At 39.7% G+C, this 72089-nt stretch overlaps 2 protein-coding genes across 2 annotated transcripts; one reads left to right on the top strand and one right to left on the bottom strand.

The window, feature by feature from the left end:
- Positions 1-14225: 14225 nt before the first annotated feature.
- Positions 14226-15268, bottom strand: LOC111921900 (uncharacterized mitochondrial protein AtMg00810-like). The gene is made up of 3 exons (XM_023917470.1): positions 15124-15268; positions 14387-14740; positions 14226-14287 (listed from the first exon to the last, which is right to left on the bottom strand). The coding sequence occupies exons 1-3, from the start codon at positions 15266-15268 to the stop codon at positions 14226-14228; spliced, it is 561 nt and encodes a 186-aa protein (XP_023773238.1).
- A 12865-nt stretch (positions 15269-28133) lies between these two features.
- On the top strand, positions 28134-55677 carry LOC128126818 (uncharacterized). The gene is made up of 6 exons (XM_052764952.1): positions 28134-28190; positions 28349-28406; positions 28904-28912; positions 29004-29142; positions 55477-55543; positions 55654-55677. The coding sequence occupies exons 1-6, from the start codon at positions 28134-28136 to the stop codon at positions 55675-55677; spliced, it is 354 nt and encodes a 117-aa protein (XP_052620912.1).
- The last annotated feature ends 16412 nt before the right edge of the window (positions 55678-72089 follow it).

Genomic DNA, 72089 nt, shown 5'->3' with positions numbered 1-72089 from the left:
TGGAAATGGACTAGAAACATTACCCTAAACTTTTTTGGTGTTATAAACCTTGTTTTAGATGGTGTAATGGTTAGGCAAATCCATTTTCAATAGTTATTATCAAAATTTCAAGTTTTATATGGTTAAAATTATTGATATGCATGTTCATGAACTTAAGAGTTTAGAAGATCATAGGAATTATTTGTAACTTGATTGTTAGGTTAATTGTTGATCATTATGTATTTTAATGGAATCCATAATTTGTCCTCAAGTTATGGATTACCAAAAGTCATTCTTTTAAAGTCCATTACAGAAACACATAGGTTACATAAAATAAAAAGTCTCTCATTTTAATAAACCATTAAATCATAAGTTATGAAAGATGAAAAGTTTTCAAAGTTACAAAACTTGCCCTCAAGTTTTGGAACATGTAAAGTCACTTTAAAAACGTTAGTTCCAACCCCTAGATTTTAATAGTTAAAATTCAACCCTTATTATTTATAATATTATAAGTTTAATAATTATTATATATGTATAAGAACAAGGCGTTGTACCGTTAGTATGCCTCATTCATGAAGCCGTTCTATAAGGGGGTATAAGGTTGTTGCATATAAAATGGCAGCTTAATTGGTGTCCACTCTCATCGACTGCTTACTTGATTGGTGGAGGGTCGTTAGTAGAACAGGTAAGACAAGGACTTTAAATCTTCATTAAAAGTATGATAAATATAAAGTAACTAAATGTTTTTTTTTACAAATTCCCAATCATAGTTACTTTAGGAAAATGTGAATAAGGTGCTAACCCATGAATTACACTTTGCACTTTGATTAAGTCGTTAGTAGAGCATGTGTAGCATCCTGAAAGTTAGGTATATCTCTTTAATCCTTCTTCTTTTCCAAGTTGTCAAAATTAGCCCAAAATAGAAAATGGTGACAAGTGGGTACGCTGGGCGTACTGAAGACTACGTTGCGCGTACCCATGGGCGTGCCTTTGACGCGGATCCTACACAGTACCTTGTGCGTACCATAGTTACGTTGGGCGTAATGGTCCCAGACTCAAAACCCTAAATGAGTCATGAGCACTAAAAAAGGAATGTTATGGCCTCTATCCCAGCCACCATTTCCAGAGAGTGAAACCCTAAAAGAGCTAAACCTTCATTCTAAACTTGTGTGTGCGTGTATTTGAACTTGAAAGTGTCATTGTGTTCTTGTGAAGAAGAAGAGAAGACCTTGAAGAGGAAAGATTGGAGTCCAAGCTTCTAGATCTAAACTAAACTGAGTGGGGCTTCTCACAAAGGTAAAAAGCTTCAAAATTTCCCACTCTTTTGTTATGAACATCATATAGGAGCCGTTTTTAGGGTTTAAGTCCCAAAGGTGGAGAATTTTTGAGCAAAGGGACTCCATGGACCTTGATCTACCCCATTTCAGTGTATCTTGAGTTATAAATCCATAAAAATCCAATCTTGGACGTTAAGATTAAGTCATGCATGAGATTAGGGCTTAATGGGGAAAGAGGATATGTGTTTGAAGTGATTGGTGACCTTTACAGCCATATAAAGGCTTAAAGGTTTCGACTTTATGGCTTAAGAGATAGTAGAGTGCTTGGATCTGAGATATGAGCTTATGTCTTAATCGATTCAGACCAAAAATCATGAAAGTATGAAACTGGGACTTACGCTGGGCATAATCCCAGTATGCGAAGTGTAGGGGATCGAGTTCCCCGATTCTGGATGACCACGGAGTACGCCCCGTGTACAGAGCTGGTACGCGTAGCGTACCTCCCTACAGTTGACTTTCGTTGACTTTTGAGATTTGGTCAACATGTGGACTTTTGGACCATTAGCGGGGTAAAATGGTCTTTTAGCCTTCTGGTAGAACATAAGAAGGGATTAGTCTAGCCTTGAGAGTCGATATTGATTTGAGATAAGTACTTTATGTGATTAGGAGGGGGCTAGGCTATTGTTTCGAGTTCGGGGATATCGACCACGTGAGTTACTAGACATCATACAAGGTGAGTATGTGACATATGTTTCTATGTGATATGTATATGTTATGTATGTTATGAGTAGCATGATATGGACCGGAAGGTCAGTATGATATGGCCCGGAAGGTCAACAATGAATGGACTGGAAGGTCAGCAGTATAGACCGGAAGGTCAATATGATATGGAACAGAAGGTCGACAGAGTCGGACCGGAAGGTCTACTCAGATTGTGGGACTGGAAGGCCCCTAAGACACATTGACCGGAAGGTCTCTTAAAGCTATAGAGTAGAGTGGCTAGTTATATGTACGTGGAATTTTGGGGAACTCACTAAACATGCGCGCTTATCTTTTATGTCATATGTGTTTCAGGTACTTCAGAGGACCGCGGGAAGGCATTGGCATGATTGTACACACACACACACACTATGTTTTAGGAAGAGATACTGTGGATCCTGGATTTTATGTGATGATTTTCAAAACTTTGTTAGATGAATAATTGGTTTTGAACAATATGATATATGTTTTTATGAATTATTAATTAAAATTTGTTTTGAATTTCCGTGACGTTACAACGTGTGTGGTTAACCGACAAACTAACCTGGACTTAACAAGGTAGGCAAACGGTGGCTTAAGGTTTATCATAGATCGGTGGAGCGTGTGTAGTTAACTGGCACATCGATTGAGTGATAAACATTAAGGGTACCAAGTAATTTGCGTGGTTTCTTCACACCTTGTTTTGTGATCGTCGGTATCCCAGTCACAAAACCTGAAGGGCACACTCGAGATTGAAACATGCCTTTGAAAAGTTCAATGAATCTCAAAGAATCTAGGAGTTTCAAAACCAATTAAAACCTAGGAATTTATTTCGTTTTTCATGGTGGAAATTGGTGAATCATCATTCACCTACCTTCAAATATTTTATAGCTTAGATTACTTCATCCCTCTTTTAAGTTATAAAATACTGTGTTGGGTCCTAGCCTTAATATTAAATTTGGGTGTCTTATTAAGGACTATCTTTATATCTAATCTAAACTTGTCTTTCTTTTCTTTCAGATGTCTTCCAACAATGTTGCTTCTGGCTTAAACCCTACCGGCTCCTTCTCTCTCATGAACCTGTGTGGGAGAGTCATCTTTGATGGATCCAACTTTATGGATTGGATTAGAAACATCAGGATGGTCACTCAGTATGAGGACAAGGAATATGTCCTCAACAAGGAGCTTAAGGAAGTTGATTCATCTGCTATTCTTGAGGAGATTGCTGAATATCAAGCACATGAGAGAGATGCTACCCAAGTGGCATGTATCATGTTGGCCACAACGACAGTCGAGCTCCAAAAGTCCTATGAGGACTACTATTCTTTTGATATGCACCATGATTTGATGGACCGCTACCATCAGAGTGCTCGTCAAGAGCGATATGAAATCATCTCCTTAATGATAACAACCCGGATGAAGGATGGTGAGTCCATCATGAGCCACATGCAATAAATGGAAAGGTATGTGGACCGTTTGCAAAAACTGAATATGAACATCCCTGAGGAGTTGGCAATTGACATCATTTTGCACTCCCTACCTTCATTTTATGATCAATTCTGTATGACATACCACATGAACAAGGAGGAAGTTATACTTAGCAAACTTCAAGGATTCTTGAAGACCACAAAAAGTGGTCTTAAGAGTAAATCAGTTGTTACCACTCCTACTCCTAACTTGGCCCCTGTCTTCGCAATCGGGCAAGGCAAAGGAAAGAAGAGGAAGAGCACTTTAAAGGGTACCAAGGGTAAGACCCTTGATGGCTCCTCTTCAAGTGGAACCAAGAAAGGTTTCGTCACTCCTTTTGCGAGCCCTAAAGAGGCTGAATGCTTCTATTGCCATGAAAAGTCGCACTGGAAGCAAAACTGCCCAAAGTACCAGCAAGATGTGAACGATGGGAAAGTAAAACCCAACCAACTAGGTACACACACTATGTTTTCTAATAGTTCACCCCATTCTAATTCTTGGGTCATTGATACATATGTGGTATTCATATATGTACTGATTTGCAAGGACTAAGAAGAAGTGAGATTGTGGAGCACGAGAAGATAAACTTGATCATGGGGAATAGGAAAGCTTCACCTGTCACCAAGATTGGAGTTTATTCTATGTTGCTAAGTAGTTATTAGTGTTAGATTAGAATAAGTGTTTTTATTCGTCTGAAATGGCGAGAAATATTATTTATGTTCATGGTTTATACAAACAACGTTTTACCTTTTCGTTTGATAATGAAACCGGTGGTATTAATGCTTTCTTTGATAATGTTCTTTATTTTAAAGCATTACCTTATGATGGTGTATATGAAACTGTGTCGGTTGTTGATATCCTAGGACGTAATGTATTGTGTATCAATTTTTCCACTAGTTTTGATAAAGCATCATTATGGCATTATCGTCTTGGACATGTAAGCAAGAAACGTATAGGCCAACTGCAAAAGGATGGAGTCTTGGAGCCATTTGACCTAAAGTCAGATGATAGTTGTGAATCTTGTTTGCTTGGGAAATGACAAAGTCACCCTTCACTGGTACTTGTGCTAGAGGTGAGGGTTTGTTGGTCCTCATACATACTGATGTGTGTGGACCCTTCAAACATATGTGACTTTTACTGATGATTTTAGTAGATATGGATATGTCTACTTAATCAAACATAAGTCAAAGATCTTTGAAAGATTCAAAGAGTTCAAATAGGAAATGGAGAATCAGTTGGGCAGGAACATTAAAATGCTTCAATCCGATCGAGGTGGTGAGTATCTTAGTACAGAGTTCCTTGACTATCTTAAGGAATGTGGGATTATCTCACAATTGACACCTCCCAGGAAACCACAACTTAATGGTGTAGCTGAGAGGCGTAATCGAACCTTGTTGTATATGGTTCGTTCCATGATGAGTCGAGCTTCGCTACCAATCTCATTCTGGGGTATGACTTAGAGACTGCTGCCCATATCCTTAATCTAGTCCCTACAAAGAAGGTTGCCAAAACACCTCATGAGATGTGGACCAGAAAAGTACCCAATCTGGACCACATCAAGATTTGGGGTTGCGAGGCTTTCGTGAGGCGTGAGTCTCACGATAAGCTCGAGCCTCGATGTGAGAGGTGTATTTTCATTGGCGACCTACAAAGATCCTTTGGTTACCTCTTCTATAGACCCAATGATAATGTGGTCTTTGTAGCAAGGAGAGGAGTCTTTCACGAGAGAGAGTTCATGAGCCAAGGAAACAGTGGGAGGCAAATTAATTTGAAGAAATTCAAGAGTCAAGTGGTGAAGGAACCTCAAACCCTAGCAATCAACATGAGGAGGAAACTCTTGTTGATCCGACAGAAGAATATGTACCTCTGAGGCGTTCCACGAGAGTTAGGAATGCACCTGATCATTACTATGGTTTCCATATTACTGCGGAAGGTGATACGCTTATCAGTGATAGCACACTGGTAAGTCTGGATGAACCTAGCAGCTACACGGAAGCCATGGTAGGCCCTAAGGCTGCTAAATGGAAAGAGGCTATGGACAACGAGATACAATCCATGTATGACAATCAAGTTTGGAACTTGGTTGACAATGTACCAGGTCGTAAGACAGTTGGGTGCAAATGGATCTTCAAGAAGAAGACCGAAGTGGATGGTAATGTACACACTTATAAGGAGTGGTTGGTTGCAAAGGGCTTTTCTCAAACTCTAGGAATTGATTATGATGAGACCTTTTCACCAGTAGCGAAGATTAAGTCTATTAGGTTTATGTTAGCCATTGTTCCATTTCATGATTATGAAATATGGCAAATAGATGTCAAAATCGCTTTCCTTAATGGAAAGTTGGCTGAGGATGTTTACATGAGTCATCCAGAGGGTTTTGTCAGTACAGATTAACCTAATAGAGTGTGTAAGCTTGAGAAATCCATCTATGGATTAAAGCAAGCACCTCGCAAATGGAATCTTTGTTTCGATGAAGATGAATCTTGTTTATATGTCAAGGCTAGTGGGAGTATAGTCATCTTTTCGGTATTGTATGCGGATGACATACTACTCATAGGAAATGACATCCCAACTCTACAAAAAGTGAAATCCTGGCTTGGGAAGTGTTTCGCTATGAAGGACCTTGGAGAATCTACCTATATCCTAGGGATAAGGATTTTGAGAGACAGGAGTAAAAGAATAATTGGACTTAGCTAGAGTACCTACTTGGAGAAGGTGCTGAATAGATTTAGCATGTAGAATTCCAAGAAAAGAGAGTTCCCGATCTAGAGTAACACCAGACTGAGTAAGACTTAGAGTCCGAGTAAAGAGGCTGAGATAGCAGAGATGATTCGAGTACCGATGCTTCCGCTGTAGGCTCAATCATGTATGCTATGACATGTACCCGTCCTGATGTGGCCTTTACATTGAGCATGGTCAGCAAATATCAGGGGAACCCTGGAAAGGCTCACTGGACTGTGGTAAAGAACATTCTCAAGTACCTACGGAGGACTAAGGCCTAGGTCCTTTACCCTCGGTGGGAGTCATGACTTCTGAGTAGTAGGGTATAGTGATGCTAGCTTTCAGACTGATAGGGATAATTTTCGCTCTCAATCAGGCTGGGTCATTACTTTAAACGGAGGAGCAATTTTTTGGAAAAGTTCCAAGTAGGAGACAGTGGCTGATTCAACTTGCGAATAAGAGTATATAGCGGCAAGCGTGGCAGCAAAGGAGGCTATATGGATAAAGAAATTCATTGGAGACCTTGGAGTTGTACGAGATATAAAGGAGCCTATAGAGATTTTATGTGATAGTGAAAGTGCAGTAGCCTTAGCCAAGGAACCAATGGATCATGGGAGATCCAGACACATCAATAGAAAATACCATCTCATCGGACATGGAATAGAAGAAGGACTCCTCATGTAAAAGAGGGTATCATCGGATGAGAACCTGGTAGATCCCCTTACGAAGGGACTGGGTAGGGTTAAGCATCTCCAGCATGCGAGGCGCATAGGGCTGAAGGATGATATTAGTTTTAGTAGTTAGATAGCTTCGAAATGTGTAAAGTGTAATTGACATTTGATGATGAATAAAAGTTGTGTTTATTTACGAGTAAAGTGTTGCTATCTTTTGTCAATCGTTTACTATCGTTTCAATTTTGCATGTTTTGACTTCCAGAATAATTATGTTATTGTATGTTGGAAGTAGATATGAATCAAGACTGTCATGTAGTTGGTTGTAAATGTCTAAGATGTTGGACATTGCAACATGTCACTACAATACTCATGAGTGCTCATAAGTTCTGGGTATTGGATTCAACCCACACTCACTGGTATTACTTCATGGAATTTATGTCGAGTGATCATGAGACGGTAATATCATATAAGTCTTCAAACCTAGAGATATGACTTGTTACCTATGAGTTGGTTATACATTGATTCTACAAAAACCCATTGGTAACTCGATGTTATAAAACATGCCTTTATGTATGATTCAACAAGTAGTAGAACAAGCATATGAGAGGAAGATTATATATTCCTTCTTGGATTAGAAGCGATATCTGGGCCCCTCGATGATTTTGTGTTGACCCATGTATCGGGCCCGGTCAGAACTAAGTTGATGTATTCAATTAAGTTCTATGTCAAACAAATCGGAAATCGGGAAACAAACTGTTGGACAATAAGTAAGACATTGTTCCATGTATTTGTCCGACTGATATCTAGAACAGAGGATTGTATGATCACTTATCTTAAATGGTGTATCATCATCATCTTAGTTCCGCGAGACCTTGAAAGAGCTACGATTGTCGATCGGTTCCTGAAGTCATTCTTGCAATTATAGTTATTAGACTTATCCAAGTAGGAAACAATTGGATTAGGTGTCTAAGTTCATAAATATTTTTGGAATGTACTTCACCCGATTAGCATGGTCCATTTGGGTTACATGGCATTGCAACACTTGGATAGACTAAAATGAGAGAAATGACACTTAAGGTTTATTAATATATTATAAGTTATAATATATTAATTATATTATTTAATTAGTATTGATCAAAGAATTAATTAAGTGATCAAAAAGTGACTAATTAATTATATGGGGTTGATTGTGTAAATCATCTATTCTTGTATAGTGGGCTAATGATCCATGGTTTGTATGGATTGGGTTAAAACCCATAAGGTGCTCCATGGATAATCCATGGAGGTTACAAACCCATGGATTATGGAATATGGAAAGCCATGATAATTAGGGTTTACATGGTATAACCTTACTTGTGCCACAACTATATAAAGAACCCTATGCAAGAAAAATTAGCACTATCACTACTACTTGTACAAGATGGAGGGCTAGCCGATTTTGAGGTGTAAGTGAACTTCTCTCAAGGTCATTCCAAGTGATGTCGTGTTGTGTGAGACATTGAGGCATCACACTTGAGGTGCTAGGCTCACAAGGCTCTCAAGGAATCCAAAGAACAAAAAGGTATGTTCCTCTTCTAGCAATTATGTTTTAAAAGTTCCCCATGCTATGCTAGATAGGTTAAGAACCTTGGAAAATCAATTTTGCATGAATCATAGTAAAACATAGATCCAAGGTTTCTAGGGTTGCATGTTCACCCGAGGAGTGTTAGAATGCTCAAAACCCTTCATCATTCTCATCAAGCCATGACATATCCTCTTGTCTTAAAACCATGTTCTCTATAAGCTTGATTTTAAAGATGTCTTGTATATGTTCCCTACAACCTTGACTTACACTCAAACGAGTACTGAGTGAAGCAAAATTCTAAAGAAAATGACATGGTGGCCTTAGGCTCCATTAAACTTTGTTCCCTACTATAATCCCAATATCGAATAAACATAGCACCAGAAGGATGAGGAGCACTAGCATTATGAGGAGGGATTTTCTCTGTCATTTGAGTGGTATAAATGGGTGGCCGACCCACATCGAGGATATTAAGAAAAGACTGGAAAGCGCAAAGATCTAAGAAATAAGATATTTTCACAACTCTACCACTACTACTCTCACCACCAGAAAGAACAACTAGTAAAGCTGCAGATGCAATGGAATCTCTGTCCTTCTTACGGTGAACCAAGGGTTGTTCCTCACTCTCAACTTTATCGTCATCCACACAAACAATAACAGAGATACTAGTAGCATTCGGAGTTTTCACATCCATATCAACATCATATAATCATGAACTTTAACTAAAGACTCCGAATCCTCTTCTTCTTTTTCCTCATTTTCTCAGTTACTACCTTCACTACGACTACCATCAACGTTATGATCAAGAATGGGAAGATCGAAAACGTTAGAGCCAAGAACATGAGCAACAATCTTACCCTCAACCAAGTCCAAAAAAGGAAAGGTAACTGAGTCCCATCTACAAAAGGGTACCGAGAAAAAAATCTGTGACAACCCGAAATTTCCATTCGGTCAAACCCTAAAAGTCTATCACTTTTTATTATAAATTAATCTCATTATTTCTTATTTTTATCAAATTTAAAGTTCGTTTGATTATTTTAATAATATTCTTTAAATGAACGGGTGAAAGAAAGTGTCGTCTCGGGTTTTGAAATTTAAAAACTGCAAACACCTCGTGTCTTAGAAGTTCGCGGCCAAACTTTTATGTTTGGGTCGAAAAATCATCCAAAAATCGTAAACTCATGCATAAACATGAGTTTACTCCTCAAGACTAGACATTCTTGTGTTTACTCCCCAAACACCAAAAGAGTAAACTCCAAAATATCCTCTCAAGTATCATCCAAGTTTTTATTCAAGATCTTCAATCTAGTAAGTGTTTCTAGCCGTTTTACCAAACAGTTAATTATGCTAATTATTATATCAATCACTTGTGATTAATAAGCAGCATTCAATTGATTGGCTACTCATTAGCCGTTTTACCAAACAGTTTCCTTCAAATGTTTTTCATAAACACTTTATATGTTTAAAACTCCTTATTACACTGTACATTTTACTCTTTATGTTTCATTTCAAACTCATTTACAATTGTGTTTCAAACAAATGTTTCTTTATACTTAAACTGTTTATCAAACCCATGCTTCTAACCCGTTTTATAGATTGACATCAGGTTGATCTTTTCTTAGATAATAATTATGTTCAAAGGCTTTAGAAAACTTATTTTATGCTTTTATATTATCAATTGCATGCCTATATATGTATAGTTATATAAGAAATGTTTAAAATACTTAGGAAGGCTATCCACCCTATTTCCTTTTCACGCTTGAGATGTGGTCTGGTGGGATATTGGGTACCCGTCCGAAGGTCGTTTAAATATTAGTTATATATCATGTGTACATATATAGTCATAAAGGTTCTTCCAGTCCATTCAGTACCCTTGGGTAGCAAGGGTATACTTCCATGTTCATACGTACCAGTTACATTACTAGTAAGCTACCATATGGGTAGTTTAGGAAGATACTAGAATTATTAGTAGAACGCAATATCATACAACGAGTCAGTTCATTCATGAGTCAGTACTTGCTAGATAGATAGAGAACAGACATTATAGCTGGTACACACAGTACATTACTATACTATTACATAGATACATCTACATGAGTACATTTACATGAATACGTTTACCTATATACACTTACATGAGTACATCTACATAGATACATCTACATGAGTACATCTTCATGAGTACATTTACATGATTACACTTACATGAGTACGTTTACATATACGATAATAGGACAGACATCACCAGGTGCTATAGCATGGAACGAGTTCATGATCTAACCATACCAATGAATCGCAACGCATTGTGATAGTTATATTGGGTGTGCATGATCATAGTAATGTGGATGTTCACAACTTGCATATATTTAGGGGTCGTGTAAAGGTCCCAAAATCCCTTTGACATGGGAGCGTCTAGCCTGGGATCTAGCCATCACATTATACCTTATCCCCCAAATAAGGTAATAGGAGTACAAAAGTAGTCATTTATTACAACTACTACAGTACTTAGAAGAATTACCATAGACTTAAGGTAATTAGTACGGTTGTAGTTCGACACTACACCATAGTACTGTTTCATTTTCCCATTACATTCACTTCGTGAACATTCATACGACGTACGGTAATGTAGAAACTATATTTTTGATTAATGATAGTCAAATTTGGGAAAATACACCCTCTTACAAGAGACACACATACAGACACTAGATGCCTTGGTAGAAGGATACGATTAGTAGGAAACATAGGGCTTCCTAGGATAACTCAAAACATTTTAATACTTACAGTTCATATACATTTTCAACACTTACAGTTCATATAAATTTTCAATACTTACAGTTCATATACATACAAATACTTACATACAAATTAAGACACTAAATACTTATGATCTCACTAGCTTTAAAGCTGATACTCTCTTTCAAAATAAATTCTATCCTCAGGTCAACAATAGACAGGTACCGATGCAAGGTTCAGAGAAGATGGTGCTCGTTCAAGACTCATCTTTCTTTTTGATTTATACTTTAGTGTCTATTATAATTTGACAGAATACACTTGTATTAAAATTATATTATTAATTCAATGGATGATGTTGTTGCTTGTTTACTACTTTTCATTGTTGTGATACTGTACATGACGTCCTCCGCCCCAGAACGTTTCCGCCGTTCCTGGTTTTGGGGTGTGACAAAATCTATACAAACAGAGATAAATGGTTACAAAAAACACAAACGAGTACCTGGTCTTCAAACAAACAGAGAAGTAACCACATCCATTTGTAACCAGTAGGGATTCATATCAGCCTAAACCAAGACAACTTTAGGGAATTTTTTCGTCATAGCATTAAAATGGTAGATTTTGTCTACGTATTGATTTAAATCGAGAATTCATTTCAATTGATAATCGTACCAGGAGCATGAAATTCATTAAGATGAGGAAAGAGAGAGGAATTCACCCTATTAAATTATTCTTTGGATTCTTGATAGATTCAGAAAGACCCTCAATGAAACTCTAACGCCTAGAACGAAAGTAATACCAAGCACCATTGTTATAGATGAAAAAGAAATACTAGAACGAGTCGATAGTAGGAACAACGAGAGAGACATGGTAAGGCAACTCCAAGAAAACAATATTCAAAATAAATTTAGATTTCGAATGAAAAGTTTGAATCTTATATGCCTCAATGATGAAACCAAAAAAGGAAGAAGGTGGAAAACGAAGGCAAACTTCAAAATAATAAAGATAAACCCAACTTTACTTGATAACGGGTCGTCAATAACTGCTGAAGAACCAGGAAGAACGGCTCTGTCTTCCTCAACGAGATGATATTTCATGGAAATATGATCAAGGCGATCATGAGTAACATAAGAATGAACTACAAGCATTATAGTACGAGACATTTTCTTGGTATTAAGAGAGAGAGAGAGAGAGAGAGAAAGAGAGAATCGAAGTAAGGAAGAACAAAGAGAACAAAGGGAGAAAGAATCAAAAAGAAAAACGACAATCAGATGTGATAAGCATTTATGGAAAAGGGGGTAGGAAAGCCAACTGCCACAAGAAATGATCGATTTCCTAAAAAACACGGATATTTAGGCACGTACACTACCCTACCCAGTACTCGACTAAATAAAAAATTTGGTAGCAGCTTTTTTAGCCCAATTATTATAAACCAAAAGGCAACAATTTATAACAATTAGGCTAGGGAGCTTAACGAGGTATAGGCGCTAGCCCACGTAAAATCAGTCCGTCCAACAAACCCGACCTGATGAAAAACCACAAAACAAATAAATGCAAGACAATATTCAAACTATCAAGGAAACCCGACCACCTACATCAAGAATCACCCTACCTTCTCTAGGTGACCTATAAAGCAATAACTCAAGAAAAAATGAAAAAAGCATGCTTATTTTTTATTTAAAAAGGGTCTTACCCTTACAACCTAAGGACCAAATCAAGGCCCAAAAGAAAAGAACATAAACAAGGTAAAACCTCAAACATAAAACAAAGCTCCATCTATCTAGAAAAGGTAGGCAATCCTTATAGATTCTATTCCACTCGAAGTTAAGCCCCAAATATGACATTTACTTAGGCATCAGAGAGAAATGCCATGGTCCTCCTCCCGAAATAGCTTTCTAACCTAGTCTTGTCAACTTGTGTAGTGTGTTATCGGGAATGCTCGTTGGAAGAAGCCTACATTAGGATAGCCAGCAACGCATCCGAGATTTCACGTAGCAATAATTTCTAACATTACCCATTAGGACTCCATCCTAAAGCTAGATCTACAACCCTAAGTCCATTAAGTCCTTAATATGAATCTGACTTCCTCATGGAACCAAAATAGCTCCAAACATGACTCTTTTCCCATTCTCAGAAATCTAAGGACTATTTGAGAGTCATGAAAAGCTCTGGAGTTCCTCAAACTCTAGGAGCGTTCAAGGAAGGGACGAAAAACATTTAAATGATTCCAAACTTGAAACAAGAAAAATAAAGGATTAAGATGTGAACTTTATACCTCCAATAACTCCAAAATATGAAGGGAATGAGGGATCCAAGCTAGCTCCTTGACACAATATCTAATTTCTCGTACTTGACGATATTACATCTGTGTGTCCTATCCATTCATGTGTGAATAAAGCCTAGCCCAAGGTTTTTGAAGGGACATCATTTCACACTCACATAGGTAGCCTTCTATATAAGGCACCTATAAATGCACTTTTTTAAATGAACTATTAAGAACTTAATCAACCTACTTTTACATTATGAGTTATAAGCACATACATTGGGATGTAGTATATAAATGTTGTCCAATCTCCATAAGCAATCTTTCCACATTGAGTTTAACTTCTAACATTGTATTAGAAGGGAATTAGGTATCTCACCCATAGATATATCAATTGGGCCTTGAACCCTTCCCTCTAACCGACTTCTTTACCAATTATCTAGCTAACCCCTTCTTCAAGTGATCAGCTAAGTTTTGTTGGTATCGAACAAATTCAATAGAAATGAGATCATGATTTATAAGCTCATGTACCATGTTGTGCCTAACACCCAAATGTCACGACATTCCATTATAAAATGATTGTATGTTTTTGCCAAGGTAACAACACTAGCACAATGTATAGAAATTGGTGATATAGGATTTGGCTACAAAGGAATTTCATAGATAAAATCCCTTAACCATTGTGCTTCTTTTCCAGCATCTGCATGGTATACCAATTCAAATTCCATAATTAAATTTGTGATGCATGCTTGTTTCTTAGAAGCTCATGAAATGGAACCTCCACCAAGAAAAAGCAACCAACCACTTGTAGAAGATTAGTCTGCAACATTAGCGATCCAACTAGCATCTAAATATTCTTCAATAACCGAAGGAAACCCTACATAAGTCAAACCAAATTCCATTGTTTTCTTAAGATACCTTAGCACTCTCATTATTACTTGCTAGTGATGAGTACTAGGATTGCTAGTAAACCTACATAACTTTCCTACAACAAATGCAATATCAGACCTTGTGTTGTTGATAACATACATCAACCACCCAATGACCTTTGAATAGTCAAGTTGTGAAACTGCATCACTGGTGTTTGGGATAAGTTTCATACTTGGATCAAAAGGTGTACTCATAGGAGAACAATCAGAATAATTGAACTTCTCAAGAACTTTATCGATGTAATGAGACTGTGAAGTTGGGATCCCTTGATGTTTACACTTGATTCGTATTCCAAGAATCAATTTTTCCTCCCCAATATCCTTCATGGAAAACTGAGATGATAAAAACTCTTTGGTGATGTCAACTTGCCTTTGATCAGCAGTAAAGATTAACATATCATCTACATACAATCATACGATCACTTCTTTTCCAGACTCATCAAACTTTCTATATCCACACTTGTCTGATTGATTCAGCTTGAAACCATGAGACAAGACAACTCATCAAATTTTTGATGCTACTGTTTTGGTGCTTGCTTCAACCTATACAATGATTTAACGAATTTGTACAACTTATACTTATTTCCAAGCATTATATATCCCTCAGGTTGCCTCATATACACATCTTGCTCTAAATTACCATTTAAGAAAGTTGTTTTCACATCCATTTGGTGAATCACTAAATTATGAATTTTTGCTAAGGTAACCAGCTATCTAATGGTGGATATACGAGCGACTGGACCATAAGTGTCAAAATAGTCAATGCCAGGTTTTAGTCTAAAACCTTGAATAACCAATTGAGACTTAAACTTGTCAATTGATCCATCAACTTTCATCTTGCTTTTGAATATCCCACTGCAATCCAAAGGTTTGCATCCAGGAAAAAGATCAAACGACACCCAAGTATTATTCCCCATGGTGGAATCCATCTCATCATTTATTGGTACTTTCTAGAAAGCAATGTCTTGAGATTTCGTTGCTTCATCAAATGTTTTAGGATCTTCTTCATCACTAAAACAATATGAATATTGATTTGTAATTTCATCTCTAGAACCCTCAACTAGGTAAAGTTGAAAGTCATTACTGAATGATTTAACTTTCCTTTGTCTTCATTGGAACTAGGCACCAAGGATTTTGGTCTAGGAATGGATGAAAAACGATTTTCATTAAATATTGCATCTTTAAATTTTATAACAATTTTAAATAAGACAGAAGCATTAGGTTATATAACATAAAACCTATAAGCCTTGGAATGCTCAACATATCCAATAAAGATACAATCAATACCTCTTTCACCCAAAGTATTCATTTTTTGTTCATTCAGCCTCACACAACCCCAAACTATAAGATATTGTAAGTTTGGTTTCTTTTTGTACCCAAGTTCATAGGGGTTACCTTGATCGTTTTTTGGATCTCTATTTAGAAGATAACATGTAGTTAGCATAGCTTATCCCATAAACCATCTCTCAAACTGGATTAAGACAACACTAAGTTCACTATTTCCTTTAGAATTTTATTTTTCCTTTCAGAAATCCCATTTTACTGAGGAGTATATGGAGCAATTATTTCATGTATAATACCAAAAGATTGGAAATAACTAGGATCATAATATTCTCCACCACAAATAGTGCAAAGTCTTTTGATTAAATCATTTTGTTGCAATTTAGCTTCATTTTTATAAATTTTGAAATTATCAAGTGCTTCATCTTTCGAATGTAACAAATATAAATAACAAAAACGAGAATAATCATCTATAGAAATACATATGTCTTTCTTATTTCCTAAGGATGGGGTTGAATTAAAATCACATAGATCACTATGAATTAATTCAAGCATAACGTAATTCCTTTTAACATTAGGAAAAGGTTGTCTAGTTATCTTAGTTAACATGCATGTTTTACATTTTTCTATGTTAACATCAAAAGATGGTATTATTCGTTTTTAGACATTTTAAGCATTCTTTTATAATGTACATTTCTTAAACGAGGGTACCATAAAGAAGAATCATCAATACTAGAACAAGTCATGTATATAGTATCTGCAACTTTATTGTTATTTACATTCAATCTAAACATACCATTACAATAATACCCAAACCCAACAAATGTACCACACTTAGTTAATACAAACTTATTAGATTCATAGACTAGTTTATATATATCTACATCTATTAATTCCACCACCAAAAACTAAGTTCTTTATAATCTTAGGAACATGAATAACATTCTTAAGAAGAAAAGTTTTTCCAAAAGTAAGACATAAAAGCACAGATCCACGAACCACCACAGGTGCTTTATGGTCTCCTGTGTACAGCACCGATCCATCATTAACTACTTCATAATCCTTGAACTAAGAATGATCTTTACATACATGACTCGTCGCCCGTGAGTCTATCTACCATGAATGATCATCATCTTGAACATAGAATGTCACAACTGAAAATTTTGAGCTATGTAATCTATACATTCAAGTAAATGTGAATCAAAAACTTCAATCAAATACATCATACAAGTACTACAAGTAGTCATCAAACAATTGGAAAACCCTAGAAGTTCTTGTTAAGTCTATTTTGGACTAGAACTTCCTTATTGGATCCAAACGGACCAATAAGCTTCCAATTAGACTATCATGGGCTTAGAACCCTAATTGGGCTCTAATTGGACCCACACTTATTTATTTTAACATTTTGAGCCATATTGGGCCTAGAATGAAATAAATTGAGAGCTTTGAGCCATGAATAACCTAAACTAGTCCAATAAAAATATAAAAAAATCCTACAACATTCTTTTAAGCTTAAAACATACCTAAGAATAACTCTAATAGTGGGCTTAGGGGCAAAAGCCCAAATTTTTCCTTTTTCCTTTCACATTCTCGGCCCAAGGCCCAAACCCAAAGAGAAATGGAAGAGTTGACTATTTGCTTGCCACCTCATCTTTACCCATAGGATATCCATGCATTAATCTCATTTCTCCATGCACATCACCTCAAATATCACCTCTTCTTCCCTTCTCTCTCTCACTCTCGGCCATACCCACATACACACCCCAAAAATATCTCAACTCTCTCTAGATTCACTCAAGAACACTCCCTTCTTCCCTCTCTAAAATCTCGAAAAATAGGAAGCATTCAAGGAAGTTCTTCCACAAAAATCATCATCTAAGGTAAGGTTTTGCTTGTATCTATGACTTGTATTCCTTATTTATCAAAAATCTCTTCCTAATCCATGCAAAAATCGTGATCTTGCACCCTAGAACCATCTCAAACTCGAGATCTACCAAGGAAGGGAGCTAAGGCCAAAAACACTTCATTTTCCTTCCATTTTCTTTGCAAAACCGAGCCCCACACCTAAGGTGAGCTTCATACCCCCTATTTTCTGTTTTTATGAGTTTTGTGGGGGGGGGGGGGGGGGGAAATACAAGTGAAAGTGTAGATCTATATGTGTTTGTATGCCTTGTATGATTTCCATGCTTATATGTATGCTTTTATGTGTTTTAATGTTGGATCTAGCCATAAAACCCCTCAAAACCGAGATATATCTTGTGTTAAATGACTTTAGCTTCAAATATGTTTCTAAATACAAAGTGTTTCAAGAAAGATAGCTAAATGGTTTAGTAACAATTTTCTTTAAGCTAAAAACACAAATTTTGGGCCAAAAATGTGAAAAATACAAAATTAAGGGCCCAAATTGACATTTCACAGATTCTGATGGATGAAGTGTGCCAAAACAGTTTCCATAAAACTATTTCTGGAATTATACTTAATGAGAGGATTAAAAACATGAATTTCAAGCTTAATGGGCTAAAAATGACATTTTTGGCCCAATGAGGCCCATTATGCAAATTTTTCTGTTTTGGAGGGCCAAAACTGTGATTTTCTGTAAAACAGTGGACTATAAGTGTTCCAAATCCTTTTAAAAGGTTTAAAATGCTTTTTAAATTTAAAAAGGACCAAAGTTGCAAAAATTTTCCAATTTGGGCCAAAATTGTCAAAGTTGCGAAAAGAAGGGATTAAAACCAAGAAAACTGCATTTTCAGGGACTTAAACTGTTTTCTATGAAAAATATGCTGAAAAATATTAATTTCAATAATTTTTGGTGTTAAAATGTCAAGGAAATTAATTTAAGGACCAAACAGGGAAATATTAAATAAAAGGGGTGAAAATGTAAATTTTACAAATAATGAGGGGCTGAAAACAGAAATATTTCAAGGCTAATTCAATATACACAATTTGATTAAATAATAGCATCGCGACTATCGACGAAATACAACACATTACAATACCAAAAGTCGTTAAACGAATTGGTTCGGTCTCGAACCAATAGAAATCTACAACTACTAACACTACGACACTACTACACTACGATTCATATAAATAACGTTTGGGAACTTAGCTTACATACGAGTGTGCACAGACGTCTACGCACCATCTTCGGGCCCCAAAAGTGTAAAATCTTGCTTGTTGGGCCTAGCTAGCCCAATGACCTGATCTTAAGGCCCGAGGACGCATATTTTCTACGAAGTGTTGAGTTTCACCGACTCGGCACAACGTAGAGGGACTTTCAATGGCTTGTATACCACTGGTCCCCAAGGGTCCTTGGTATTGCTAGAAAAGTCTGCATATTTTACGAGGCGGGTCGGGGACCCCTCGCACGCATATTATCCCCAACCGATTAATGGAGTCATCGAGGCCTTCGTGTCCTCTTACTCTTCGGATGTGGGACGACACCTAGTCAGGGCGATTGGATAACGCGATTAGTACTGACGACGCCTTCGGAGTCGTTAGTATAACTATAAACTAGACGTTTGTGTAACGCGGGTTTGTAGTAAATAATCCTGCTCGAGAACCTTCCAACGTCGCCTGGGACTGACACTATACGCTATGCAATGGTTTCAATGTAACTTCATGCAATTCAAGGAACTAGGAGAACATCGGGTTTTCCTAGGGTTTTCAATACATACAGATTTGAAATGCATACAACTTAAATGAAATTTTTTTTAAGTATAGAAACAAACAAGCATACCTATGGATCTTCACAAACGTTTTCAAAAGCTTTTCTTTTCAGAAAATATCGGATTTTCTGGCGGTTTTTCAAACAATACAAACATTCGATTTCAACCACTACTTATGAACTCACCAACATTTCATATGTTGACGTTTTTCAAAATACTTGTATTCTCAGGGAACCAGTGAATCAAAGGAAATCATATTCAGTGACGGTTGCAGTTTATTTATGTATGAATCAAACAATTTAATTTTTGGGAATGTAATGTTTAAACAATGTATGACATGTAAACACTGTTGGTTGTAATATATTAATGCACGGTGACGAATGTTGTTATGTTTCATATATATTCAATGTTATGGTATTCAATTGAGTCACGACAGCCCCCGGACGTTTCCGCCGTCTGGTTCGGGGGTGTGACATAGAATGAATCAGGAATAAGTGTTACATGATATATAATAACAATAGTAGTATTTTCAGAAATCATATTTTGACCTTGTGGTTTTGGACCTTGATCATTAGATCCTTGTAAAGAAGTGTTTGTAACATTTTTTTCTTCAAACGACAATCTCATTTCATGTAACCGGGTTTGATGCAATCCCAACATACTTGTTTTTCTTTCATATTTGAATCCTTATAATGGTCATCCTTTTTCTTTCTTTTTGCTTAGTTATTTTTCTAATGGTTGTCATCTTCCACCATGTTCACTAAAGTTCCAAGAACTTCCTTTTCTTTTTCCTTACCACTTTCTTGATCCCGAAGACCCCTTTTCAATTCTCAAGTGACTTCCAAATTGTACTAGATACAAATCTTCTTTATGGTGTTTCAGTGTGTGTTTAAAGTCTTTCTAGGATGGGGTAATTTGTCAATAGCTCTTGAGACAAAAATAGATTCATCCATTTGCATTTTGTGTTGTTCAAATTGTCCCTAAATCCTCATGAGTTCATTGTATTGTTCCATGACAGACCTTGAATCCAACATCTTGTAACTGTTAAAATTACTGACAATGAATTTTTAACTTGAAGCATCCTCTGCCAGTATTTGGTTTCAAGGTCATCCCACAGATCTTTACAAGTCGTATATAATTTGGGTTAGTAAGACGGTCGGATGTGCGACTCTGCCCTAGGTCCACAAGCCAACGAGGACAGGAGATAGGGCGGAAACACACACACTAGATCTACGTAATCATAATCATATACCACCTTCACATATACACTAAATAATATTAGGTGGGTTGTATTCGTCCATAGCCTCTATGCTCGAACATGGTCTGCTGGACGAGTGGTATTTCATGACGGTCTGCAAACATCTGACGATAAGGCTTCAGAGGACAAAGTACTCTTCACACTAGTACTTTTGGGGTTTTAGAATGCGAAAGATAAAATTTTGATTCAGTTCAGACTTTCGATACGAATGATGAAAGTTTCGAGAACTTGCCGATCGAGGCGATAGAAACATACAAACTCAATATGGTGAGGACCACGCCAATTCATGATGAAAGAATACAACGGACTCTATACAGAACAATGTTTTGGTCAAATGAAAGAAACGTCTGATAAACGACGATGTATCCCTGGCATGCTCGATACTGTACTCCTAGTATGTTCAACTATGTACTCTTTGTAACTGTTCTCGTGTTTCCTGTTTTCTATTTGAAGTTAACACTCATATGTATCGTACCGCTATGTGTGGATACATACAAATAAAAGTGATTTACTAACTGAAGGGATACTTTTATTCCATGATCCCCCATGCTACCACTACCATCACCCGTCATATACAAGTTACGGATAATTAAGATGAGCCAGGCCTTCGACTGAGTATCTCTACCTCAAATCCTCAACCAATTAAGGAAAGGGGACCTAAGAAGAGTCACTTACTCTAAGTCTGCAACATCTTAGTTGCGCACAACTCTGATGTATATGGTGAGCCATAATAGCTTCTCTAAAGGATCTTTTAATTCTCTTGAATATTACGACCTATTTTAACATGTGAGTTGTTATAGTTACTTTTAAATGTCATCCCCAAATTTTAATTTTATATGAATATAATTAAATTTTTAAAAGTAATTACTATTTTGAAAACGTACCACTACTCGTCGACGACTCCGGGGTAGATTCTCCTGCGGTGATCATCAGAATACATCCATCCGCTCCTGAGTTCTTCATTATTGGGCAGTCCCTCTGTCGGTGTCCATTCTCACCACAACCATAGCAGTCTTGGTTTTCTTCAGCTCCGAGGACTTGGGAGATTTGTGGAGCTGGTGCCCTGTAGTAACGGACTGTGTGTCCCTTTCTGCGACAGTTCTGACACTGCATTTCCTGGCATACTCTGGGGTGGTGAAAGTTGCACTTTCCACACTTCGGAAAGTTTCCAACATAACGACTGGTAGGTGCTAAAGCAGTAGGCCTCGTAGCGGCGTACATAGTACTTGCTCGTTACTTTTGCGTGGTGTCTTGTTTTGTTTGCTTCTTCTTCCTCTTGTTCCCCGACTTCTGATTATTGCCCTCTTCCCTCGATGGCTCAGGAATAAGGATTTTCATGTTGTGGCGGACTCCATGATCGATGAGTCGCTGAGCCAAGCGTTTAGCACTATCAAACATGGCTGGGCTAGAAGACAACACATTTCCTTGGGTCGGAGCAGTCAGACCCCAAATGTACTTTTCTATCTTCTTGCTCTCTGAGGTAATCATCCTGGGGCATAGAGCTGGTAGTTCGTTGAACCGGTCAGTGTAGGTCACTATGTCTGAGCCGACCATAGTGATATCCCACAGCTCTTGTTCCAGTTTTTGAATCTAGCCTAACGGGCAGTATTCCTCCCGCATTAACTCTTTTAGGTTTTCCCAACCTATTGAGTTAGCCACTTCTAGGTTCAGTGACTTAACATGGCTATTCCACCATGTTAGGGCCTTGCCAGAGAAGGTGGAGGCAGCAAACTTCACTTTGCTTCCTTCTGGGCTTAAACAGATTTCGAAAACTGACTCTGTTTTCTCGAAACATTACATTAGGGCAATGACTCCTTCAGTCCCTTTGAAGGACAATGGTTGGCATCTGGTGAAGTCCTTGTAGGAGAACTCTCCCTGGCGCACCGGGACTTCACCTTGAGTAGAATCAGTAGGTGTTTCACCTCCACCTATACTGCTGGGGTGATACTGAGCCATGGTTGTTGCCACAGCCGCGGCCACTGCAGGGTTCAGAGTTACTGCATCGATTTGTGGAGAAGGTATTGGAGTTATCGGGGTAGCGTGTCTGGGTGATCTGTGAGGATGCATCTTTGCTAAAAGGAAACAAAGATGAGACGGAATAAGTCTATAGCAATGGACACAAGTCGAAAGCTGAAAAGACAAGGTTATCCTAGTTTTGGATGTATCGGGTCCTGACTTCCATAGGGTTCTAGAAAAAATTCATAAACGAGTCTATACCTAATAAACTCTATGAATTTGAAATAACTATCCTCGAATGAATATTTGTTTCCTGAATAATTGTTTGTAGCTGCATGCAAGAAAATAATCCTGACACATGTAATGTGAGCAGTGTTTCCACTCGCTCGACCAATTAACAGGATTAATATTTATTAGTGTGACGTGTAAGACATTTTGATTACTCTGATTGGTCCTTCCTTGAAAACTTCTCATGAACTTGTCCTTTTTCCTCCTGGACACTTCTGTTGTATACTATGAGGAAGTGGTTACATCTATCTGGGCTTGTCGTGCGAGAATGAAAGCGACTAAAGAACCTATGAGCTTTAAGGTAACTTTATGGGGTGATCCTTACAGAATCCTCCAATAATTGTACAAGGTTCACAAGTTTGTATATAAAGTGAAGATCTAATAGACCTTCGAATAATTGATCCCACCTCAACACTACTTCCTTAAAAGGAATGGATAGCGAAGCGTTGGTCACAAATTCTATGTCTATAAGATCTTGATTATATATAAAACTTTAGGAATATACCCTGTAAGATTATAGACCTATCCGCAAGGGTCCTTTAAGTTATCACATAAGTTATTTATATGGACTAAAATACTCCTATAGTATTCTCACGTAATGTACTTAGTATGTTCTAAACTCGTTATCGTGCTATAGTATCATAGAATACTCCCATAGTACTCTAACTCTAACTGTACTTGTTCTGGCGTTCTCTTGACTGGTGTTCCGGTAAGTTTTAACCCTGTTGCAACACCACATCATTCCCAAACACATGTTGGTCACATCTTGAATGAATATAGTTGATCAGGCTATATTGATCCTAGCTATGATTACATAACTGTTCAGCTTGACGACAGTGTCCAACCCTTAAATACTTTAGTTTTGTTCTCTTCATGACACTAGTTCTATTATGTACATGTATGAACAAGTAGGTATATTTTTATAACTTGTAGTTATACTCTAAAATATAACATTATCCAGAGAACTTAAGCCCCATTGTATTCATAGACATATATCTTTTATCGGTTGATATACTTAGTTAACTATAAACAATGCTCTGATACCAATCTGTCACACCCCAAAACTGGAACGGCGGAAACGTTTGGGGGCGGCTGACATCATGTTTAGTATCACGAGATATGTATATGGTAAGCAAGTAATGAACAACCATTTCATTTAGAATGAATGTGTTTACAATGTGTGTGTTCACAAAACATAGAAGTCATCAACAAATAACAAAACAAAACTTGAAGCTATAATGCTCCATCTTCTGAATCCCCAGCATGAGCACCTATCTAATAGTCTCCTGAGAATGCAAGTTATTTGAAAGAGTTTATCAGCAATTAAGCTGGTGAGTTCATAAGATTTAAGTGATGTGAGTAAGTTGTAAACCGTTGTGGAAAATGTATATGTAAAAGTGATGTAAGCTGTAAGTTCTGTTTTGAAAGGTTCGCCTGTTCCTCTAGAAAATCCTATATTTCCTACTTGAATGAAAGTTAAGTAAAATGACACTACAAGCCCTTCTATGGGTACTAAGTGAGTACAGGCCATATATACTCAGAGTAAACAAACAATCGATTGTGTGCATCTGCCCTAAGCTCACAACCCAACGGGGAACAGAAAGTAAGGCGGATAGCACACATTCAATTGGTTGTTAGATCGTTGTCATATATAACCCTGGTGTATTCAATTGTTACTCATGGAGTTATTTGTAATGGTTCCTTTATATTTAATGAAAAGTTCTTTTAAGAAAACCTATATTTCTTATAGTAAAATATTGACCACAGTGACTACTTTTATAATAGCTTTGTTTATACTGGTATATATACTCTGATATCGGGTAGAAAGTTAATTGGGTGAGTCTGCCCTAAGTCCACAACCCAACGAGGACAGGAAGTAAGGCGGAAAACACACATTTAACTATCTATTGGGTATTAGTTATATATATAAACATGGTGTATAAACTAAGGTGTTATAGAGTTATTCACCTAAAGTCTTTAATTGTATATTGGCTTAATAAAAATGGATTAAGCCCGTATCTGGGAAATTTCTAGTTTTGTTTACCAAAAGTACTGAATTTGAAAAGTATGCTTTGTATTAGAAAAGTTGTGCATTGACTCTGTGTCCTATAACTTGATCCATGCCTGGTACCCTTATGATGACTTAATGTATACTAAGCATAAATATATATAGATTCGGGTAGATAATAGATTGGGTGAACTCGTTCCAAGCTCACATTCCAACGAGAACAGGAAATGAAGCGAAGAGCACACATGCTATTAGCTGTCGGAATCTATTAGTATATATGTATCCTATAGTGTATACATTAAGGAATCATAAGATTAGCATTATGGTCCTAACTTTTAAAAGTAGCATTCTACCAAGACTCGACTATTTTGAAAGTAACCTTGTTCCAAGCCCGACTATATGACTTTTAAGTCTAACTTACCTCATCAATTACTATGATCATGTATACCCAATATAACTATAAAAATGCGTTGTGATTCATTGGTATAGTTAGATCCTGAAAACGTTCCATGCTACAGCACTTTACTATGTTCTGTTCTCTTATCGTATATTGAAATCGTATCTATGTAAGCGTATTCATGTAAGTGTATCTATCTAAACGTATTGCATTAGTATAGACTCATGAACTGGACAGACTCTTTGTGTGCTTCATTGTACTAGAAGTAATGAATAGCATTCTCCTAAAGTATACCTATAATAGTTTACTAATGCTCTACTAGAACTGTTACTAAAAAGACTCGTTTCTCTACTAAGTTATGCTTGTACTTTAAAAACAGAGTTTTGTATAACTATAAAGTAACATAACCTTTAAAAGAGTTTGGAAATGTTTTGACAACTTATAAATAACATAAGTAACATTTTGAAAGATATTTATAACAAACATTTACACAATTATCATTGTGTTCAACTTTTATTCCCCCCTTAAAACACTTAAAATAGTTAAAAGATTCATTATGGGGTATGAACTCACCTGATGTGGGTGATTCAAACGGGTATGTGCGTACGGATGAGAAGTTCCACGAATGAAGTCTCGAGACACAACAAGTCCTAAATGACATATAAGGACACATATTGACATGAATATAGTGTTTATAAACAACTATATGAAAGGAAACACATTCCGGGACTAGGAAACACCTTGGTTAAGTGTTGGAATCACATGAGCTTCAACAAAGGGAAGTGAAATGGCATCTAAGGGTGTTTATGGTTTTGTAACCAACTACAATTGAGTTTACGGTTGTAGTTAGGGCAACATATCACCCCTTTATGGGGTTTATGGTTTTTAGACCATTTGTCTTTGAGTTTAAGGTCGTAAAACCAAATGGTTTATGGTCAAATGATGTTCTCAACTCTTAAACACTTCGAGGTAAAGGTCTAGGCTAGTTTCTAGGCTTAAGGAAAGAATTTGGGGCATCATAACCCTCTTTGGGGTGTTTACGGTTTTGGGAGCTGCCCAAACCGTAAAAACATATAAGTGGGACATTTTGGTGGTTTTCATGTGCTAAACATATCAATGGATGGTTCTTGGTTTGTTTCCCTAGTTTGGCAAGAGAATAGGGACACTTTAGCACCCTTTTTAGGGTCTATGGTCCAAGAAGATTCTTGGGCCGTAAGCACCTTGTTCTTTGTGATCTTTGTGTGTTTTCTTGTTACTCCTAAGGTCTAAACATGTCAAGGGTAGTGTCTATGTTTGATTCCAAGGTCTAAAGGGACATAGGGAACACTTTGGCCTTATTTTTAGTGTTCACGATCCAAGAGGATCTTGGGCCGTGAACACCTTTTCCTTGGGATATTTGGATGATTTCCATGTTATCTAGGCATTTAATACACTTTAATACACTCTAGGGTTGAAGTACTTACAATTTGGTATGAACGGTTGAAGATCCTTGAGAGAGAAATCGGGTTTTCTCTAGTTGAAATGGAAGAAATGAACCAAAATGGCTAAGTCTTACTTATATAGTCTTGAGGGTTTATGGTCTCAATAACATTTTGGACCGTAAACTCCAAACTATTGACGTTTTGGGCACTTATTGCTACATAATAAACCCTAGGGTATCCTCTCTCTTGATATCCTCTCAAGCACTAAGTTTAAAACACTCAAACTTATTCCAAAAAGCTTGAATGTTAGCAAGCACAGTTCTGACTTTTGTTGAAGTGAGTGGTTGTATAGAAAATAAAATTTTGGGTTGTCACATTCAGCGAGAAGGAGGAAAACATCACTGAATCAAGTAATTCAATCTAGATTTATGCTACAAAAAAGACATTTATTTCATTGTGTTTTCAGTATTTTTCGTGTTGCTTTCAAAACTACAAAAACATGTCTCTTGCTTTTAAAAACTAAAAAAAGAAATCATGATTTCTCTTTCTTTTACCAAGGGAGTATATATATATATATATATATATATATATATATATATATATATATATATATATATATATATATCACTACTAGAAAATAACCCTTTAATGACGCGCGAACCATGACACGTGGTGATTTACAATACGCATTTTCGCATGCCCTAAAATTTAGGTAAAATTACACGGAGGGCACCTTTTATAAATAGTTTGTCTTCTAAGCCTGTCGTTTTATAATATTTTAATGAAAGGCGTGTCTCCATCTGTATAGCATTTCGGTATACCTAAGGAGGGAAATGAAATCCCAATAATCAAAAAGCCCGCTCATTCTCTTGTCCCTTGTTTCCACCAGTTATCGCATCGATTTTTTGATTCGTTCACACTCTAGAACAAGCACATACATAACTCTCTTATCATCCTCCTTTAATTTATTACTCTTGTAATTAAGGATTTACGGTTTTTCTTATTATTGTTCCTATTTTTTTGTTGAGGTTTGGATTTTACTCAAATGACGTCCCTAAAGGAAATTATAATGCGTCGAGCCGTCGGCCTGTGGCGGCGACAGTCCATCTCGCCATCCCAGTTGGCGAAGGAATACCTGGACCACCGGTAGTAAGTCAATAAAAATTCAACACTTGCACCCATAAATACAAATCGAAAGCCCTCGATTATAGCGTCGATGGACAACTACGTCAACCCTAAAACACATTTATGAAATCGCAAAGGTGAAGCAATTAGATCTGTAGTACAATTTCTTCCAAATCGATCCTCACACTAACTTGTTCGAGAACTGCAACTCCTCTCGATTGTAGTGTCAATCAACAACTACGACTCCTCAACTGGCAATCAAAGCTACCACTTCAAGGAACCCTAATCGATAACTACATGGATAAGGTACTTGTTGGCTATTCAATTCTATTCATCTTAATTTCCCCTTTCATATATGCTTTTCATTGGATTTCTCTCAACTCACAGACGCAATGGCGTCAAGATCGTACGACAAAGTCCCTGATATATACGATCAACTTGTGCTTCAGGTAACATACATATGAATCTGTGTAATGATCGTTGTGCGCTAATTGTTTTTTACCACTACGACTGACTGTGTGTTGGGTTAAGATTTGAAGCCCTAATTTTATATCTGCATGCTTGATTTCATTTTTACTGTTGTTTTCTTTTTCCTTTGTTCATGTAGATTGCTTCACAAGGCATTTCATTTCAAGACAAATGGCCGTATGTGGTTCATCTTCTAGGTCACATTTACCTGAATGATCTATAAGTTAAGACAATTTGTCTCTGTTTTTTTTTTCTTTTTCATGTGTTCTATCTACACATATGTGGCATTGCTTCATATTTGAATTTTGAACCTGGTCTTAAGATTGATTCTGATATAAAAGGTGAAATATCCACAAAATGTTGGAATGGGTTTGTTCGAATTGCAAAGAGATGTTTGCTTAGCCATCCAATGGAGCGCCCTACCACAGCTGAGGTTGTTTTCAGTCTTGAATCTACACTGAACATACAAGACAAAATGAATAGTTCCTTGTAGGCTGGTGGCAAAAATAGTTTTTTTCTCAAATAAAGTTGGTGGACGACTAATTGGACTTGTGACTTCTAGAGATGAGATTCCTGAATTGCTCAAGGTTTTTTTGTTATATATGGAGCTAAACATGTAATAAACTTGTGATACCAAGAGGCAACAATAAACTTGTTTTTCAAATTAAGTCTTCAACAAAAATTCATGTTCTAGGTCATGCTGGTAAGAAGTCAAAAATATGGATACATTGTTGATAGGAAGCATGGAATTTCAATGTAGTAAATCTTGTTTGTTTTAACTTTACATGATCCAGATGGATTTTGTCATGTGTATGTGGACAAGTCTGCAGACATGGAAATGGCAAAGAACACAGTTTTAGATGCAAAAAGAGACTACCCTGTAACCTCTAATGCCATAGTATGTAGCGTGAAATTTCTTGTTGATGCTGGGTGGTATGATATGATATGTGTGTAGGTTATTGTTTAACTACTACCACAAAACACTTCTTCTTCATAAGGAGCTGATGGACGACGGTGGTGTTCATGAGCTTCTCATTGAACTTCAAACTACAGGTTTGGTATTTGTTTATAGTTAATGGATTGGAGGAAAAGTAGTATGTTATATATATATATATATATATATATATATATATATATATATATATATATATATATATATATATATAAATTTTTTATTAGGTCTTAGCATAAATGGTGGTCCAACGACGAGCTTTGTGCTTAATCTTACACCAACACCCTCGTTCCATCACGAGTACGGTTAAATGAATTGCACCCATGATGTAACGACCCAAAAATTTCGTTTTAAAACATTACTTTAGAAGAACATTAATTGTTAAAAACATTGTTTGATCGAACCATAACAAAACGTAAGCCATGTCTAAAAATCAAATCATACAATCATCATAATATCAGAGTATAAATCCCAGAGAATCTCGTAAGTGCGGAAATCCGTGTGTGTGCATGATGTGCCGCTACCGAGCCGACTCCTTCCCCTTCGACGAAGAGGTACCTGAAACCAAAACTATAACTGTAAGCACAAAGATTAGTGAGTTCCCCCATAATACCCCATACCATGCAAACATATAACAACCAATGTTCAGCTAGGAGTTACGGGCCTTGCCCACACTCGGGAAGATACGGGCCGTGCCCACACTTCACTAGCCGGGAGATACGGGCCTCACCCACACTTGTGAAGATACGGGCCCTGCCCACACTTCACTATCTAGGAGATACGGGCCTAGCCCACACTCTGACCTCGGAGAGATACGGGCCCTGCCCACACTCTACCGCTAACCTATAATATACAAGTATCACGCAGACAACAAGTATAAGCAACTCTATCATATTAACACATATATCATACTTGACTAAACCCAGAGGTACGGGCTCGGCCCACACTTTAGTACTCGCATCTTGTCTACACGGGTCGGCCTTGGTGCCTTAGACCCGTTCCTACTGGAAAGGAAACTCACCTCGAAATAGCTGCCGGTCTGCGTGGGAATTGATCACCTACTACTGTTGCTGCTGCTCCGGAAACCCTCCGGCTGCAATTCCCACAATACGATCAGCCAAACACACTAGATGTTCTTAGGGTAAAATGACCCTTTTACCCCTCACCAAGTCAAAGACCAGGTCAAAGTCAACTTCCAGTTGACTGGACTCGCTGAGTCCAGAGAGCAACTCGCCGAGTCCATCTCTCACTGATCCGGTCCCACTCACCAGGTCCCTCTTTCACTCACTGAGTCACCCCTGACTCGCTATCCGGGACTCTGGCGCCGACTCGAGTACCAACTCGCCAAGTTCTGCGAGCAACTCGCCGAGTTCCTCGAGCAGGTCCTCTGTTTGCTTTCAATCCACACCAAAACACCCCATTCGAGAGTTTAGGGGTTTCGGGACCACGTTATACGGTTAATTCTGTGCACAGGTACGAAGGGCTGAGCCTTTGACGCTTAAAACCCTCGTGTTTTTTGGATGTTCATATTACTCGTCGAGTTTGAAGAACTACTCGGCGAGTTCCAGGCAATCTTCATAGGACTCGGCGAGTTTGTTCATCCAACTCGCCGAGTCGACGACCATCTTCATAGAACTCGCCGAGTCCTTCGACCCACTTCCTGAGTAGGCCAGATCTAGGACATGCAACACTTCCAGACCACATATCCATGGTACTAGGGTTCATTTACCACGTAAAGTTGTAAACTTTACGTGCATGCATGGCCCTATGAGCTCAAACATGCTCTTCCAAGCTATACAAGAGGTCCTATGCTCATTGGGGACTTCCACTACCTCAACCACAGGGACTTTATGCTACTATGAAGTCCAAAAGGTCCACAATCGAATTTCTTGCAGAACATTAGCCATAAACACATAGAGATTTAGGTTTTTAGGGCTTAAAACCTCTTTTCTTAGGGACAAAAGGGGACTAACGAGCTAAAGATCAAGTTAGGGTCTTTTCCACCTGAATAGAGGCCTTTCATAGAGTAGATTCCGGATCTCCTTCCCTTCTTGCACTCTTCAGACTTCTCCTTCTTCTCCCAAGCCCCAAATCACCTTCAAAATGTTAACAATCACTCACAAGGACACAAAAGAGGCTAGGGTTTCGTTCTACAGGTCTCTGGGAGTGCCAAGGGAAGTGGAGGCTGGGTTAGATCGATTAAATAGGGTGCAAACACCCGGGTTAGGGTTTCAGTCCAAACAGGGTCTACTCGTCGAGTCCATCGGACCTACTCGCCGAGTAGACCGAGTAGATCCCGCGTCTAGTCCCGCTTCTACTCGGCGAGTCAGTCCCTCAACTCGCTGAGTCCAAGGCTAATTATGCAAAATAAAGAGATTTAATAATCACAAATACATACCAGGAATCAGGTGCTACAAATCTCTCCCACTTCTTTTAGACTTCGTCCTCGAAGTCTGCTGCTCAATCCTGAAACAGCTCGGGATAGTGCTCCATCATCTCGTCCACCGGCTCCCAAGTCCATTCTGAACCTTTGCGGTGCTGCCATTGCACCTTCACTAGCTCCACCCTATTGTTCCTCAAATCCTTCGACTTCATGTCGAGGATTACGACTGGGCGCTCGATGTAATTTAGGCTGTCATCAACCTGAATATCCTCCAACAGCATTACCGTTGAATCGTCCACTAAGCACTTTCGCAGCTGAAAGACATGGAAAGTGCTGTGGATCTGGCTGAGCTCGGCTGGCAGATCCAACCTATACGCCACCTCGCCCACCCGGGCTACAACCCTGAACGGTCCGATGAATTACGGGACCAACTTGCCCCGCTTCCTGAATCGAATGACGCCTTTGCAGGGCGACACCTTCAGGTGAACCATATCCCCGACTTAGAACTCCAAATCGGATCGACGCTTGTCGGCATAACTTTTTTGCCGACTCTGAGCAGTCTGAAGCCTGCTCCGGACCTGCTGGATCCTCTCGGTCGTCTTGAGCACCACCTCGGTGCTCCCCATGACCCTCTGGCCAACTTCACCCCAGCATATCGGGGTCCTACACCTCCGTCCGTACAACATCTCGAAGGGAGGGCGGTCGATACTCGTATGATAGCTGTTGTTGTAGGAGAACTCGGCCAGGGGAAGATAGGTATGCCAACTACCACCGAAGTCTAGCACGCATGCCCGCAGCATATCTTCCAGAGTATGGATGGTCTGCTCGCTCTGCCCATCCGTCTGCGGGTGAAAGGCAGTGCTAAAATGCAGACGAGTGCCCAACTCGTCATGGAATCTCTTCCAAAACCTGGAAGTAAAACGCACATCCCTGTCCGAGATCACCGATACTGGCACCCCATGCTGTGCCACAATCTCCCTGATATAGATGTCGGCCAATTTCTCGGCCGATATGCTCTCCCGAATCGGAATAAAGTGGGCACTCTTGGTCAATCTATCCACGATGACCCAAATCGAATCCACTCCACGTGCGGTCCTGGGAAGCTTCGTGATAAAATCCATCGTGATATCTTCCCATTTCCACAGCGGAATATCCAATGGCTGCATCTTGCCATGCGGTCTGTGATGTTCGGCCTTGACCTTCCTGCAGGTCAAACATTGCTCGACATACCATGCCACATCCCGCTTCATGCAGGGCCACCAATAGTCTAGGCGAAGATCCCTATACATCCTCGTCGCCCCGAGATGAATAGAGAATCGGGACTTGTGCGCCTCCTCCATCAAAATCTGGCACACGCCTCCGTGATACGGCACCCACACCCTACAGTGTAGTGTCAATAGTCCTCGGCTATCATAATCAAAGGAGGAAACTTGACCCACCACACGCTCGCTCTTTCGATGCTCCTCCTTGATAGCCTCCTGTTGAGCCTCCCGAATCTGCTCCAACAGGGGAGTCACCACGGTCATCCTCATACAAACGTCTCTGATCGGCGCCGCCTTGAGGCTAAGCGCATCGGCCACCACATTGGCCTTCCCCGGGTGGTAAAGGATCTCACAATCATAATCCTTCACCACGTCCAACCATCGACGCTACCTTATGTTCAGATTCGGCTGATCCATGAGGTACCTCAAACTCTTGTGGTCCGTATAGATGGTACATCGAACCCCGTAGAGGTAATGCCGCCAAATCTTGAGGGAAAAGACCACCGCCCCCAACTCCAAATCGTGCGTCGGGTAGTTCGCCTCGTGAGGCTTGAGCTGCCTCGAAGCGTAGGCAATGACATGCCCCCTCTACATCAGTACCGCGCCCAACCCAGAAATGGACGCATCACAATAAACCACAAAATCCTCTACGCCCTCTGGCAAGGCTAAGATCGGCGCCTCACACAATCTCTGTCTCAGTGTCTCAAATGCAGCCTGCTGCTCGGGTCCCCACCGAAAGACCACGGATTTCTTCGTCAGCCGCGTCAGGGGTACGACTATCTTGGAGAAATCCTGGATAAATCTCCGATAGTAGCCTGCCAATCCCAGGAAACTCTGAATCTCAGATGGAGACTTCGGAACCTCCCATCTCATGACGACCTCGAACTTGGCCAGATCGACCAGAATCCCGTTCTGGTTGACGAGGTGTCTAAGAAATTGCACCTCGCGCAACCAAAACTCACACTTGGAGAACTTGGCATACAAGCTCTCCCTCCTCAGGGTCTCTAACACCTCTCTCAGATGCTCCTCATGTTCCTCCCGAGTGTTGGAATAAACCAAGATGTCATCGATAAAGACTATCACAGACCGATCCAGCATCGGTCTGCATACGCGGTTCATGAGGTCCATGAACGCGGCAAGAGCATTGGTGAGCCCAAACGGCATCACCACGAACTCATAATGGCCATAGCGCGTCCGAAACGCGGTCTTCTGCATATCCTCCTCCCTGACCCTCATCTGATGATAACCCGATCGCAAATCAATCTTGGAGAACCAAGATGCTCCCTGAAGCTGGTCAAAGAGGTCATCAATCCTCAGAAGCGGGTAACAGTTCTTCACCATTACCTTGTTCAGCTCCCGATAATCTATACACATCCGATGCGACCCGTCCTTCTTCTTCACAAACAGAATCGGGGCTCCCCAAGGCGAACTGCTCGGACGAATAAATCCCTTGTCTAGCAGCTCCTGCAGCTGCGTAGACAACTCCTGCATCTCGAGAGGAGCCAACCGATACGGTGCCTTGGCTATCGGAGCCGCACCAGGAACAAGGTCAATCTTGAACTCCACCTGTCGCTCCGGGGGTATCCCAGGAAGCTCCTCTGGGAAAACATCTACAAAGTCACGGACCACCGGAACCTCGCTCACTGTCGCCTTACCCGCCTCCCGGGTATCCATCACATACGCGACATATCCTGCGCATCCCTGCTGAAGGTAGCGCCTAGCCCTCGCTGCTGAACATACAACGGATCCATACTAGGGCCTCTCACCATGAATCACTAACTCTCCCCCGCTTGGGGTCTTGACCTGCACTAGCTGCTGCGTGCAATCTATCACAGCCCCATTAGGGCTCAGCCAATCCATGCCTATAATCACCTTGTTCCCACGCAACGGTATGGGAACCAAATCTACCAAATAGCGCTCCTCGAAAAAATGCAACACGTAATCTCCAAATACCGTCGATGCTCGCACCGATCGATCATCGGCAATCTCCACCTCCAAAGGGCAATCCAACTCGCCTGATGGCTCATGAAACTTCTTGCTAAGCGCAAAGGAAACGAATGATCGGGATGCACCCGAATCAAATAACACCTGGACTGGGAGGCCGTTCACATGGAACGATCCTAATGCATACATATACATACAGAGCACATATCAATAACATAACATCATAAAAATAAGATAGAGGGAAAGAATCATACCCGTCACCACATCGGGTGCGGCGCGTGCCTCCTCGATAGTCAGCTGGAATGCTCGGCTCCTCACTACTGGAGCCTCTTCCTTGCCCTGCCGGCCATCCGTGATCCGCAGGGTGGCTGGAGCTGGCGCCTTCATCGGCGCTGAAACTATCAACTGGGGGCAATTGGCCTTCTTGTGGCCCCTCTGGTTGCAATGAAAACACAGCAACTCCGATGTCTGAATAGCTGAAACTGGAGTAGTACAATCCCTACTAAAGTGCCCTGCCTTGCCGCACTTGTAGCAGCCTACTGATCCCATCCTACATGCCCCCACATGCGTCCTACCGCATTTCCCACAGCGGCTCGGTCCTGACTGGCCTTTCGGCCTACCATCTGATGCCTTGGGCTTCTTCCCCGAAGCCCCTCCTGCCTGACCCTCCTCTAATTTTTGTTTCCGGATGTGCTCCAAATCTATCTCCCTTTCCCTCGCCCTGGCAATCATGAAGTCCAGGGTAGGGCAAGCCGAAAAGCTAACATGCTCCCGGATGTCAGCTCGTAGCATATCATGATAACGAGTCCTCCTCATGTCCTCGTCACCAGCATACTGGGGCACCAACAAAGCCCTCTACCGGAACTTAGCGGTGATCTCCGCCACAGTCTCTGTCGTCTGCCTCATGTCTAGAAACTCCCTGGCCAGCTGCTGAAGCTCGACAGTCGGCGCAAACTCCGCCCTGAACCTGGTCACAAAGTCCGACCAGGTCATAACCTCGATAGCTGAGGCTCCCAACGAGTCACCCACTGACTCCCACCAATCCCGGGCTCAGTCCCGTAAACATCCTGCTGCATACCTCACCTTCGACCCCTCGGGGCAGAAGCTAGTCAACTGGGCAAACTCGATGTCTGCAATCCATCGCCTGGCAGCAATGGGGTCTTTCACCCCATGGAAATCCGGCGCACCACTGCCCCTGAAGTCCTTAAAGGACAGGGTGCGAGATCCCGAGTGGCCAGATGCCATGTCGCTCCTGAACGCCCTGAGGCGATCCTCCATCAACTCGATGATCCCTTCCTTGATCGACCCGAAGATAATGGGAGTCGACTCAAGGATACCCCTGGTGATCTCTGACGCGATGAACTCGCGTAGTCCCTCATCCACCGGCTCGGGACCTGATCCCGAACCTGACCCCTCTCCTGAACCACCATCTACCGGCCTCGATCGAAGTACCACCATTCTGCAATACATCACAACAATCATTAGTGATACTAATACTTCCTGAGGGATTACAACCACTTACAAGTTCCCTGGTCTTATCTTGGCCTTCCTTGGTTCGGGTACGCATCCTCTGCTTTTAGTAGTACGGGCCCATACTACCTTCCACATCTATCTGTACCTTCTTCAAGGAATGCCTCGACTCCACCAGATCCCTTTCATTATTGCTGATCAGTGCTATACTCATCCTAGGCTTGCCCTAGGGAAATCTCTAATTCCACTCTAACCCGTCCTCAGCTGCTGCAGGCCTCCTTGTAATGCCAATTAGCCATTACCCGAATACCATCACATGTTATGAGGCTTATATAATCCTTCGAGTACCCGACTCGTCCCTACAACGGTTGGACTCAAACAAGAGCTGCGCAGTAGGATCAAATCCGACACTCTAAGATTATTCAACCCTGATCACATGTGACGTGACGCATTCGCCTAATGGCTAATTCCCATTATTCAGAGTCCCAAGTAGCACGAAGCAAGCAGCATTCAGATAAGGGTAACAATCTCAATTAACTCTATCTACTTTCAGGAACTGAGCTAGCATAAAGTGCTAAGCTCCTACTACAATGCATAACCTAATCAGGCTATCCTACTTACTGTCTACTCCATAACTAGCATGCAAGTCCTCATACAACTGAAACACATTAAGCAGGCACATAAGGCATCACTCCTAGATCCTCAGTCCTATTCTAGCATGTTGTTCTACAAAAGCTGATAAACATATCATAAACTTGTATGGGTACTTTGGGGAATACTTACTTGAGCTCGGCCGGTCGTGCACATCACACACTTCGTTCTTTCTCAAAACTCTTTTCTCAATTTTAGAAAACATTTTCTTTTAGAAAATCTTTTAATCCCTCGATTTGAGTTCAGACACTCCCGAGGGTGTGTCCGAATCCCTCAAACGAGGGCTCTGATACCAACTTGTAACGACCCAAAATTTTCGTTTTAAAACATTACTTTAGAAGAACATTAATTGTTAAAAACATTGTTTGATCGAACCATAACAAAACGTAAGTCATGTCTAAAAATCAAATCATACAATCATCATAATATCAGAGTATAAATCCCAGAGAATCTCGTAAGTGCGGAAATCCGTGTGTGTGCATGATGTGCCGCTACCGCGCCGGCTCCTTCCCCTTCGACGAAGAGGTACCTGAAACCAAAACTATAACTGTAAGCACATAGCTTAGTGAGTTCCCCCATAATACCCCATACCATGCAAACATATAACAACCAATGTTCAGCTAGGAGTTACGGGCCTTGCCCACACTCGGGAAGATACGGGCCCTGCCCACACTTCGCTAGCCGGGAGATACGGGCCTCGCCCACACTTGTGAAGATACGGGCCCTACCCACACTTCACTATCTGGGAGATACGGGCCTAGCCCACACTCTGACCTCAGAGAGATACGGTCCCTGCCCACACTCTACCGCTAACCCATAACATACAAGTATCACGCAGACAACAAGTATAATCAACTCTATCATATTAACACATATATCATACTTGACTAAACCCAGAGATACGGGCTCGGCCCACAATCTAGTACTAGCATCTTGTCTACACGGGTCGGCCTTGGTGCCTTAGACCCGTTCCTACTGGAAAGGAAACTCACCTCGAAATAGCTGCCGGTCTGTGTGGGAATTGATCACCTACTACTGTTGCTGTTGCTCCGGAAACCCTCCGGCTGCAATTCCCACAATACGATCACCCAAACACGCTAGATGTTCTTAGTGTAAAATGTCCCTTTTACCCCTCACCAAGTCAAAGACCAGGTCAAAGTCAACTTCTAGTTGACTGGACTCGCCGAGTCCAGAGAGCAACTCGCCGAGTCCATCTCTCACTGATCCGGTCCCACTCACCAGGTCCCTCTTTCACTCACTGAGTCACCCCTGACTCGCTATTCGGGACTCTGGGGCCGACTCGAGTACCAACTCGCCGAGTTCTGCGAGCAACTCGCCGAGTTCCTCGAGCAGGTCCTCTGTTTGCTTCCAATCCACACCAAAACACCCCATTCGAGGATTTGGGGGTTTCGGGACCACGTTATACGGTTAATTCCGTGCACAGGTATGAAGGGCTGAGCCTTTGACGCTTAAACCCCTCGTGTTCTGTGGATGTTCATATTACTCGCCGAGTTTGAAGAACTACTCGGTGAGTTCCAGGCAATCTTCATAGGACTCGCCGAGTTTGTTCATCCAACTCGCCGAGTCGACGACCATCTTCATAGAACTCGCCGAGTTCCACCTTGGGACTCGCCGAGTCCTTCGACCCACTACCTGAGTAGGCCAGATCTAGGACATGCAACACTTCCAGACCACAAATCCATGGTCCTAGGGTTCATTTACCACATAAAGTTGTAAACTTTACGTGCATCCATGGCCCTATGAGCTCAAACATGCACTTCCAAGCTACTATGAAGTCCAAAAGGTCCACAATCGAAGTTCTTGCAGAACATTAGCCATAAACACATAGAGATTTAGGTTTTTAGGGCTTAAAACCTCTTTTCTTAGGGACAAAAGGGAACTAACGAGCTAAAGATCAAGTTAGGGTATTTTCCACCTGAATAGAGGCCTTTCACAGAGTAGATTCCAGATCTCCTTCCCTTCTTGCACTCTTCAAACTTCTCCTTCTTCTCCCAAGCCCCAAATCACCTTCAAAATGCTAACAATCACTCACAAGGACACAAAAGAGGCTAGGGTTTCGTTCTACAGGTCTCTGGGAGTGCCAAGGGAAGTGGAGGCTAGGTTAGATCGATTAAATAGGGTGCAAACACCCGGGTTAGGGTTTCAGTCCAAATAGGGTCTACTCGCCGAGTCCATCGGACCTACTCGCCGAGTAGACCGAGTAGATGTCGTGTCTAGTCCCGCTTCTACTCGGTGAGTCAGTCCCTCAACTCGCCGAGTCCAAGGGTAATTATGCAAACTAAAGAGATTTAATAATCACAAATACATACCAAGAATCAGGTGTTACACATGAAATTATGGATGATGTGTATACAGCCATTGATCACATACAAGAACATAGATGGCAAGAAAAAGAATTTATCTCTTTATGTGTTTAATGTGTTCTTAAATATGGTTTAACATGACACTAGAGTAGCTGATTTTGTTTGCAGAGCACATACCGATTGTATTGTTACGGAAGACGGTGAAGTTGCGGACCTGTTTCGAAGTCAAGTGGACAGGTTAGGGTTCGTGTAACATCCTGAATTTATGTGTGTCTCTTAAACCCTTCTCCTTTTCCCAGGTTGTCAAGTTAAGCCCATAATTTGAAATGTTAGGCAAGCGAGTATGTTGGGCATAGTGAAGAGTACGCTGCGCGTACTTGCACGCTTAATTTGGATGCGGACTCGCCTAGGTACGCTGGGCGTACCCAGGGTTATGATGGGCGTAACGAGCCCAGGTGAAAACCCTAATTTGTGGCTTGTGCACGATAAAAGGAATGCTAAGGCCTTATCCTCAGCCTCCATTCCAGAGAGTGAAACCCTAATAGAGAGTCATCCTTCGTTTCTAGCTATTGTGTTGGTGTGCTAAGCTTCAAAGTGCCATTTCAAGGTGTTGAAAGAGAAAAGGAGGCCATTTTAGAAGCTAGGTGTTGGTGGACAAGAGTAGATCTGAGCTTTTCAGAGGTTGGAGCTTCTTTCTAAGGTAAAAAGCTCAAAACTTTCCTTGCCATTTGTGTTGTGTGCTTTTTGGACCAATTTCTAGGGTTTTTGGTCCCAAGGTGGAGACTTTATGAGCAAATAGTCTCCATTGGCCTAGATCCACCATATTTCATGACTATAAGAGTTGTATGTTCATAAAAATGCAATCTTCGATGTGAATATTGAGCCATGCACGAGATCTAGACATTTTGAGGTAGAAGGAAAGGTGTTAGAGTGTATAGGGACCCTTACAGCCATGCAATGGCTTAATGGTTCAGACTTTATGGGAGAAGAGGCTTAGGGAAAGTCAGATCTGAAAGTTGAATGAGTGTCTTAGCTGTTTAAGACCAAAATACAAGGAAAGGCTGAAATTGAGACTTACGTTGGGCATAACTCTCAGTACATGCAACGTAAGGGGTTGAGACCCCGATTGTGGTTCACCGGTGTACGCCCCGCGTACAGAGAAGGTACGCGCCGCGTACTGCCTCCTGTTGACTTCCGTTCACTTTTAGGGTTTTGGTTAACCTTTGGTCTTTTGGGTCAGGGAGGGGTAAAATTGTCTTTTACCCTTCTGTGGAATTGTAGGAGTGGATTTAATCTAGCCTTTGAGAGCCGTTATTTATTTTAGGGTGTTGTTTATGTGTTTAGGCTGGGGCTAGACCATTGGGTTCGAGTGCGAGATTATCTGAGATACCCGAGCTGAGTATTCTCACTATACATTACCTAGAGTGGTATTATGTGTAGACCGAAGGGTCTTGTATGCTATGTGTATGTTTGAGATTATGTGCATTTTTGTTGTATGTATACGGTATGTTGTATAGACCGGACCGGAGGGTCCAACGATATAGACCGGACCGAAGGGTCCAACAATACAGACTGGATCGAAGGGACCGACGAGCTATGACCAGACCAGAGGGTCCAACGAGCTACGGGACTGGAGGGTCCTGCTGAGACACATCGACCGGAGGGTCGTATTATAGCCTCGAGTGGTGTAAGTGTTGTATGTGATATTTTGGGGAATTCACTAAGCCTTTGTTCTTACAGTGTTTGTGTGATGTGTTTCAGGTACTAGTGAGGATCGCGGGAAGGCGCCGACATGACCAGTACACACTATCGGAGTTTCATATATTTGATCTTTGGATGTTATTTTATGGATTTGTTATGTGATACATTGAGAATTAGGAATTTTTATGAATGAAATTGTAATCTTAAAATGTGAAAAATTATTTTAAAATTTGCGTTGTTACAAGTTGGTATCAGAGCCCTGGTTTGAGGGATTCGGATGCACCTTCGGGCGTGTCTAAACTCAAACTGAGCATTTGAGAAAGTTTTTAATAAAATAAACAATATTTTTTAAAAGAAAAAAAGAGGGGGAAGCAGTGTGTACGGTTAGCATGCGCCCGAACGGTGATTTCCCAAAATACCCTTGCATTATGTGTTATGAGATATGATTATGATATGTTATGCATGTTAGAGTAGGCTAGGTATTCATAATAGGATTTGAGTGGCCTTATTTGTGATTCCTTAGCCTAGGAAGATTTCTGCTACTATTAGATGCTTGAGAGTGAGTAGGTAGCAGTGAGGAGCTTATCAGAGGTCTACCGAAGGGTAGCCTATGCTAGCGAGATGTAGAGTACTTGTGATCTGGTATCCAAGGAGGAGGACTTGGGGTGAATACTGATGCGGTGTGGACGGTAGTATAAGGGCCCGTACTACCAAAGACACTATATCAGTGCGCAGTCCAAGTAAGAATCATTAGGGTACTAGGAAACAAGTAGGGTTGAGTTATCGAGTTCGAGTATGCTCGAGCGGATCTCTGATATTTTTTGTTGTATTTCAGAGAGACATCATGGTTGGGACACGTCACACACTTGAGAGCAGTGGTGTTAGTGATGAGGAGATCCGCAGGTTGATTCATGAGGAGGTGGTTGCTGCCATCGGAGCCGAGATACCAGAGATGTTTGGGTCTATCAAGACCACTCTGATCGAGACGTTTGACGAGCGTTACGTTTCTCTTATTGATGTTGTTATTGTTGCACCCACCGCAGCTGTATCTGTTTCGAGGCCGTAGGAGGGTGACTCGTTGTTGTACCGAGAGTTCAGCAACACGAAACCACTAGAGTTCGACGGGACGCAGGATCCGATCGCTGCGATGAGATGGATTTCTGATATTGAGGGATGTTTCTATACTTGCTCGTGTCTAGAGCATTTGAGAGTTCGGTTTGAACTAAACCAACTTCGGTTGGGGGCGAAGGACTGGTGGAAGTTTGTGATGGTAGCCTTCACTACGGCAGAGCTTACTGCGGTGACCTGGGAGAGGTTCACCATGATGTTTATGTTGGGTCTTGAGCATTCTAACACTCCTATGGTGTACATGCAATCCTATAAATCTAGGATCTATGTTTTCTCTATTATACATGCAAATAAGAACTTTCCAAGGCTTTAATCCTAACTAGCATATTATGATGTTCTTAATCTACAAAGTACTAGCTAGAGGACATACCTTTTGATGTAGCTTGATGTCTTCAAGCTTTAGGAGCTTAGCCCCAATAGTGTGGAAGCCTCAAGTGGAATCACAAATCACCAAGACACCTTGGAAGACTTTAGAGAATATGAATACTTGGTTCTCTCTTAGTGAAATCGGCTAGCCCTCTTAGTGTATCCACACTAGTGCCAATTTCACCAACCAAGGACATCTTTATATAGTGTGGAGGATTAGGGTTAAACCCTAATACCCAAGACCTTTCATTTCCTAGGATCCATGGGTTAAACACTCCATGGACTATCCATGAACGCTTATCCTAACCTAAATGAACTTGGCCCATTCCATATATATAAGAGTCCATATTTAATTAGTTCCTTTTGATCACTTAATTAATTATAAATTAATTCTTGATCAATACTAATTAAATAATATGATTCCATAATAATATATTAGAACTTATAATATATTAATATTAATCATAAACATACTATTCTCAAAAGATTATCCATATAAATTGTGTCGGTGAAGTGTAACCCAAATGGACCATGCCGGTCGGGTCAAGTACATACCAAATATAGTTATGGACTTAGATATTAATCCAACAGTCTCCCACTTGGATAAGTCTAACACTATTATTGTGTATGACTTTAAACCTAACTGGCAATCGTAGCTCTTCAAGCCGCTGTCGAACTCTGATCTTGTCAACGAACTTGTCCATTAGATAAGGGATCATATATTCCTCCATTCTAGATATCATATGGACTGAGACATAGATTATAATCATTCTCTCTGTCCATTTGTTGTCTCCTGATTTCCGATTTATGACGACAGACTAATTGAACAAATCAAATCAGTCCTGGCCCAGCCGAGCACTTCCATTTGTCATCATCAAATCATCGAGGGGCCCACAGATATCGCTTTTATCCCGAATGTAAAAGGAATGGATAAACTTCGACTCATATGGCTTGTTCTACTACTTGTTGAATCATACAAAAAAGCACATTTTATAGCACCGAGTTACCAAATGCGTTTTCGTGCAATCAATGTACAACCAACTCATAGTAACAACTCATATCTCTAGGTTTGAAGAATATAAGATATTATCGTCTCATGATCACTCGTGATAAAATCCATGAAGTGATTCCAATGAGCGCGGGTTGAATCCAATACTCAGAACTTATGAGCACTCATGACTGTTGTAGCCCTTTGTCCAACACCTTAGATCTCTACAAGCCAACCCATGACAGGCTTAATTCATATCTACTTCCTACATATGACCGACTGTGGATGGTTTGAATAACTTAGTCATTCCAGAAGAATAACCTAGTTTATTCGGGAAGTCAAAACATGCAAAGTGAAACACAATAATAATTGAATCCAATATGGTATCAAACCCTATGAACATAAATAAAAACACCTTTTATTTATCACCATATGATTACACGTTATTCATTGTATACTGTTTCAGCTATCAACTTTATTCTTAAATTTAAAACAATAGTTGTCCCATGCTCCAAGCATGTACACTATGTTTTTTCTAGACACTAGTCATTCCATACACCAAGTATGCATACTATGTTTGTCTATGATCTTTACTTTGTGAACTAGATCCATTGAACATAACTTCAATGATTCTCTTGTCACACTCCCAAATCCTTACTGCAAATACAAGAATTCCAAATTCATGCCATTTACTGAAATCTGTTAGATTCTAAACTTATATGCATTGATCCCCTTGTAATGATTATGCACAAAGCCAGAAAGACTTGACAACAATCATTACAGAGTATTCCAAAGGAGATCAGCTCCTTGGAAACATCCTTCTTGCATTAAGTTTCCTTAATCTTACACAGATTGAAAATTCTAACTTTGAAACATTTCCAGATTCCATTTTGACTATCACTTCTGACCAAGAGTTGCCTCCTTACAGATTATGTCAATATGGTCCTTCCAGAATTATCACTATACTTCCAACTGTCCTTGAGCAACCAATCTTTGGTAAACCTTAGATTGTCCTCAACAATTGTTTAATCCTTTTAGTCATATCCAGTTCTAAATCTTTTCCCTTCTTAATGCCCCAGGCATTTGGAAAATTTTAGAAAGGATGAATATAACACATGTAATCGATCCTATATCTGAAGCATATGAGAATCGATTCATGATGTCTCACATAAAGACTAAACCAGTCTTTTGCTATAACATTTCCATTTCAATTTGCCAAGTTCTCATAATTCAGATTATCAAAAGGGATGCCGTAATCATAATCGAATTTTAGAACGCAAATAATGGACTTATATACAAAAATTCCTTATGTTGAGCCATTCCAACATGAAATTCATATATATCCTTGACTAAATGATTAAAACCTCACGATCTAAGCTTATAGATTTGAGATGAAGTATAATTTCCTCTCCCTTAATTATAGCAAAACAAGTCTTTCCCAATTGAAACTTTTGTTTTCTATAATTAACATTGCTAACTTGCAATACATATCATAATTATCATGTTCCCACTAACATGATGATTATTAGCATAACACTTATGCTCCCACTAGCTTTGACATGTACTCAGAAATCAGCTGACTTTCTTAGCAAAGTTCATATTTCTGATACTAGATTGTTTTGATAAAATTTAATCAAAAGCATACACCTTCCCTTAGATAGCACACTTGTGTGTCTAAACAATTATGAAGAGGGATGCCGTAATCATAATGGTTAGACCTTTTTGCTACTTCTCACAAGTCCAGGTTAGTGTGCCGGTAAACCACACACGCTCGACTAACGACTTTGAGAATGCAAATATCACAATTGCTATCTAGCTAAATTCTACTTAGTGAAAGTGTTTCCTCACCGTCATTTTCATGAATCGGAGAGAAACCTTATGACACTTAGATTTAATGGTGTATGTGTTCTTATCCATGTGAATTATCAAAACCATAGTCACAAGACAGGGATAATGACAAATCCAAACTCATATGGACTGAACTCAATCTTAATTTCTTGCCACCTGGCAGCTCAAGGGCCTGCCATTGCTTCCAAGTTGTTGTGCAACAAATTGAGAACTCTAAGAACTCATATGCAAAGCCAACTTTAACTGGAATGGGCACAGAATATGTCAACACGATAGGTTATAAACCGCAAGTCGTGTGCTAGTGAAGAACTTCAGGTTCTATTCTTGATTAGTTCTTGAGACTTTCAAGACCATTAAGACTCCCACTGTCCTCTTGACCTATAAGACACCCTTGTCAAATATCCAAGATATAGTGTGGATTCTAATCAAGACAAACACTTCACACAATTGGTCTTAGTTGGTCTTTGTTTTATCCAAAACATCACAACTTACCAATTTCAAATGTACAAGAGTAGAAAACTTTTACTCTTACATTTGACAAGTGTTTTAAACCTTCTTTAAGACATGTCACTCAAGTTACAATCTTGGAGTATGACTCTCAAAATTGTTTTTGGAATGAAGTATGACTCATCTTCATGATTTAACCATTTCAACAATTCAAGTTCCTCTTCTAAGTCATAAGAATGCATTAAGATTTCCTTAGAGAACAAATTATGCTATGGTTTCTTAATCATTAAGATGATCACAAAAACTGATACTAAAGTACTCTCCCATCTTTTCAGATTTGAGAAACTTTTATCCTTCTGCCTAATTTGATTCTTCTTATTCGCTCTGCCTTACATTGGAACCTTTTTCCAATGTCTCAGAGTTACACTTAAGCTTGTAAGTATAATCATATTTACTAAGCTTTAGTAAACTATGACGAATAGTCTTATCAAACTTTTGTAGTGGACTTAATCAGTGCACAAGAATGTGTACTCGATCCCTTAGTCCTTTACTTGACTCACACATCCATGTGAACAAGTAATTAGTCTTAATTTTCCAAAACTTGAAAGTTCTCATTCATCATGCTATACAACTTGCATCATTCCAAGTTCCAATCCAATTGAGACTTGGGTGATGAGAATCTTTCCTTATTTGGTAAATTTAGACATTACCACAAATGAAAGAATCAATTTCATATCTCCACTCTTGCTATTAATGGAATCATATGAGCAACATTTTTTCCTCAAATGCCATTGTAAGGATATTTTAAAATAAATAAAATCAAAAATTTTCTTTTATTTTAAAACTTTGCGGAAAAACTTATCCTTACAATCCATATGAAAACTTGTTGTTATTTACTCCTAAGCAATATCTCATAACTCCTAAGAAGTAGCTCAAGAATCCGATCTTCAAACTATGCGATAGAAATCCATCTATGCCATCAGATTCAGCATATTCTTTCTTTAAGTTTCTTCACCTTTCTTTGATTCTTAAAACATCACCATGTGACCCAGTCACATCATGTATCAGGAATCTCAGAATCAAAACTTAGCAGAGTTAGATAGTGGACTTTACCTGAAGTAGAGTCAAACTTATTGACTTTAACTTCCTTAGGTAAATTTGGCAGCTACGCAACCAATGCCCCTTCCTTTGGCAATATAAACATATGGACCCTTTGATAATGGTACACGGGACTATCACAAACTTATCTTTTCTCTTTACCATTTGGTCAACCGAGTTGACTATGGCCGATCCCTTTCCATTGGGAAGAGAATGCTTTCCGGGATTTCCTGTGTCACTATTGTCAATGTCCATCAAGTTTTAAGGAAGTTGATCTTAACAAATAGATAAGATCATTAAGAGTCTTGTCATAGCATGTTTCATAGGTGTCCCAAAGGAACTCACTATGTGACTTAGAAAGTGATTGAACCACCAACTTTCTCAAGACTTTGACATCCAACTCTCTCGGCTTGTCAATATGTGACTACATCTCCAAGATGTGACCACACCTAGACCTTGCCTTGCTTATAGGGCCTGAGTGACCTTAAACTTTTCCAAGAACTTGTGGGTTAAGGAGAATAATTGGAGGAGGTGAATGAAGTATGATTTCCATAGGACATCATCTTCATTTAGGAAAGCTTGTTTCAAGAGATTTAGGAAGATCATATATGTCTAAACCAGACATCTTTTGGGAGATATTCAAGATAGTTGATTTTAAAGTCCTTAATATGACACCCAATATGAAATATTAAGACTAGGACCCAACAAACTATTTTATAACTTAGAAGAGGGATGCCATAATCCAAGCTATAAAATATTTGATGGTAGGTGAATGACGATTCACCAATTTCCACCAAGATAAACGAAATGATTTATTAGGTTTTAATTGGTTTTGAAACTCCTAGATCTTTGAGATTCATTGAACTGTTCAATGGCATGTTTCAATCTCGAGTGTGCCCTTCAGGTTTTGTGACTGGGATGCCGAGGATCACAAAACAAGGTGTGAAGTAACCATGCAAATTACTTGGTACCCTTAAGTGTTTACCCCTTAATCGATGTGCCGGTAAACCACACACGCTCCATCGATACTATGATAAATATTAAGTCACCCTTTACCTACCTTGTTAAGTCCAGGTTAGTGTGCCGGTTAACCACACACGCTCCACTAACGACTTAGACAAAGTGTAAAGTGTAATTTCATGGATTAGCACCTTATTCACATTTTCCTAAGTAACTAAGATTGGGTATTATTAAGAGTTTAGTTACTTAGTATTTATCATTAATACTTTTAGTGAAGGGAGAATTATAGTCCTGTCAAACCCGTTCGGCTAATGCCCCTCCACCAGTCAAGCAAGCGGTGGGTGTGAGTGGACACCCATTAAGTTGCCATTTTATAGGCAACAACCTTATACCCACCTTATAAAGTATAAGTGTTGAATTTTAACTCTTTAAAATTATAAGGGCTAACTTGGAATTAAAGTATTCATAAGTGAAAACTTTTCAAATTCCAAAACTTGAGGGCAAGTTTTGAAACTATTCCAAACTAATTAATTCCATAACTTATGTGTTTAAAGTAGTTTTAATCCAAAAACTCTTCAAGTTCCATAACTTGAGGACAAGTTATGGAAGACTTTAAACTAATAAAAGAATTAACTTTTCTTTATTTTATAACTTATGAAATTAATTAAGGTTACACTTTATTTATTTATTTATTAATGAAGTGACTCTTGAACCTCCATAACTTAAGGACAAGACTCTTCATCTTTTGTAACCATTGCCAACTTTTATGAGTTTTATGAAACTTAAATGTGACTTTTCATATAACTTGAGGACAAGTTACAAAAACACATTTTAGAATCAACTCTTAGATTAATTTAGATTGAAAACAACAATTTCACATAACTTCTATTAATCTAAGCAACTCATATAAACAAGATAATTCAAATCAAACTTTTCCATGTAATTAGAGTAACACTTTAAACTAATACAAAACATGAATCTATTGACAATTATCTTTAAAATTGGATTAGCATGAACATTACCACATCAAAAACAAGTTTATAAGTCCAAAACATCTTTGGGTAATGTTCCTAGTCCAATTCCAGCCAAAAAAGTCAAGTTTATGCTGTCTGGAGGTCCAACTCATCGAGTGCATGAACCAACTCGGCGAGTTGGATTGATTTCATCACTTTTTAGGCATGGACTCGCCGAGTCTCCTGATGGACTCGCCGAGTCTGATGATCAGACAGCAAGAAATTCGATTCTTTAAGCAGTTTTGCAAGTATAACAAGAAAACAAGCCTAGGCTCTGATACCACTGTTGGGTCTTGAGCATTCTAACACTCCTATGGTGTACATGCAACCCTATAAAACTTGGATCTATGTTTTCTCTATTATACATGCAAATAAGAACTTTCCAAGGCTTTAATCCTAACTAGCATATTATGATGTTCTTAATCTACAAACTACTAGTTAGAGGACATACCTTTTGATGTAGCTTGATGTCTTCAAGCTTTAAGAGCTTAGCCCCAATAGTGTGGAAGCCTCAAGTGGAATCACAAATCACCAAGATACCTTGGAAGACTTTAGAGAATATGGATACTTGGTTCTCTCTTAGTGAAATCGGCTAGCCCTCTTAGTGTATCCACACTAGTGCCAATTTCACCAACCAAGGACATCTTTATATAGTGTGGAGGATTAGGGTTAAACCCTAATACCCATGACCTTTCATCTCCTAGGATCCATGGGTTAAACACTCCATGGACTATTCATGAAAGCTTATCCCAACCTAAATGAACTTGGCCCATTCCATATATATAAGAGTCCATATTTAATTAGTACCTTTTGATCACTTAATTAATTATAAATTAATTCTTGATCAATACAAATTAAATAATATGATTCCATAATAATATATTAGAACTTATAATATATTAATATTAATCATAAACATAATATTCTCAAAAGATTATCCATATAAATTGTGTCGGTGAAGTGCAACCCAAATGGACCATGCCGGGTCAGGTCAAGTACATACCAAATATAGTTATGGACTTAGACATTAATCCAACAGTTTCGAGATGAGTATGTTCCTCCTATGGAGAGGGAACGTCTAGCCTAGGAGTTCTTGTCCCTTAAGCACGGAACTGAGTCTGTTACGGTGATTACGAGGATGTTTCATGAGAGGGCGTTGTTTTGCCCTGTGCACGTGTCGACTGAGCAGGCACGTATGAGTCGATACTTGAGCATATTGAGGAGGGATATCCATGAGTTCGTGGCAAACTCATCATACCGGACATTTGCCGAGCTCCAGGAAAATGCTCGAAAGAGGGAGATTGAGCTGGAGACTCAGGTTAGGGAGGAGGCCGAGTCTCAGAGGAGGGACAGGCGACAGGCACAGGCCCAACCGGTAGCCAAGCGGGAAAAGCCCGCTGATTGGAGATCTAGGAGTCCGAAGGGCCGCACTTGTGGGAAGTGCGGCAAGATCCATGAGGGAGTGTGCAGAGCTAGGGTGTGTTACAAGTGTGGGAAGGAGGGACACTATGCGAGGGATTGTCCCCAGGGATTAATGGTTTGCTTCCATTGCAACTAGACCGGCCATCGGAAGGTCGAGTGCTCACAGTTGCGGCAGAGGTCGGCACTAGCTGCCCGAGCTACTAAGGCCCGACCAGTGAAGGCCGAGGCACCAAAGGCTCGGGGGAGAGCCTTCCAATTGACAGCGGAGGAGGTCCGCGCAGCGCCCGATGTCATGGCTGGTATGTATTCTATCTTTTATTTATGTTTACTTATGAGATATTGTGCTTATATTGCGATATGCGTAGGTACTTTTCTAGTGAATTTTGTACCTGCTTTGGTGTTACTTGACTCGGGTGCGATTCGGTCATTTGTGTCTTTAGCATTTAGTCAGCACATTAGTACCCAGTGGGAGGCGTTGAGTCAACCTCTACAAGTTTCCATAACTGACGAGCGAGAGGTGAATGCCACTGATGTGATTCGAGGATGTGTGCTTGAGATTTTCGGCATTGAGTTTCCGATTGATTTGATCCCAATTATGATGGGGGATGTCTGTGTTATCGTGGTCATGGACTGGATGAGCAGGTTTAGAGCGGTTATCGACTGCGAGTGATAGCTGGTGACCATACGAGACCCTAGTGAGGGAGTTCTTTCGATATATGGCAAGGGTACCCATTCTGGGTCAGCATTTTGTTCGACTGCCAGAGCGAGCTGAGTTTACAGCAGGGCTGCAGTGGGTCTGTAGCCTATGCGATGGATACGCGAGTGGTCGCCGAGACGCTGAGTTCGATTGATGATGTTCCGATAGTGCGCGAGTTCCCAGATGTTTTTCCCGTGGAGTTTTTCGGTGTGCCTCCCGAGAGGAAAGTTGAGTTCCGCATCGATTTGGTTCCAAGGGCAGCGCCTATCGCCAAGGCGCCTTATCGCTTTGCACCGCCAGAGATGCAGGAGTTATCCTCGCAGGTTCAGGAGCTGTTGGGAAAGGAGTTTATTAGACCGAGTAGCTCACCGTGGGGAGCGCCGATCCTTTTTTTCAAGAAAAAGGATGGTTCACACCAGATGTGATTAGCGGGAGTTGAACAACTTGACAGTCAAGAACCGTCACCCACTACCGAGGACTGACGATTTGTTCGACCAGTTCTAGGGAGCATCTTGGTTCTCCAAGATTGATCTGAGGTCGGAATATCATTAGATGAGAGTGTGGGATGAGGATATCCAGAAGACGGTTTTCAGAACTCGTTATGGGCATTATGAGTTTGTGGTGATGCCTTTCGGGCTAACCAATGCACCGGCGGCGTTCATGGATCTCATGAACAGGGTGTGCCGGCAGATGTTGGATCGTTCAGTGATCGTGTTCATTAATGATATATTGGTGTATTCGAGATCTAGAGAGCAACATGAGCATTTGAGGGAGATCCTCGGAGTTCTGAGATCGGAGAGGCTTTATGCCCAATTCTCCAAGTGCGAGTTCTGGTTACGAGAGATCTAGTTTTTGGGACATCTCGTCAACCAAAATGGAATTTTGGTCAATCTGGCCAAGATTGAGGCGGTTATGAGGTGGGAGGTGCCGAGGTCACCCACCGAGATCAGGAGTTTCCTAGGGTTGGCGAGCTATTATCGGAGATTTATCAGGGATTTCTCCAAGATCGTCGTGCCACTCACTAGTTTGACCTAGAAGGGTGTTGCTTTTTCTTGGGGTCCAGAGCAGCAGACCTCGTTTGAGACACTTCGCCAGAGATTATGCGAATCCCCGGTGTTAGCTCTCCCAGAAGGGATAGAGGATTTTGTGGTATACTGTGACGCATCGATATTGGGGTTAGGTGTAGTACTTATGCAGAAGGGGCATGTGAAAGCATATGCATCGAGGCAGCTAAAGCCTCATGAGACGAGGTATCCCACCCACGATCTAGAGTTGGGGGCAGTAGTATTCGCCCTCAAGATCTGGTGTCACTATTTGTATGGGGTTCAGTGTACCATATACACAGACCATAGGAGCTTGAAGTATTTGATGGATCAGCCCAATCTGAATATGCACCAGAGGAGATGGTTCGATGTGGTAAAGGATTACGACTATGAGATCCTGTACCACCCGGGCAAGGCTAATATTGTAGCTGATTCCCAGAGCCGTAGGGCAGAGAGTGCCCCGATTCGAGACATCTGTATGCGGTTGACAGTGATGGATCCATTGTTGGCCACCATTCAGGAGGCCTAGGCAACGGTCGTGAGGCCGGAGAACCGTAAGAGAGAGCGGGTAATTGGGCAGGTACCGGAGTTCGTTACCGATAGCCGCGGGCTTATGACCTGTTAGGGTTGGATTTGTGTGCCGTATGCAGGCGGGGGGCGCATAGATCGAGTTTCTCGATCCATCCCGGGGCCACTAAGATGTATTTGGATCTGAAGAAAGTTTATTGGTGGCCATGTATTAAGAGGGATGTAGCATGGTTTGTGGAGAGGTGCTTGACCTGTCGTAGGGTTAAGGCCGAGCACCAGCATCGCCATGGCAAGTTGCAGCCACTTGAGGTTCCCCGATGGAAGTGGGAACAAATTTCTATGGATTTCATCACCAAATTGCCGAGGACAGTGAGCGGTGTCGATGCAATTTGGGTGATCGTCGAACGGCTAACGAAGAGCGCTCAGTTTCTTTCTATCAGTGAGAGCTCTTCTGCAGAGAGGTGGGCAGAGTTGTATGTGAGGGAGGTGGTATCGCCGCATGGAGTGCTGATCTCGATTGTGTCTGATCGGGATGTACGTTTCACTTCCAGGTTCTGGAAGAAGTTCCATGAGGAGTTGGGCACACGGCTACATTTCAGTACCGCCTACCATCCACAGACGGACGTGCAGAGCGAGCGGACGATCCAGACGCTCGACGACATGCTTCGAGCATGCTTGTTGGACTTCGGAGGAAGTTGGGACACGCGCTTGCCATTGGCTGAGTTTTCCTATAACAACAGCCACCATTCTAGTATCGGTATGCCTCCCTTTGAGTTGTTGTATGGGAGGAGGTGTCGGACTCCCATCTGTTGGGGAGAGGTCGGGCAGCGAGTGTTGGGTAGCTCTGAGTTAGTGCTTCACATGACAGAGCAGATACAGCACATCAGGCAGAGGTTGTTGATAGCTAAAAGTCACCAGAAGAGTTACGCAGACAGGCGGCGATCCGAGCTCAAGTTTCACGTCAGAGTTTTTTTACTCCTGAAGTGTCTCCTTGGAAAGGAGTGATCCAATTCAGGAAGAGGGGCAAGTTGGGGCCCCGGTACATCGTTCCATTCAGAGTGTTCGCAAGGGTGGCCAAGGTAGCATATCGTGTGGAGCTACCTGCGGAATTAAACCAGATTCATGACACCTTTCACGTGTCTCGGCTGAGGAAGTGTAAAGCCGACGAGTCGATAGTGGTATCGCTGGAGGATATTCAGGTGGATTCGAGCCTGAATTATGTTGAGAGACTGATCGCGATCTTGGACTGCAACGTCAAGGTTCTGAGGAACAAGGAGGTGCCTCTGGTTCAGGTCTAGTGGCAACATCGAAGAGGGTCCGAGCTGACTTGGGAGCTGGAGTCAGAGATGCGGGAGCTGCATCCGGAGTTGTTTGCAGCATGAGACTTCGAGGGCGAAGTCTGGTTTTTGTGGGGGAGAATTGTAACATCCCGAATTCAGGTGTGTCTCTTAAACTCTTCTCATTTTCCTAAGTTTTCAAGTTAAGCCCTTAAATTGAAATGTTAGGCAAGCGAGTACGCTGGGTGTACTGAAGAGTACGCTGCGCGTAATTTGGACGCAGACTCGCTTAGGTACGCTGGGCGTAGCGAGCCTATTTGAAAACCCTAATTTGTGGCTTGTGCACTATAAAAGGAATGCTAAGGCTTTATACTCAACCTCCATTCCAGAGAGTGAAACCCTAATAGAGAGTCCTTTTTCGTTTCTAGCTTGTGTGTTGGTGTTCTAAGCTTCAAAGTGCCATTTCAAGGTGGTGAAAGAGAAGAGGAGACCATTTTGGAAGTTAGGAGTTGGTGGACAATGTAGATCTGAGCTTTTTAGAGGTTAGAGCTTCTTTCTGAGCTAAAAAGCTCAAAAATTTCCTTGCCATTTGTCTTGTGTGCTTCTTGGACCAATTTCTAGGGTTTTTGGTCCCAAGGTGGAAACTTTATGAGCAAATAGTCTCCCTTGGCCTAGATCCACCATATTTCAGGACTATAAGAGTTGTATGTTCATAAAAATGCAATCTTCGACGTGAATATTGAGCCATGCATGAGATCTAGACCTTTTGAAGAAGAAGGAAAGGTGTTAGAGTGCGTAGGGACCTTTACAGCCATGCAAAGGCTTAAAGGTTACGTCTTTATGGGATAAGAGGATTAGGGAAAGTCAGATCTGAAAGTTGAATGAGCGTTTTAACCGTTTAAGACCAAAATCCAAGGAAAAGCTCAAAATGAGACTTACGTTGGGCGTAGCGTAAGTGGTTGAGACCCCGATTGTGGTTCGCCGGCATATTCCCCACATATAGAGAACGTACACGCCACATGCTGCCTCTTGTTGACTTCCGTTGACTTTTAGGGTTTTGGTTAACCTTTGGACTTTTGGGTCAGGGAGGGGTAAAATGGTCTTTTACCCTTCTGTGGAATTATAGGAGTGGATTTAATCTAGCCTTTGAGAACCGTTATTTATTTGTGGGTGCTATTTATGTGTTTAGGCTAGGGCTAGACCAGTGTGTTCGAGTGCAAGATTTATTTGTGGGTGCTGTTTATGTGTATCTATGAGGTATGTTGTATATACCGGACCGGAGGGTCCAACGATATAGACCGGACCGAAGGGTCCAACGATACAGACTGGATCGAAGGGTCCGATGAGCTATGACCGGACCAGAGGGTTCAACAAGCTACGAGACTGGAGGGTCCCGCTTAGACACATCGATCGGAGGGTTGTACTGTAGCCTCGAGTGGCGTAAATGTTGTATTTGGTATTTTGGGGAACTCGCTAAACCTTTGTGCTTACAGTGTTTGTGTGATGTGTTTCAGGTACCAGTGAGGATCGCGGGAAGGCACCGGCATAACCAGTACATACTATCGGAGTTTCATATATTTGATCTTGGGATGTTATTTTATGTATTTGTTATGTGATACATTGAGAATTGGGAATTTTTATGAATGAAATTCCAATATTAAAAACTGAAAAGTTGTTTTAGAATTTACGTTGTTACAGTTTGGGAAATTGATTGAATATTTTCATATTTATAGATAAAGTAATATTGGTATAATAATTGTTGCAGTGCTGCCGTATTTCACAATGCAAGAACAAGATTTAGTGATGGATTTCGGTTTGGTCTTGGTGCAGAGGTAGGTATCTGTATTCAATATTAATATAATATTTGTAGTTTGGTTTAATAATTGTTGCAGTGCTGCTGTATTTCACAATGTATTCTGATTGTGAATTACTTCCTTTGCAGCAAATGTCATTCACGGAGATCTAAAACCCAAAAATATTTTGGCCAATACGGATTACAAACTCAAGATCTGTGACTTCGGTCTTTCAAGGGTTGCATTCAATGATCCACCAACTGCTTATATATATAAACTACCCTTTTGGCAGCGATTTTACTTAGTGTAATATACATGGAGATTTGTCCAAGACTTAATTTGACTATTGTTGGGTCATGGGTATGTGAAGACTTTTTAATTTGACCTGAAACCTAGAACCTAGAGGAATAAGTTACAAGTTGAACAACAATGACATGTTGGAAGAAAGATAAATCATCAACATCCCTCGTGAGATATGATAACATTTTTCGCTCTCTTCTATCATCATCTCTTAGTGTTTATATTTGGTACAATGTTATTAAATATTATTTGTATCTTTGTATTCCCATGTTCTTAGGTCCAAATCATGGATATTTGAATTTTTTGATTTTGAAGGTGAAATGAGACGAGATATATGGTGCTAATAAAGGTAAGACAAGGGAAACAAATTATGCCATTAATGACATTAATCACTTACATTTGTGATTGTATTCATTACATATGGATTCAATACTTAGCTAAGTTGACCTAGCATTTTATTATTTTCTAGTTTGACTCAGTCAGTTCTTGTTTTTGTTGTAAATTGTAAATTGTAATTCAGGGTATTCTTGGTCTATGTGCATCACTTGAGAAGGTTCATATAGTATTTTAAAGAATGTTGACTCTTTGTTGACTGATTGTTGTTTTTTGTGCCGAAAGGTGCTTTATGTTCTGATACTACCATTGGTCAAGGGGGTACTACTGCATGGAAGGTGCTTCAATACACACTTTCTTAGAACAATGTACACAAACTAAGGAAATAGCAATGTAGTACTATGTTATATAGTTAGGGAAAACCTCTTAATAATAATGTGCAAATATTTGTCTACTATTGGAATGATTATTTGTATGACATTAAATTTTGTGCAATGGATTGTACTTTTTTGTATATGGTATTTTATTTTGTATTGAGAGACATGAAATGAAAATTTAATTTGAAATTATTAAATCTATAAATAATTTTAAAAAAAATTAAAATTACGATACGCAAAAATGTGTGTCATCCTCATTTATGACATGACCTTTCTTGACTGCGGCTTTAATGATACGCATTTCGTGTCATAAATGTGCATCGTAAATGCGCATCATCTATAGACGACGTGCAAAAGCGTGTCGTCTCTCGTTATCATAGGGTCTTCCTTGACATGCATTTGCGAGTCGTCTGAACATTTTACGACACGCATTGCGCGTCGTAAAACGCTGTTTTTCTAGTATTGTGTATGTGTGTGTATAGTGTATATATATATATGTATATCTATATATACATATATATATATATATATATATATCATATTAATCACTATTGTTTTCTTCTCTAGCTATCTCAGGATTATTCAACTTCAAAATTTGATGCTGACCTGCTCTATTTCTCATTAAAAAAAAGCCATATCGCCTAAGCCTGCACACCATTCATTACAATGTCTTATCATCAAGATTGGTTTCACATACCATTCTGAGTGGCTCTGCATTTTTTCTTCAACGTTGGCATGCTTATGATGTCTCAACTGAATGTTCTGAATGATTATTGTGCCTTCCCTGGGACCCTTAACCCATTGATACATTGTTAGGTGAATATAATAAGCATGGGACATCTAGTTTCCATAGACGCTCTCATTGCTACACCAATCCCCATCTGAGATCCGAAGAATCCATTGCAAAAGCAATGATTCTTGTTGGTTATTATGAAGCTCTTAATACTTTGTTCATTCGAGTCTTCTCCTACTGAATTTCATAACTCGAAGTTTACAACGATTGGAACCTCTTAACTCGTTGGTTACAAACACTATGTCTTATTGGGTATCCTCTAAGCATGATGAATATGAAGCTTGGAGTCCATCTGTAATATTTCAACTTCAAGGAATAAGAACATTTCTCAATTCTTGTGTTTTGATCTATATTTTGATATGTTTTCTTGTGTTTCTGTCTCTCTTTATAGATAGATATTGAGTGGTAGATATCTTGGAAGGAAGAAAGTCATTAATGATCCTTCAATTTAAAGGATTCGCCAAATTTGGTCTTTAAGATTTTTCTGAAAAAGCTACATGTTTCTCACTTTGATAGTTTTCTTGTTTGGCTAATTCTTTTATTTTCTTTTTCTTTTATTTTAATATTTGAGGTCTACCATATTAACTAAATTAATGGTGAATCTTTCATTCTAGACTACAACTTAACTCTATGATACTAGAAGATAAACAACTTCCTATTGATGAGCTATACATTGTCTATGATCCACACTGATTCCGCATAAGTGTGATTGAGACATTTTGTATCTCTCACTAAAATTCTTCTTTTATAGAACTTGACGATTCACTATGAAATACCACACACTGATAAAAGTTCTAAATTTTGTTTCGATGGTTAGACTATGTACCATAATTTATCACATGATCCAACCCATTCTTGCCCTTAAATTCTTCTTAAAGTTTTATGATTAACCATTAAATACCAAACGCTGATGAGAACTTTAAAAATATGTGTTGATTGTTATGCTATGTATCATAGTTTATCACACGCAACAATCCATTCTTGCCCATAAACTATTCTTAAAATCTTTGTGATTCAGTGTCAAATACTACACACTAATGAGAACTTGAAAAAATTGTGCAAATGGATAGATCATGTATTTTGATATATTACATGCACTTACACCCCATAGAGCTTCTAAGAAAGAATTTTATGATTCACTATAAAAGCCATACACTGATAAAAGTTCTACACTCTATGTCAATGGGTACATTTTATATTGAAATGTATTACACGCATCACACCATTCTTTCCAAAATCATTCTTCTAATAAAATTGGTTAATGAATAAGTGTATAGAACCATACACTGATGAAACTTCGCAACACTATGTAAATGATCTACTATTGCAAAAAAAAAAAATAGTGTGATACACCAAAATCCCTCCTATCATTTTGTTGCTTGTCGTATACATTGTTGCTACCTCATGTCTCGATGTGATTCTCACCTTACATAAAAGGCTAATACACTACAGAAGCTCAAGCTACTCTAACTGAATAATATTAATGATGTGTGTTTCTACTCTATTAATCAATGAAGATTAGTTGTTAAAGATTGAAAATCAATTTCAAGTTATCTTAGCTTATCATCTCTGACTGATCTATGAACTGATGCTAATGATGTGGTAGACCCTCATACTGAAGTTATCATCTTCTGCTAATGGGGAGATTTCACCCCAGATTCAAATGATGCCAAAAAAGGAGAGAAAATATATTGACAAAGTCTTTGTTATATATGAATATACATCTATGGGGGGATTTATTGAAGATGTATCTGTTATATAGGAATGTACTTCTAAGCTGGAGAAAAACTCAATTGTTGACATCATCATATTAGGGGATATTTTAAGGACAACTTTATGCTGACTCTTTTCAGCGCTAGTGTCTCACTAGCACCAACGTGATGCTCAGTCTACAATGTCATATCAGCGTGTAAACGATATAAATGTAATATCATATATATATATATATATATATATATATATATATATATATATATATATATATATATATACACATAGTTAGTTAATAAATCTGATATCTTAGGGATATCGGATATACTCTATTTTTTATGTGGATTAGGTTTATCCCTGGTTTGTAGGAATTCACGATCTCTTTACTTTTCTTTATATAGTAGGTTTTTTATCATTGGTTGATCATTGAACCCTAGAGAGATTTGTGCTCATTCTCTTAGTGAGAACCTTTTCTTAGTGAAAAACATTTGTGATGCTCTTTTTGTTCTTTCAATCTTCTTATTTGTTAATTGCTATAGATCAAGGAACCTACATGTTATCTTTGATGAAGATGGGCAGTGGTTCATTTATTTAGCAACTTCAGAACTCAATGTGTATTTTTCCATAGGCTTTGTTTAGTAGTGTGTAAGATCTTGGATTTAGTTTGTTGACCCATTTTCGAACATTGGTTATTTCCTTCCTTGTCAACTGTTGAATTTTCCTGAAGGTTTTGAGCTGTATCAGTTGAAGGTGCTATGGATGTGTCAACCTTTCATCAAGTTTTGTGCGGTGTATATCTTGGTTCCTAGGTATGTATACCCTAAATTGTTGGTTGTGGAATTATTGGTCATAGCAGGCTAAAGTTTGACAATTGTCCTTTGGTTATAGGAAGTTTAGATGTCGCAGTAGCATTGTTCAGTTTTTAGGTGTGGCCTTGGATCTATGAAAAATCCAATTTTTGGCAAGTCATATTAGAAGGGTTGGTAATTGAGTTGATCTGACCGTTTTTCTATCAATGTTTCTGGAAAATCTTGTAATTTTCCTTCAAATTTGGAAGTGTTATCGGCTTAGTTTCGCATTGGTGGAATATGTTCAGATTCATTTAAGGTATTGGATCTTTTTTTAGTTTTTTAGGAAACTACTTTGTTAGAGCTGAGGTTCGTCTTCTCATTAGATCCATTGACACTTCACCTTTTGGGTAAAGTTGTAATGAAGAAAGTAATGCCTAGGATTTCATACCAAGTACACCAAAAAAAATTTATTTCTCATTTAAAATTTTCAAATTTATTGTGGTGTACACTAGAGAACTGGCATACAAGAAGTTATCACAAGGATCATACTAGCAACAAGTACATGATTGAGTCGGGCATCACAAATAATGTACCTGCAAAACAGGTCATTACAAAACGTATGTCTCGTGGCTTAGTGAATAACAACTACAATAACAAAAAATTACATAGATCATATAATCATATAAATCATCTAAATCATGTAAATTGTACATCAAGATCTGATCTAATCTAAAACTGAGAAATAATCTATCTCTCTCGATGATCTCTCTTTTTCTCAATCAAAATCAAATCTCTAAATCAAGATCTATCCCAATCAGAATCTCTTTCGTTAAAGATCTGTCTCATCAATCATAAACGACTCTCTCACTATTCCATCTCTCAGTCACAATCAATGTATCAAATATTGTATATTTCTCAATCATAATTTCTTGTCACAGATTCATCAATCACACAAATCAATGATTAATCATATATCATAATATATTTCACGTAATAGAAAACATAATTATCCCACAATGGATGTTATAGTAGTTTTACTCACCTAGTTATTTGGTATACTAATTCTAGTCTAGGTTTCCATCATTTGATCTCTATCAATTCGTCACATGGTTACACCTAGTCATCAAATAATAAGTTTCTCATAACCTGTCCCAACTCACTAGGTATACTCTATGACCACTCGTCAGAATAATAATCAAATCTCATTATATAATCATAATAGGCCTAAATCGCAAGCCATTAGTTGAATCTCTCATAATGAGTACCTCTTGGATATTGGGGTTGATAACCCTCACAGTCTCGTCTAAATCTTTAATCGTAAGATTTACTAACAATCTTACCAACTGGTATGTAACTGAACCATATCATGAATACCTATAATATACTCGGGTCTCTAAAATCTAAATTATAATCAAATATCATAATTACAAATTAATGGGTAAAAGATACCTTAATGTGTCTCGTAACTCAACCCATATCATTTGTATAATGGTATAACTTCACCGTAGTAATCTCCCAAAAACCCCTCCCAAGCATCTTCTCTGATCTTGTATGCCAAACTCTCCCAAATGACATGAAAACTCTCATATTTATAGCCCGACGCACGTGACGTCGTGACCACATAATTGTCATGTCCTGATTACCTTACACACTGCGATGTCGACTAGTGATGTACTCTTTTATCACGTGTCTCAATGATCTGACTCATGCTAGATTGTTGCCATATACACATCACTTCGTGATGACCAATAGACTTTGGTTTTAACATGCATCTAATGGAACATCAAGATGAATCATTCATCACTTCGTGGAGATTAGTTTATCTCAGGTCTTTCCACATATAAATCTTGAATGTTCCGATAAATCATCACTCTTCACGTGATGGCATACTTACTGTCACGCCGCGATATACTCAATGATAAGTTGTGGAAAACATTCACCCACATCGAGGGGTTCTAGAGTTGACCATTGACTTTGACTTCTGTTGACTTTCTCAAAATATTAACGTACTTTCATCATAACTTCAACTGGCCATAAATTTCTCATACTAACTCCATTTTTGATGATCTTTATATCCACATAATCCTCTCAACATGATCTATAAAATTCCCTAATTATCTTTTCCTAAATAGAATATATCAACTTAAAGCAAGTCAAGGATTTATTTCATTTAGTCATCTCATTAGATTCACATCTCCTAAAATAACACCTGTTAAAAAATATAGGTGTTACAGAGAAGGAATGTGGCATATTTAAGGTGTTAGGTCCAGTTAGTGTTGCGTCTTGGGCTCGTTAGCTAGTCCAGTTTAGTCTCCGGTATGGGCCTGTCCATCCGTGAGTTATTTTATAGGGTTTACTATTTATAGATGCTTGCATGCATTCTAGAACGCATGATTTGATAGAGATTTTTTTAATAGCGTTCATTGTTCTATCTTTTGTAACCCTGGAATCCTCTACAGTGGAACTTCTTCATCGAGCTCTACTGAGGATTGAGTTAATCATTCGACTCATTCAGATCCATTCTTGTGTTTTTATCTTACTGTTATTACTTTCTTGATTCGCCTGTTATAAGATCTAATCGATCAAGAGTTTTATAAACTCATCAATTGGTATCAGAGCAGGAGGCTGTGTAATTCATACACATCTCATCTATGAAAGAAGTGATTAGGGTTATTCTGCATTAACTGATATTTATTGAGCCGTCACTCCATAATTGACGTATCTCATTATTTATTCGTTTTGCCCTAATATTACATATTACAAGTCTGATCTTGCAACAGGTTAAACGATCAAGCATAGACGATTCTCAATCTAATCCTATCAACATCTCAAACAGTATTGGATCAACAACAAAGATTCCAATTCTTTACACTCAAGATTACGAGGTATGGGCGCATCATTTTGAAGACTATGTTATCGGATCTGAAGATAATGGGTATTTTATATGGGAAGCCATTGTGTCTGGACCATTTGCTCATTCAGGAACATCCATAATCATTAAAACTCAGAAAGAGTATAATGATCTGTTAAAAGATGTGAAAGACGTTGCTCAAGACGAAAAGGAGAAGTTTCAGTGCAACATCAAAGCATTGAGACTGATCCGATTCGCTCTTTAGTCTGACACGTTTAGGTTGGTGAGTTCTTGCAGTACAGCTAAAGAAATCTGGGATCGGCTGCGAGAGCTGTATTCTACAGACCTTGCTTCTGTCTGAGTTTGGTGAGTTCAAGCAAAACTCCGATGAGTCTGTTACAGAGACGTTCGATCACTTCAATCATCTTCTCAGCAAGATGATCAAACATGATATCGAAAGGAAGCTGATTAAACAGAAGGTCACTTTTTTGAATGGCTTAAGATCCGAATGGAGAGCAGTTGTGTCTACAGTTAAAGCTCACGAACAGTTCAAATCATATTCGCTGGCAAAACTGGTGGGAATTCTGAAATCCCAAGAAAAGATAGTGATGCAAGAGAAGAGTGTGGTCTCAAATTTGGGGTCTTTGGCCCTCCCGTCTAAAAGCAAGAATGCAGTAGAAGATGAAGATCTGAACTTGGAGAACTACGATCTAACGTCAAAAGATTATGCTATGATGGTGTCAAATTCAAAAAGGTTCATCAAGAAGAGGTTTCCTACCAATAAGAACCGAAATTGGCAGGGAAGCTATAGTTCAGAGAAAGTAAGGGAGGAGCCGAAGACTGAGGAACCAAAGAAAGAGGCAAAGGTTGAAGGAGATTCTGGTGTCAGCTGCTATTACTGTGGAGGAAAGAATCATTATGCCAAAGATTGTGTTTTGAAGAAAATGGCAGATAAAGATGAGGAGAAAGATGAAGAATCAATCCTGATGAAAAAGCTAGAAGAGATTAAAAGGAAGAAAGTTGCTACTAATCCTTCTATGAATGCTCTTATTGTAAAGGGTTCAACAGAGGATGACTAGTTCGGTGGCGTACAGGTGTAGTCGACCGACTCAGAAGATGATGAGGTGAGAAAGCCTTCTCATGGAAAGGCGTATGTCGCAAGAGGTGGTGAAAGCAGCGGAAAGTGTATGATGGTGACTGACGTATCTCACATGAGGGGATACAATACAGATGGTGGAAATGAGGACACCAAGGAGCGAGAGGACTTATGCTTCATAACAAAACCTCTCAGTGTGTAGATCAATGAACTTGATGAATTGATCAAGAAGGTACAATCTCTTTTTATTTCGTTCAAAATTCCACAGAAATTATATGAAAAGAAATTAAATAACTTAAATTCAAGAATCTCAAATCTGGATAGTTGTTTAACTCAAACACGGGTCACCAATTCTAACCTAACTGACCAAATAAGCAGGGTGTCATCCAAGAGTGAGGAGCGAAGGATGTGGATTGAGTAGAAGGAGTCGGAGCTGATTAAGTCTAAGGATGAAAACATTTATTTACAAAGAGACAATTTGAAACTTTTAAAACAAGGAAATGTTTTTTGTTTGATTGCTAAAAGACTTTATGCTAAAATTACTCAACTGCATCTGAATTGTGAAATTGGACAGAAAATACATCGCATGATTTTACCCTTCCTTGAGTTCAAGGAGGATGAAATCGATGCTGAAGCATACAACTGTGAAAGTGTTGTATCGTCTGATGATATGAATCCTACTTATATGTACGTTTTGGACAAAATAGAATCTTTTATAAAGTCCAAAGACCATAAGGACATGCTGAAAATTCTTTTAGATGAGAACGATAAACTGAAAATAAGGACCGAAACCATCCAAAAATTCGACTCTATGAGTGCTAATTTAAGTTCATAAAATAAAATTGATGCTGAAAACGCATCTGAACTTAATGAGGACGATGATATGAGTGAAATTTCTGTAGAGGTTGAAGTTGACTGCTCTAAGTTTGTTAAGAGCGAACCCGAAAACCACAAAAATATAATCTCTGAAAATTCTGTGGAATTTGCTCGTATGTCCAAAAATAAGTCCCCAGTTCTTGAAGAAAAGGTTGTTGTGTACCAAAAGGTGAGAACAACACCGAATCAAGTGTATAAGGTCATAGGAGTTACCGAGCATCAAACAGCCGAACTCACTGCCATAGTGAATGAAGATAACGCATACGGTTGTGATGAGTTCTTCTGGTCAGCTCCTATAGATAATGTCGACGAAACAGTGGGTCTGTCAGAGCGAACGTCCTAGAAAACCAAAGGAAGATATGCTCCAGAGCCGCTGAATAAGCCTGAAAATTTTGACGTGCCAAGTACAAGTGGCACAAAGGAAGCACCTGTAGAAGAAGTCACCTACACAAGCGAAACCTCATCTATGAAGAGTGAAACGGCTGCCAAGAAGCTGAAACAAAAAGCTAATATCCATAGATAGCCGAAACAGGTGAAAAATCAAAAGCAGCAGAGAAACCTAAGATACAAAAAGAATCTCTCAGAACGAAAGCAGTTTTGGCGCTCTCAAAAAACTCATTTCTCTTATCCTGATAAAAATTCAAAGTCAGAGAAAAAGGCTTTCTAGCCACATGAGGAACAGAACCGAAAGGATAGGTTCGGTCCTGAAAGAAGCAGCAACAACCGAAAGGACAGGTTCGGTTCCGAGAGCAACAACTACCGAAGATCTAGGTTCGGTCCCTCCAATAACCATAAACAAAAGGGTCATTTCGAACCACAAGTCAGAAGAAATTCCCATTCTAATTCTTCTCATTCTCAATCCTCTTCTAAAACCAATTATGTTCCTGCACAAAATTTAAAATCATCAACGAACTTGAAAGGAAAATCGAAGATTTCCTTAGTCCAGGAAGACCAAAAGCAGACAAATGCCCAAACACCAAAACCTGAAACCAAACCAACTGTAGCTAACCCTAACCAAATCAAAGTGTTTACTATTAAAAGAAAAGATGAAACAACATTAATAAAAAGAACATATCTTGTTGATGTTTCTCTTACTATTCCTGTTCCTGTGAAAAGCTCACGTGGACCCAAGAAACTTTGGGTTCCTAAATCTGCTTAATTTTTGCAGGTTATAAGTGACAAGCAGTTCGACGAAGAATGGTACATTGACAGTGGCTGCTCACGTCACATGACAGGAAGGAAGGAAGAGCTAAGGGAGTTTCGATCTCTTCAAAATGGTGGGAATGTCAAGTTCGGCAACAACTCTTATGGAACGATAAAGGGTTATGGGATGATAACCAATGGAGACCTTACAATAAGAAAGGTGGCGTACGTTGAAGGGCTACAGCATAATCTTATCAGTGTATCTCAACTGGTAGGAGGTATCGGTCTCAAAGTTTCATTTGACGATGAAGGTTCAGAAATCATAGAGAAGAAATCAAAAAGGGTTATTCTCAAATCAGACCACAAAGGCAAAATTTTTCCTCTCAATCTCAAACCAATCAAAGGAAATCCAGCTATATGTCTTTTGTCCAAAGCTCATTCTGACGAAAGCTGGTTGTGGCACCGAAGGCTCTCACATCTCAACTTCAAAGACATCAACAAGCTTGTCACCGGAGGTCATGTTCGGGGTCTTCCCTTGCTCAAATTTGATCGAGAACACTTGTGCGCTGCATGTGAAATGGGGAAACAAAGTCGTCAAAGTCACCCATCTATTATAAACACAAAAGTTTTTGAACCGCTTGAGTTGCTTCACATCGACTTGTGTGGTCCATCATCAATCGAAAGCATTGGCGGTAGCAAGTATATTCTTGTTATTGTTGATGATTTCTCACGTTTTAGATGGGCGTTCTTTCTGAAGCACAAATCTGAGCCTACTCCAAAGCTAAAGATGTTCATCAAGCAGGTTGAAGTGCAACTGAGAAAAGTCGTTTGCAACATTAGGAGCGACAATGGACTTGAGTTCAAGAACAGAGAATTTGAAGACTTTTTGGCAGAAAAAGGAACCAGTCACAACTTCTCAGCCCCCTACACACCTCAACAGAACGGAATTGTCGAAAGACGAAACCGATCCTTGTGTGAGGCGGCCCGAACTATGCTACATTTTGCTTCTCTTCCTTTATATTTCTAGGCTGATGCTATTGCTGCAACATGTTTTACGCAGAATAGGTCTTATCTCAACAAGCATTTCTCTCTTACACCTTATGAGATCATCAATAACAGGAAGCCGAACGTAAAATTCTTCCATGTGTTCGGTTCATGATGTTTCATTTTCAACTCCAAAGAACATCGTAACAAGTTTGACGTTAAAGCTGATGAAGGAATTTTTCTGGGATATTCTCTTACTTCAAAAGCATACCGGGTCTTAAATAAGCGTTCTAGGAAGATCGAAGAAACATATTATGTGACTTTCGATGATAACTACGTCAAGAAGCTAAAGACCACTGAAGGAGTAGTTGGAGAGATTTTCTCTCAAACAGGTCAGGTCACGGCCACCATTGCTAATTTGTTTGATCAGTTTGTGGACTTATTCGGAGGCCAAGGCAGCAGACAACAAAATCGACCATCTGAAGCAAATCGTCGAAGATGCAGCCAAACAAATAGGTGAAGGAGAACAAGTTCCAAACGAACCTCCTTAGCAAGGCGCTTCAGTCGAGGGGGAGAATCCATTTTCTTCAAATCAACCGAACTCACAGTTTCAGGGGGAGAATTCTATTCCTGCTACACCCGAAAGTCCTGTAGCACCCGAAAGTCCTGTAGCACCCGAAAGCCCTCCTACACCCGAAAGCTTTGCTACACTCGAAAGTCCTGTAGCACCAGAGAGTCCAGCCACACCTGAGAGTTCTGTTGCACCCGAAGGTATGAACCAACCTCAATACCAAAGAGATTCATCAGTCGAGGGGGAGAATTCCGACATGTTTTTCGATGACGATAGTCAATCTGAAACAGAAGAAATGGTCAATGCCGAATTGGATCCATCTTATGATCCAAATTATCCTCCTCTTATTAAATGGACTAGAGATCATCCTGTATCTCAAATAGTGGGTAATATCTCTAAAAAAGTCTTGACCCGATCCCAATTGAAGGCAAAGCAATCATCTCTATTCTGCAAAGTAGAGTTCTGCATGTATAATTCTTTCGTATCCAAAGTTGAACCAAAGACAGTAAATACTGCTCTTGATCATTCTGACTGGGTTCAAGCCATGCAAGATGAACTCAATGACTTTGAAAGAAACAAGGTATGGCGCCTTATTCCAACTCCTAAAGATGGCTCAGTCGTCGGTCTCAAATGGGTATTTAGAAACAAAATGGACAAGGAAGGTAATGTAATTCGAAATAAAGCTCATCTCGTGGTGAAAGGATACTGCCAGGAAGAAGGAATTGATTACGAGAAAACTTTTGCTTCGGTAGCAAGGCTGGAATCTGTTCGAATATTTCTTGCCTACGCTGCACACAAGAACTTCGAGGTCTACCAAATGGACGTAAAATGCGCCTTTCTGAATGGAGAACTTGAAGAAACGGTTTATGTGGAGCAACCTCCTGGTTTTGTTAATGAAAAGCACCCTAATCACTGTTATATTCTAGAAAAGTAGTTTATGGTCTGAAACAAGCACCTAGGGCATGGTATGAAACGCTAACTAAGTTCTTAAAGATGTCTAAATTCAAACAAGGTTCGGTTGACCCAACCTTCTTTCATAAGAAGGAAGGTAACCACCTTATGATTGTTCAAATATACGTCGATGATATCATCCTTGGCTCAATGAATCCTAGCTTAACAGCTGAATTCAGAAAGCTAATGGAGAGTAAATTTGAAATGAGCTCAATGGGTCCGATTAACTTTTTCCTTGGTTTAAACATCAGACAGGGACCCGAAGGCATCTTTATCAACCAGGAAGCATACACCAAGACTCTTCTTGCTAAATTCGGCATGATGGGAGACTCAAAGGTTAAAGTTCCAATGGCGTTCGACACCAAGCTCACACCATCCTTGGAAAAACCGGCAGTCGATATCACGTTATACCACCAGATGATTGGTTCTTTAATGTACCTAACTGCTTGCAGGCCTGATATAATGTTTTATGTGTGTTACTATGCTAGGTTTCAGGCGAATCCTCGTGAACCACATATTCTTGCAGTGAAAAACATACTCCGGTATCTGAAACGAACCACCTCCCTCGGTCTATGGTATCCATCAAACTCAGGCTTCTTCGTTCAAGCCTACTCATATGCAGACCTTGGAGGATGTGGTTTAGACAGGAAAAGCACCAATGGAGGCTGCCAATTCCTAGACGGGAAGTTGGTTAGCTGGCAATCAAAGAAACAGACATGTGTTTCTCTGTCTACAGCCGAAGCAGAGTACATTGCAGCTGCCTCCTGTACATCTCAAGTGATTTGGATCCAAAGCCAGCTCCGTGATTATGGACTCAATATGAAAAAGATCCCACTATATTGCGATTCAGAAAGTGCAATTAGGATCTATCATAACCCAGTGCAACATTCCAAGACCAAGCATATAGCACTGAGGTATCACTTTATAAAGGATCATGTGGAAGATGGAAACGTCGAAATTCACTTCGTTCGAACCACTGATCAACTGGATGATATCTTCACCAAAGCTCTTCCTGAAGCATCTTTCAATAAAATTCTACAAGGGCTAGGAAAGATGGAATCCGAGTCAGTACCAAAAACTACTTCTCAAAACTAAAAATTGGAAGCGAAATGAACCGAATGTTCGGGTTTGGTTCACATATGTGCCGAAATGAACCGAACGCTCGGGTTCGGTCCTATTCTCTTATCTTCGCTTATCACTCAAAGGTAGTTTCTTTGGTTGTAAACTTTTCAAATTTCATCTCTCTTATTTTCAAAGTTTTTTTAAGTTCTTTCCTTTTTCAAATTTTTTTTTGTCAAAATAGACCGAGTGCTCGGGTTCGGTTCCAAATTTTTTTTGTCTCCATTTTTTTGTGTGTCTTTTTTTATCTTATTTTCCCTTTCTTTATATCAAAAATTCCAAAAACAATTTTTATTTATTTATTTTTTTGTATTTGTTTAATTTTTTTGTGGATATTTGTGGGCAAATTCTTTCATTAGTTAAATGTCCCTAGAAGCATGCTGTTGTATGTGTCCAAAGCCTCACCTGATTCTGAATAATAGCCTTACTGACTTGGTATATACAAACCTTGTCTTCCCAATCAGGCTTTTATATTTATTCTAATCATGAGCTACCTTACTCTCTTTTCACATGAGATAAGAGTTTTCTGCTTGGTCCTCCTTTAAATAGCAGAGGTACTTTGGTTTCTCTACACCATCTCAATTATTTTTCTCCATCAAATTTCGACTTCATACACGTAACCCTTGAGACTCTCAGAAATTACCACTAAGGTTTATGGTTACACAATTTCTGTGTTCATGATCTTAGCTTCGTGCCACTACATGCTAAGTGAAACCCACAATTCAATACCTACTATGCATTGATGGTGAGCAATCAACTGTGTTCTAGCTTTCGCTAACGAATTGACGACCTTATCCATGGGGATGTAACATGAAATCTCTAATCTCTTTTTTGTGTGATTCCTATGAAATTGTTAAATCCCATAACATTTCTTCCCTTGGAATCCAGTTTTAATTTTCCTTGAGATTTCACATAAAATATTTTCACAATGCCACTTAGATTCTTTTCAAACCTACTTGTTCAACAGACTACATTGGTCTCACAAATACTTCGTTCGATTTCTGTCTTATGTCAAGATCAGGAATTCTGAACTGAAGCGAAAGCCACCCAAATTAGCCTGATTAAAAGAAGCCTTTCAACACTTCTCAATAAGTGTCTGATCGTTATTCAACGGGAAACCACACAAACACTTTAAAGTCTCTCTTGACTTTGAAGGAAGTGATTCGTGCCCGGGATCCATTGTTTCGTGTCTTTATTGACATCATAATTTCCCTCATATGTGTTGCTTTATTTCTTTTTCTTTTACACACTCAGCACGAAAATCTTTTTGATTTTCCATAATTCTGGTTTCATTACTTACAAGGCAATTTTTTTTAAAGAGGTGTGGCTCACATTATTACACGTGGTCATTTTTGCTTTAAGCTGACGTTCCCTCTAAAGGGATAAGATGCTGACTCAGGCAGGAGTCCAATCGCTTTGATTTTCAAATGGGGCTTGAATGACAGGCGTGCGAAGTGGAACCGTTTCTTTTAAACGACGCCCGATGGGAAGGCATGTGAATCGGGACAATTTTCTCTCTCCTGCGTAATCATCGGGGCTACCAACTGTCACGCATCAATCACCTCCAAACTTCAGAGAGCAAGAAAAGCTTTAAGTATTCTACTGTTCATCATCTCTCCCAACTTCTTCACTTCAATGGCGGATTCATCATCTATTCATGCCACTTCCCACATCCTGCCGATTCGTCCCCAACAGAGTCTGATCATCGATCTTACTCCACATGTTTACGATGCCTTCATGTTCCCGATCATCGAATGCCTCAAATACTTGCCGCTTGCTCCCGCTCTAACCAAAGCTGAAGCTGTTCCAATGGAGTGTTTATCCCAAATCTTTGCCACTACTCATTACGATAAGTCTGTCGATAGAATTTTCTTCGACATTCTTGATCACAAGGCGTCCATTTCCAAGCAAAGATTCTGCTCACTTTTAGGGTTTGAACCCGATTCATCTAGGGTTAACCCTGAATCAATTCCAGTGGGTCACCTGTTTTCTATGTTCTATAACATGGGATACACAGAGGTTCTGACGATGGTCACTAAGTTCAAGAAATTGTGCCTGCCTCCACAGTGGAACGGGTTATTTACAGTGCTATTCAAGGGGTTATCGGAACGCAGTGCCCGTTCAGACGGAGCTAGTCGTTTGTTCATCACGATTCTTTATGGTGTTATGGCAGCAACTGATCCAGAGCCTTGCATCCATGTCTCGACACTCCGAGATCTCCTACGCTCGATTCTGGACTCTAGTCACAAAATGGGTGATGGACAAGTATCACGTCCCCATTCTTGCTGACTCTCCACTCTCCTCGATAGGGACTTTTCATACTACGAAGATAATAGTCTCCGATGCATCCAAATTTTAGTTCATTGGCTCCATTCCTGAGTCGATGTTTGGAGACGTTCCTGCCGACAGCCGTATCATCCGAACCTACAAGGACTTTCGTCGCTCTGGTCCTAGAGAGCTCACTCCTGAGATGATCAAATCCATCCACGAAGCTGATAAGCCCGCTCCAAGGGGAAAGAAAAACAAAAAGGGCAATGACAAGCAGGTTGGCAAGGGAGCGAAAGGCTCTTCTCCCAAGAAACGTAAAACCACCAAGGCTGCTCAATCCCCTCCTCTGAAGAAGAGAAAAACCCAACCCAAGCAAAAGCTGATACTCGCTTCCTCCTCAAGCGAATCTGAGGACGAAAATT

The sequence above is a fragment of the Lactuca sativa genome, chromosome 6 (assembly GCF_002870075.4).
Source record: "Lactuca sativa cultivar Salinas chromosome 6, Lsat_Salinas_v11, whole genome shotgun sequence".
NCBI lineage: Eukaryota > Viridiplantae > Streptophyta > Magnoliopsida > Asterales > Asteraceae > Lactuca > Lactuca sativa.
This window is presented reverse-complemented; position numbering and strand designations above follow the sequence as displayed.

What these genes read in the sequence shown, in the direction of transcription:
- LOC128126818 (XM_052764952.1), top strand. Translation starts at nt 28,134, where the DNA reads ATGGCGTCAAGATCGTACGACAAAGTCCCTGATATATACGATCAACTT. An exon ending in ACGATCAACTTGTGCTTCAG is followed by an intron (nt 28,191 to 28,348) that starts GTAACATACATA and finishes TTGTTCATGTAG; the next exon opens with ATTGCTTCACAAGGCATTTC. An exon ending in TTTCTTGTTGATGCTGGGTG is followed by an intron (nt 29,143 to 55,476) that starts GTATGATATGAT and finishes TAATTGTTGCAG; the next exon opens with TGCTGCCGTATTTCACAATG.
- LOC111921900 (XM_023917470.1), bottom strand. Translation starts at nt 15,268, where the DNA reads ATGGATTCCACCATGGGGAATAATACTTGGGTGTCGTTTGATCTTTTT. An exon ending in GTCTCAATTGGTTATTCAAG is followed by an intron (nt 14,741 to 15,123) that starts GTTTTAGACTAA and finishes GATTGTATGTAG; the next exon opens with ATGATATGTTAATCTTTACT. An exon ending in ATTTGTTGTAGGAAAGTTAT is followed by an intron (nt 14,288 to 14,386) that starts GTAGGTTTACTA and finishes TGACTTATGTAG; the next exon opens with GGTTTCCTTCGGTTATTGAA.